Source organism: Bufo bufo, chromosome 2 (genome assembly GCF_905171765.1).
Source record: "Bufo bufo chromosome 2, aBufBuf1.1, whole genome shotgun sequence".
Lineage (NCBI taxonomy): Eukaryota > Metazoa > Chordata > Amphibia > Anura > Bufonidae > Bufo > Bufo bufo.
This window is the reverse complement of record NC_053390.1, coordinates 828564148-828621799: the sequence shown is the minus strand read 5'-3', so window position 1 is coordinate 828621799 and position 57652 is coordinate 828564148. Positions and strand designations below refer to the sequence as shown.

Sequence of the window (57652 nt, the reverse complement as noted above, 5' to 3'; positions counted from 1 at the left end):
TAGGAGTGGCCGTCCTGCAAAGATGACTGCAAGAGCACAGCGCAGACTGCTCAATGAGGTGAAGAAGAATCCTAGAGTGTCAGCTAAAGACTTACAAAAGTCTCTGGCATATGCTAACATCCCTGTTAGCGAATCTACGATACGTAAAACACTAAACAAGAATGGATTTCATGGGAGGATACCACAGAGGAAGCCACTGCTGTCCAAAAAAAACCTTGCTGCACGTTTACAGTTTGCACAAGAGCACCTGGATGTTCCACACCAGTACTGGCAAATTATTCTGTGGACAGAGGAAACCAAAGTGGAGTTGTTTGGAAGAAACACACAACACTATGGGCCAGATTTATCATTAGCTCAGGTCAGAATAATGGAGTGAAAAAGTCCCAAAAAAGTCCCAAACGCTAAAACTGCGCACAAATTTGCGACTTTTTTCTGCTCTGCACTATGCTCGCCAGTTTTCTGAAAGTGGGCGTGTTTTCTTATGTAAATGAATCTCTAGACAGATTTACTATTGGGACTATTTAAAAAAGTCGCAAAAAAGTCGCAAAAAAGTCCCAATTTCACTCCAGTGAGGACCATGCTTATCTTATGAGACTTTTTAATAGAACATGCGACTTTTTCATAAAAACGTGCGACTTTTTCGTAAAGATGTGCGACTTTTGTAAAGCTGCTTACTGACGGATAAACTGCTACCGTCAAACCACATTTATTACAGTCTTAAAGGGCCGATCATAAATCTGACTTGGCTAAAACTGACTTTAGCCATATGTTAAAGTGGAGTGAGCTGTCAGAGTCATGATAAATCTGGCCCTATGTGTGGAGAAAAAGAGGCACAGCACACCAACATCAAAACCTCATCCCAACTGTGGAGTATGGTGGTGGGGGCATCATGGTTTGGGGCTGCTTTGCTGCGTCAGGGCCTGGACTGATTGCTATCATCGAAGGAAAAATGAATTCCCAAGTTTATCAAGACATTTTGCAGGAGAACTTAAGGCCATCTGTCCACCAGCTGAAGATGGGTGTTGCAACAGGACAACGACCCAAAGCATAGAAGTAAATCAACAACAGAATGGCTTAAACAGAAGAAAATACGCCTTCTGGAGTGGCCCTGCAGTGTACTCAAGTTGTGCGTAGTAGGTGTTTCTGGGTGTAGTAGTGCAATATACACTAACCTGGTACAGCTGACCCTCTGCAAGGGCAGGTATAGAATTAGAAATAGTTTGTGACGCCAGTGCCAAGTAAACGGTGGCACGCCGTTTGCGGAAAGCAGAAATAAATTGAGGAAACGTGGAATTAAAACAGAACTTGAACTTTAGTAGTTTTAAGCAGAGACAATCTTGGAAACGCAGTTCCTCAGCATACAGTCGATTTTGCAATTCGGTCGATGCAGGCAATTCAGTACAGCAGGGTAATTACAGAGTGTTAAACACAGGACTTGCAGCACAGGAGCTTGCACTCTAATTCTGTCTGATCCTGGAATGTAGCAATTCTTCACCAAGGCCCATTAACCTAAGTCTGGCTTTATATCCTTGGCTATGGCTTTTATAAGTACCTCCTCTGTTTCTCTCAGTACCTCTGGCTTTCCTGATCTTTGCCTCAGTCTCTCCCAGCTTCTGAATGGTTCCTCAGGCTCTTAGGCTAAGATGTTCCTGCTTCTGCACATGGGAATTCAGGAGGGAATCTTCTCCTGAACAGCAGGCTTCAGGCCTGGACTGGTCTCAGACATTGTCTAATCTCCAACTGTAGATTACAGACACTAGACTCCGTCTGCCTTGCACTTCCCTGTCTGGGCCTTATATAAACTAGGGCTCCCTAGCTCCCTCTATGGACTAGAAGTAGGAATGACACCCCTAGCAGGCCTGTACATGCAAGTTTCAGTAAGGGAAATACATACATTACATGACATTTTATAAAACTGACATTACCAACTTTCCATAATTAAGGAGGGACGACAGCACACCAAGTGACCTTTGGTAGTGACGGGTATTACAGTTCCCGTACACTACATACCCCACTGCTTTAAGCTGAGTACGACCTCGTACTCCATCATGGGTCGCCCAACTGGAATCTCTACCTGAAATAGAAAAAGAGACATGCAGGCATACATACATGCAATTCATCTGCATTTACATTTACATCAGGTCCAATTGGCAAAGGTGCAGGGTAGTGACAAGGGGCGTCGTTCTCTTCTCTCAGGATAGTGAATGGAACGGGGGCGCTGACCTGGCACAGCGTAACATTATAACCAGGATAGTCCATGACAATGAATAAGTCCATGATAAAACAGTAAAATGAATAAAACGGTATAAAAGTTCTTGGAGGCTCAAATAACAAACATGAGTCCGTACCCAGGTTATTTCTTATTAAATCTCAGAGGCTCTCATGCGGTGGAGTCCATCTCTGGGCACATTACTTTTAAAAGAGTAAGAATCTCAGAGGCTCAGGTCCTTTTGAGTCTGTCTCCGGGCACGGTTCCTTAGTATCAGGTTGCACAATAAAATGACAGCAAGAAAAGTGCTGTAAAACCCCTGATCAACCTGAAAAGGGGGTGAAGGGTAAAAGGTGCAACAAAGCAACAGGCACAACTTGGCGTGGGGTAGCAAAAGCAGGCAGGAGATCCTGGAAACAAGCCTGGCCTTGCTGACTTTGTGATTTCAGTGGTCAACACCTACCACTGAACCGTGGACAAACTGGCAGCCGCAACAAAGGACCAGAAACATAGGACTCCTGTCCTGGAAGGGTTAACATCACTTCTGAAGTAATAAATCAAAGGCCTAGCAGGCTGATTCACGGTGGCACATCATAACCACTTGGCTCTGCTGGCAAGTATCGTCTGTAGTATTCCTCTACAGGAGGGTGTGCCCACATAACTGTATCAGGGGGCAGCTGTAGGGTAAAGGGGCCCCTAATAGGTATTGGCCCCATAGGCCTAGGGGTGAACCCTCTGATGGACCGTGCCGGCCCTGGCATGATCACTGCAGGGTGTGACGTGCTTGGCACCGCCGCAGCAAGCGGTCCGGTGCTCTGGGTGCAGCAGTTTACGGCAATCGCGGGTCCGGTCTGGGGCACTGACGGAGCGGTGACAACAGAAGGCGGTCGGCGGGTGGTGACAGGCACCCTTACCTCATCCTTCCTCGGCGGTGTCTGGATCCTGGCGGTGTATGTCTTGCGCAACTCCCGCAACTTCTCCTCCAGCCGGACGATCTGCTCACCGATGCTCTCTGTGTCGGAGTCGCTGTCCTCTGCTGGCGCCGCCGGCGCAGGTACAGTTACCGATGGTGCGGACTCGGCCTTTGCAGGTACTGGCGATGCGTCTGGTCTCCGACCCATCCGGATGTTCTGAAAGGTAGCACTAAGTCCTTTTAACTGTTCCAGCTCAGATATTGTCTTCTCCCGACGAGGCAGCTCGGGGGAAGGATAGGGGCTCACCCATTTCTCCAACACGGTTGGCTGCCAGAAGACATTAGGCCCAATGAAGGAGCTCCGCTCCTGAAAGGCGTGATGGGCCGGCTCTGGAGAGCGTTCCGGTTCCCGCTCGCAGCCAGAGTAGTCTTCTCCTTCTTCTGCCTCCCAATCCTCATGTCCTCGCTTGGGACGGGTCACAGCAGTCGCATAGGGGCCTCGCAGGCTCTCGGCAGGGGTGTACTCCACTTCCTCTCCCTCGCGGAGGCTGTGCTGGTACGAAGGGAGGTAGTCTCTTTTGACAGACCTTCGATTGACATAGAGGTCTCTGCCAGTTAGATAGTCCTGAATAAACCCGTAGCCACGGGATTTGTCAAACGACAGCACCAGTCCCCTTCTCCTTTCCAGGCGGGGTTGGGTGTGCGTATGCTTCTCATGTATTGTCTTGGTTAGTTCCTCATAGACGATTTTCGTCCTTGTATTCCGCTTGATAGCGGCCTCTCGGATCTCCGCCATCAGGGAAGACCATTTGAAAGATGGCTGGAAAAAGTCCCTCCACGAGCCATAGTAGGGCTCGGGTTCTTTCTCCCTTGGGCGGCAGGCGGGTTGCTCCGGTCCCGGAGCGTAGGCCGGTGGAGCCTCCTCTGGCTCTACACCAACATCAGACATCTTTGCAATTTCAGGTGTGGACGCTGCAGCAACACTCTGCTCACTATCCAACATGCTCGATCCTTCTGAGGAGAGCGAAAGGGTCGCGTCAATTACAGCAGCTAGCTCCTCCCATTGCTCTGGGAGGCCGCCCCCCAGGCACTCCAGTATAGGGAAGGCGGTGTCCATTCTGGCAGACATGCAAATGTCCAGATAAGCCGTGGCGCCTGCCCTTGACCTTCTTCCCGCTTTTTCCTCAGAAAGGCGCCAATTTTTCCCGCCTTTTCGGGATGAAGGTGACGCAGCAGTAAATTCAGCCAGCTCAGCGGCCATCTTTAGCAAGAAACGCTGTCTGTTCACTGACAGCAAGCAGGATTGTAAAAAGTCTATAAAACCACACTCAAATGCGGCGATTTTCTTCCTCTGTATAGCGCAACACTGCACAGCGCTTTTTAGAAGTTTTTGGAACACTTTGGGTATGATTTTCAGTCCACAAAGTCCACTTGAATAAAACAGGCAAATTGTCACTTTGGTCACAGGGCAACTGTATAAGGCACAAAGTTCACGCTTCTTGCACTAGAAAGCGTGCGTATCCTGTTCGTGACGCCAAAAGAGAGGTGCAGTGTACTCAAGTTGTGCGTAGTAGGTGTTTCTGGGTGTAGTAGTGCAATATACACTAACCTGGTACAGCTGACTCTCTGCAAGGGCAGGTATAGAATTAGAAATAGTTTGTGACGCCAGTGCCAAGTAGACGGTGGCACGCCGTTTGCGGAAAGCAGAAATAAATTGAGGAAACGTGGAATTAAAACAGAACTTGAACTTTAGTAGTTTTAAGCAGAGACAATCTTGGAAACGCAGTTCCTCAGCATACAGTCGATTTTGCAATTCGGTCGATGCAGGCAATTCAGTACAGCAGGGTAATTACAGAGTGTTAAACACAGGACTTGCAGCACAGGAGCTTGCACTCTAATTCTGTCTGATCCTGGAAAGTAGCAATTCTTCACCAAGGCCCATTAACCTAAGTCTGGCTTTATATCCTTGATTATGGCTCTTATAAGTACCTCCTCTGTTTCTCTCAGTACCTCTGGCTCCTCTGATTTTTGCCTCTGTCTCTCCCAGCTTCTGAATGGTTCCTCAGGCTCTTAGGCTAAGATATTCCTGCTTCTGCATGTGGGAATTCAGGAGGGAATCTTCTCCTGAACAGCAGGCTTCAGGCCTGGACTTGTCTCAGACATTGTCTAATCTCCAACTGTAGACTACAGACACTAGACTCCGTCTGCCTTGCACTTCCCTGTCTGGGCCTTATATAAACTAGGGCTCCCTAGCTCCCTCTATGGACTAGAAGTAGGAATGACACCCCTAGCAGGCCTGTACATGCAAGTTTCAGTAAGGGAAATACATACATTACATGACATTTTATAAAACTGACATTACCAACTTTCCATAATTAAGGAGGGACGACAGCACACCAAGTGACCTTTGGTAGTGACGGGTATTACAGTTCCCGTACACTACAGCCCAGTCAGAGTCCTGACCTCAACCCGATTGAGATGCTGTGGCATGACCTTAAGAAAGCGGCGCCCTCTGTATACAGGCCCCAGAGCGGCGCCCTCTGTATACAGGCCCCAGAGCGGCGCCCTCTGTATACAGGCCCCAGAGCTGCGCCCTCTGTATACAGGCCCCAGAGCTGCGCCCTCTGTATACAGGCCCCAGAGCTGCGCCCTCTGTATACAGGCCCCAGAGCTGCGCCCTCTGTATACAGGCCCCAGAGCGGCGCCCTCTGTATACAGGCCCCAGAGCGGCGCCCTCTGTATACAGGCCCCAGAGCGGCGCCCTCTGTATACAGGCCCCAGAGCGGCGCCCTCTGTATACAGGCCCCAGAGCGGCGCCCTCTGTATACAGGCCCCAGAGCGGCGCCCTCTGTATACAGGCCCCAGAGCGGCGCCCTCTGTATACAGGCCCCAGAGCGGCGCCCTCTGTATACAGGCCCCAGAGCGGCGCCCTCTGTATACAGGCCCCAGAGCGGCGCCCTCTGTATACAGGCCCCAGAGCGGCGCCCTCTGTATACAGGCCCCAGAGCGGCGCCCTCTGTATACAGGCCCCAGAGCGGCGCCCTCTGTATACAGGCCCCAGAGCGGCGCCCTCTGTATACAGGCCCCAGAGCGGCGCCCTCTGTATACAGGCCCCAGAGCGGCGCCCTCTGTATACAGGCCCCAGAGCGGAGCCCTCTGTATACAGGCCCCAGAGCGGCGCCCTCTGTATACAGGCCCCAGAGCGGAGCCCTCTGTATACAGGCCCCAGAGCGGCGCCCTCTGTATACAGGCCCCAGAGCGGCGCCCTCTGTATACAGGCCCCAGAGCGGCGCCCTCTGTATACAGGCCCCAGAGCGGAGCCCTCTGTATACAGGCCCCAGAGCGGCGCCCTCTGTATACAGGCCCCAGAGCGGCGCCCTCTGTATACAGGCCCCAGAGCTGCGCCCTCTGTATACAGGCCCCAGAGCGGCGCCATCTGTATACAGGCCCCAGAGCGGCGCCCTCTGTATACAGGCCCCAGAGCGGCGCCCTCTGTATACAGGCCCCAGAGCTGCGCCCTCTGTATACAGGCCCCAGAGCGGCGCCCTCTGTATACAGGCCCCAGAGCGGCGCCCTCTGTATACAGGCCCCAGAGCGGCGCCCTCTGTATACAGGCCCCAGAGCGGCGCCCTCTGTATACAGGCCCCAGAGCGGCGCCCTCTGTATACAGGCCCCAGAGCGGCGCCCTCTGTATACAGGCCCCAGAGCGGAGCCCTCTGTATACAGGCCCCAGAGCGGCGCCCTCTGTATACAGGCCCAGAGCGGCGCCCTCTGTATACAGGCCCCAGAGCGGCGCCCTCTGTATACAGGCCCCAGAGTGGAGCCCTCTGTATACAGGCCCCAGAGCTGCGCCCTCTGTATACAGGCCCCAGAGCGGCGCCCTCTGTATACAGGCCCCAGAGCGGCGCCCTCTGTATACAGGCCCCAGAGCGGCGCCCTTTGTATACAGGCCCCAGAGCGGCGCCCTCTGTATACAGGCCCCAGAGCGGCGCCCTCAGTATGAAAGAAAACCAAGGTGATGTTTTCCACAAAGTCCATTAAGCAGCCTAGCTGCACTTTATGTTCCTGGACGAGTTCCTCGTTGGGGTGCACCCTAAGTATTGTGCAATACTATTTGTAATTCACAGGGAAATGATGTCTGTCTCTTGTAGCTTTAATCCTTACTCCAGCTCCCAGCATATAACACCCTATGAGAAGCCAGTCAGATAGGAAGGTGTCAGCGTATTGTAACGGTCACGTACACACACAGGGGGGAGGGAAGTGAGTCCTAATGACAGGGGACAACTGGACGGCAATCCCTAGCTTGGAATAAGTGCAGGGATGACAGACAGACAAACAACAGGACGTGAACGGACCGAGTCAATACCAGGAAAGCTACAAAGTACAAATGGAGCAAGCAGAGAATTGTCAGGAGAAGCCGGGGTCATAAATACCAGGAGAGTCGTGAAGTACTAAAAGGAGTCAGCAGAGGATCGTCAGGAGGAGGCCGGGGTCAGAATACCAGGAAAGACAAAATCACAGGTGGAACCTAAATAACAGGCAATCTGTGGCCAGCAGATTGCCTGTTTAAATAGGGAGCTAGAGGGGTCATGTGACGTGGCCAGTGTCACATGACTTCACACAGACTACACAGCCGAGCACCGAGTGATCAGCTCGGTGCTCAGCTCTAAAACCATTAGCATGAATGCAGATAGAAGCACACATAGTATTATCAGGAGCGCGGGTGACGCTGGACGCACTGATGATGCGCGCACACTCTGGACGTGCCCGCCTCCTAGACGGCGCCGTGACAGTACCCCCCCCTTTTACGCGGGGCCACCGGACCCAAGGACTCAGGTGACAGCTTCTCGGGATGATCCTCATGACATTTCTTAACCAGTCTAGGGGCATGAACCTCCCTAGCTGGTACCCAAGACCTCTGCTCAGGTCCATAGCCCTTCCAGTGCACCAGATACTGCAAGGAATTACGCACTCTCCTGACATCCACAATTTTAGATACCACATACTACACAGAATCCTTAACCAGAACAGGCAGAGGCGCAGCTTGTGACGGTACAATAGGTTCGATGTATTTTTTTAGTAGGGACTTGTGAAATACATCGTGAATGTGGAACAAGTTGGGCAATTCTAACCTAAATGATACAGGATTAATCACCTCTACGATTATGTACGGCCTTATAAAGCGAGGAGCAAACTTTCTTGAAGCAACTTTAAGTGAAATATTTTTAGAGGACAACCACACCTTATCACCCACCTGAAAGTTCATCCCCATGGAACGTCTCCTATTGGCCTTGACTCTTTGAGTATCTTGAGCCTTTTCCAGGTTCGATTGAACCCGAGCCCATACTGTGCACAGTTCAGAGGAGAGCCTATCCGCCTCAGGGTTAGAGGAGGAGACGGATGACCCAGAAAGAAAATGAGGATGAAAGCCATAGTTACAGAAAAAAGGAGAGACCCCAGCAGAGGAATTAACACGGTTATTCAGAGCAAACTCGGCTAATGGAAGGTATTTCACCCACAACTGTTGATCATCTGCAACATATGCCCTGAGAAATTCTTCCACCGACTGATTGAGGCGCTCAGTCTGTCCATTACTTTCAGGGTGATAAGCAGATGAAAAGGACAGAGAAATCCGGCATCTCAGACAGAAGGCCCTCCAAAACTTGGACACAAACCGCACACCCCTGTCAGATACAATATTTTCTGGAATGCCATGTAAACGTACAATTTGTTCCACAAACAAAGATGCTAGGGTCTTCGCACTCGGGAGTTTAGGCAGGGGAATAAAGTGAGCCATCTTGCTGAATCTATCGACCACTACCCAAACCACAGTTTTACCCTCTGCAGGTGGCAGATCAGTGATAAAATCCATTGAGATATGAGACCAGGGTCTACTGGGAATGGGTAAGGGTCGTAGGTCCCCAGCCAGGCGAGTCCTAGGGGTCTTAGACCTCGCACAAACCTCACAGGCCAACACATAAGTCTCTAGTTAAAGTAGGCCACCAGAATGATCTGGAAACCAGTTCTTTAGTGCCCTCAATGCCCGGATGTCCACAAAAAACAGTCAAGACACTCACCCAGCAGTTGGAGACGAAATAACAGGCAATCTGTGGCCAGCAGATTGCCTGTTTAAATAGGGAGCTAGAGGGGTCATGTGACGTGGCCAGCGTCACATGACTTCACACAGACTACACAGCCGAGCACCGAGTGATCAGCTCGGTGCTCAGCCCTAAAACCATTAGCATGAATGCAGATAGATGCACACATAGTATTATCAGGAGCGCGGGTGACGCTGGATGCACTGATGATGCGCGCGCGCTCTGGATGTGCCCGCCTCCTAGACGGCGCCGTGACACGTATGAGTACCTTAGAGGTATGCATTAGCTTGCAGCCCATACACCGCAATGTAACTGTACTTGGAGCGTTATTGTATGTCCAAATGCCACTTTAACAGTGTGGTGCAATGTGACGCGGCAAAGCCTCACTTACAGTTCCTTGAGCAGGTTCTTGGTGCTTTTTCTTATTTCCTGGTCCACTCCAGAACTGGATCCTACCTACAGACACGACACTCCTGGGGTTGTCGCTGCAAACCTCCTATTCGTGCTGTTGCCAGTCTCCACTATGAGCCGGTCCATTCCATTCCAGATTCAGCAGAGATAATCTCTTCTGGTTTCCAGCTGCACCAAGCACAGCCTCCATCTGCTCACTTCCTGCTTCTGGAGGAACCTCCTCGCCATACACAGGGAGAGTGTGATGCAATAAGTCATTTGCTAAGTAGAGGGTCAAACCTGCATATTCAGTTTGCTATCACACTTGTAAGGGTCCAAAACAGCCCATAAATTAGCTATTTTCCAACTTTGCAAACTAAATAAGTTATTAGTATTCCTCTGATAGGCAGCTCCAATGTAGACTTTTATCATCTTATCCTATGCTGCCATCTACTGACCAAAGTGAGATGTTGCAGTAATTATACAATTTACAACATTGCAGAGTAATACATTTAAGGTCCCTTGCCCCACATCCTTACATATATACAGGCCCCAGAGCGGCTCCCTCTGTATACAGGCCCCAGAGCGGCGCCCTCTGTATACAAGCCCCAGAGCAGCGCCACATGTATACAGGCCCCAGAGCGGCGCCCTCTGTATACAGGCCCCAGAGCGGCGCCCTCTGTATACAGGCCCCAGAGCGGCGCCCTCTGTATACAGGCCCCAGAGCGGCGCCCTCTGTATACAGGCCCCAGAGCGGCGCCCTCTGTATACAGGCCCCAGACAAGCACCCTCTGTATACAGGCCCCAGACCGGCACCCTCTGTATACAGGCCCCAGAGCGGCACCCTCTGTATACAGGCCCCAGACAAGCACCCTCTGTATACAGGCCCCAGACCGGCACCCTCTGTATACAGGCCCCAGACCGGCACCCTCTGTATACAGGCCCCAGACAAGCGCCCTCTGTATAAAGGCCCCAGACAAGCACCCTCTGTATACAGGCCCCAGACCAGAACCAGCTGTATACAGACACAGTTCCAGACACTTCCCCCTCATCCAGTTTAAGACCCTGTAACTGACTCCCTGCAAAATACAGGCACATAAATATTCTCAGAGAGCCCCTAAATACAGACCCCCTAAGAAATATAGACCCCAGACCAGACCCCCCAGTCTGCAGACCCCTAAGACTTTCTATACAGACCCCAAACCAGACCTCTTCCTTGTTACAGACCCCAGACCAGATGCTGCAGTGTGCAGACCTCAGAACTCCATGTCTACAGATCTCTGACCAGACCACAAACGAGCCCTTTACAAACCTCAGACCAGATGTTCAGATACACACTTCTCCCAGTTCCTTCTCTTTCCCTCCCAGTCACTGCTGCAATGTCAATGTCAGGATTTTGCGGCAGAACTCGGATGCAGAGGGAAGTACATGATCTGGGAGAAGTATTGAAATTATGTGAGGCATCTGGGAGATATGCAGGCTCTTCCAGGAGGTCTCCACTGGTTCTGCAGGAAGTTCAGGAGATGTCACCTGTTTTAGGAGACTCCTGGAAAATCGGGAAGAATGAGAAAGTAGTACACATAGATATTCAACATTAAAGTGGCTGATTCCAGTGGGTCCATGATCTACCAAAAACCCCTTGGATAGCTGTGTCTCCTACGTCCATCGTTCCACCACTGCCTGTTGTTGCTGTGACAGTTTATGCAGCCTTCACTATAAGAATTTAAGGATGTCATCCATGTGCTGCCAGTAATGACCCAGCTTTCCCAGGAAGAGATAAAACTAAGAAACAACCTGGATACTTCATCATAGCTTTCCTTCAGTGACCTCATTGACTTCTCCTTTCTGTCCTGTCTACCTGGCGACAAGAGGATGGCATTTAAACACCTCAATATTTGAGCATCAGTAAAAAATATCTGTGAAACCCGTTGCGCCAGGAGGAAATGTCAGAGAACCTGCCACCATTAATCTGAGTGATGCCTTCATTATTGACAAGGTGGAGGATGAGCACGTTGTGATGGTTATTCATCGTGATCCCTTATTACTTATGAGAACAAGTGACCGGGGAGCGTAAGGAGAGATGTTCCTGGCTTGTGTTTCTGCTATTGATCTGTCACCATCAATCCCAGGGACCTATGTACTTCATCGATCCACCGCACTGTGAACTATATACAATATCTGCTGCATGTCACTCCACATCTTCCAGGCTTTTGCTATGGTGGTAACCACGCATTTCATGCTCCACAGGACATTGACCACTAAATGAAGAGCGAAGACATTACATCTGAGATGCCCTCACCATTTCACTCGAAATTCAATATACAGAGCTGGTCCATTTACTACCTAAAGGTTACCCGCACGTTGAGGACGATTTCTTGAATCTGTTCCTTTAACCTCTTAGTGACCAGCCTGTTTTGGGCCTTAGTGACCAAGTGATTGTCTGCATTTTTTCCTCTTCGCCTTCCATAAGCTAGAACTTTTGCATCACTGCATCCCAAAACTCATAACTTTTTATTTTCCTGCTGTCAAGCTGAGCGAGGGCTTGATTTTTGCGGAACAACTTGGACTTTTTATTTGTATCACTTTAGGGTACATAAAATCTTTTAAATGCTTTTTGCGAATAAGCAAAAAACAGCAATTTTACAGCGTTTACAGTAAGGGATAAATGCCACGATCATTGTGTAGTGCGGGTCGTTACAGACGCGGTGATGCCAAACAAGTGGAGGGAATTTTATTGTGGCAATTTTTTTACTTAGAATTTGTTTTTATTTAATAAAAATGTTTTAACTTTTTTTTTTTTTACTGTTTACTAGTTACTAGAGGACTTAAACAGGCACTTTTCTAATACATTGGATTGCTTATGCAATGCAATGTATTATTCTGTCAGTGCTATACCGACATCCACCAGCAGGCTGTCCCAGAGAGGCACAGCCAGCTAGGAATACAGAACTTGGGGCCTTCAGCAGGCCCTAGGCTGATATGCCAAGACATCGGCACCTTCTGATCTCATTCGTGGGGTACCAATGAAATCTCCCTCTGTAACCGCTGAGACCCCGCAACTACTAACGACTGCGGCAATTCAAAGGATAAAATGGCTTGGATCGGTGCTATCCCCCACACTCCGCTGCAGCTCTTAGACTGGGCCGTCGTAAAAAGTTGTATTGGTGGTCAACAAGGGGTTAAAAAAAAAAGAAGCTGATAAATGAGAAAAATAAACACCATTATCCTAAAGGTTTAACTTGATATGTTAGCTCTGGGGGTCAGTCCTCTCAAGAATCGGGTGCTTGGTCCCCCTACGTGACATACAAGTGGTTGAACACTCACAATTGAAGACAATGGGACATTTTGACTCCAGAAGCCCCGGGTGAGATCCCAGAGGTTGGACCCCCACTAACAAGTGTTCTAAATATAAAGGTCTATGATAATAGTATAAAGATCTATAGGAAAAATGCCATAGAAACAGACTTGGTAGATAGTCAACTTTATGGACCAGTGCCAGGAAGCTGTAGTCAAGGCATTTAAAATATGTACAGAAATCTTTCTAATCATGAGAAGAGGACAGCATCTACAAGTCATGGTCAGTAGATGGGGGCGAAGATCCAGGGATTTATTCTAATTGCCAGATCTGGAGTCGGGATGGAATATTTCCTCTAATAGAGGGCATTTACCTTTGACATTTGCCTTCCTCTGCATCAATACTTTAGATAAAAGGTTGGACTGGATGGACCTTATCAGATATGTTACTGGGACCTTGGATGGTCCTTAGCCACATACGCTGCAGACACAACATCATTACTGGTTGAGAATTACAAGATTTATTTTACATTATTTTACCATTTTACATGAAAGGAGCAGAAGTTGTCATTAAAATTGTGTATTTTCATGTCATTCGGGTGGACATCACTGTGTGGCGTCTTATCCTGCATCTCCCTCATGGCAGCGCTTCCCTAGCAGATACCTTGGTGCTGGGCCAGGTTATGGTGCCTATGTCTTCTTGGTTGGATGCACCAGATCCTGGCATTCTGCAGCCTCTTATCTCAGTTCCAATTTACAACATTTCAAAGATCACATCAAATATGTCTTTAGATCTGTGGTTATACTACTGCCATATTACTTGTCATATCTCTGGCTCCTTCTTCTGGCTATTCTGTTGGTCGAAAGTTTTCTTCATTTGTGTCTCAGGACTGAGCTTATCCTCATGCTGCAATGTTGTCACCAAAGGAGGCAGAAAATTGCCTGCAAACAAAACAGCATTGTAACTGCAGATAATGCACAAGAATATTACTACTATAATACTGCTCCTATGTACAATAATATTACTACTATAATACTGCTACTATGTACAAGAATATAACTACTATAATACTGCCTCCTATGTACAAGAATATAACTACTATAATACTGCCTCCTATATACAAGAATATAACTACTATAATACTGCTCCTATGTACAAGAATATAACTACTATAATACTGCCTCCTATGTACAAGAATATAACTACTATAATACTGCTCCTATGTATAAGAATATAACTACTATAATACTGCTCCTATGTACAAGAATATAACTACTATAATACTGCTCCTATGTACAAGAATATAACTACTATAATACTGCTCCTATGTACAAGAATATAACTACTATAATACTGCTCCTATGTACAAGAATATAACTACTATAATACTGCTCCTATGTACAAGAATATAACTACTATAATACTGCCTCCTATGTACAAGAATATAACTACTATAATACTGCTCCTATGTACAAGAATATAACTACTATAATACTGCTCCTATGTACAAGAATATAACTACTATAATACTGCTCCTATGTACAAGAATATAACTACTATAATACTGCTCCTATGTACAAGAATAAAACTGCTATAATACTGCTCCTATGTACAGGAATATAACTACTATAATACTGCCTCCTATATATAAGAATATTATTACTATAATACTGCTCCTATGTACAAGAATATTACTACTATAATACTGCCTCCTATGTACAAGAATATAACTACTATAATACTGCTCCTATGTACAAGAATAAAACTGCTATAATACTGCTCCTATGTACAAGAATATAACTACTATAATACTGCTCCTATATACAAGAATATAACTACTATAATACTGCTCCTATGTACAAGAATATAACTACTATAATACTGCTTCTATGTACAAGAATATAACTACTATAATAGTGCTCCTATGTACAAGAATATAACTACTATAATACTGCTCCTATGTACAAGAATATAACTACTATAATACTGCTCCTATGTACAAGAATATAACTACTATAATACTGCTCCTATGTACAAGAATATAACTACTATAATACTGCTCCTATGTACAAGAATATAACTGCTATAATACTGCTCCTGTGTACAAGAATATAACTACTATAATACTGCTCCTATGTACAAGAATATAACTACTATAATACTGCTCCTATGTACAAGAATATAACTATTATAATACTGCCTCCTATGTACAAGAATATAACTACTATAATACTGCTCCTATGTACAAGAATATAACTACTATAATACTGCCTCCTATGTACAGGAATATAACTACTATAATACTGCCTCCTATATATAAGAATATTATTACTATAATACTGCTCCTATGTACAAGAATATTACTACTATAATACTGCCTCCTATGTACAAGAATATAACTGCTATAATACTGCTCCTATGTACAAGAATATAACTACTATAAAACTGCTCCTATGCACAAGAATATAACTACTATATTACTGCCTCCTATGTACAAGAATATAACTACTATAATACTGCTCCTATGTACAAGAATATAACTACTATAATACTGCTCCTATGTACAGGAATATAACTACTTTAATACTGCTCCTATGTACAACAATATAACTACTATAATACTGCTGCTATATACAAGAATATAACTACTATAATACTGCTCCTATGTACAAGAATATAACTACTATAATACTGCCTCCTATGTACAAGAATATAACTGCTATAATACTGCTCCTATGTACAAGAATATAACTACTATAAAACTGCTCCTATGCACAAGAATATAACTACTATATTACTGCCTCCTATGTACAAGAATATAACTACTATAATACTGCTCCTATGTACAAGAATATAACTACTATAATACTGCTCCTATGTACAGGAATATAACTACTTTAATACTGCTCCTATGTACAACAATATAACTACTATAATACTGCTGCTATATACAAGAATATAACTACTATAATACTGCTCCTATGTACAAGAATATAACTACTATAATACTGCCTCCTATGTACAAGAATATAACTACTATAATACTGCTCCTATGTACAAGAATATAACTACTATAATACTGCTCCTATGTACAAGAATATAACTACTATAATACTGCTCCTATGTACAAGAATATAACTACTATAATACTGCTCCTATGTACAAGAATATAACTATTATAATACTGTCTCCTATGTACAAGAATATAACTACTATAATACTGCTCCTATGTACAAGAATATAACTACTATAATACTGACTCCTATGTACAGGAATATAACTACTATAATACTGCCTCCTATATATAAGAATATTATTACTATAATACTGCTCCTATGTACAAGAATATTACTACTATAATACTGCCTCCTATGTACAAGAATATAACTGCTATAATACTGCTCCTATGTACAAGAATATAACTACTATAAAACTGCTCCTATGTACAAGAATATAACTACTATATTACTGCCTCCTATGTACAAGAATATAACTACTATAATACTGCTCCTATGTACAAGAATATAACTACTATAATACTGCTCCTATGTACAAGAATATAACTACTATATAAGGAAGTATTACTTTACTGAGAGAGTAGTGGATGCATGGAATAGCCTTCCTGCAGAAGTGGTAGCTGCAAATACAGTGAAGGGGTTTAAGCATGCATGGGATAGGCATAAGGCCATCCTTCATATAAGATAGGGCCGGGGGCTATCCATAGTATTCAGTATATTGGGCAGACTAGATGGGCCAAATGGTTCTTATCTGCCGACACATTCTATGTTTCTATGTTTCTATGTTACTATAATACTGCTCCTATGTACAGGAATATAACTACTTTAATACTGCTCCTATGTACAACAATATAACTACTATAATACTGCTGCTATATACAAGAATATAACTACTATAATACTGCTCCTATGTACAAGAATATAACTACTATAATACTGCCTCCTATGTACAAGAATATAACTACTATAATACTGCCTCCTATATATAAGAATATTATTACTATAATACTGCTCCTATGTACAAGAATATTACTACTATAATACTGCCTCCTATGTACAAGAATATAACTGCTATAATACTGCTCCTATGTACAAGAATATAACTACTATAAAACTGCTCCTATGTACAAGAATATAACTACTATAATACTGCTCCTATGTACAAGAATATAACTACTATAATACTGCCTCCTATGTACAAGAATATAACTACTATAATACTGCTCCTATGTACAAGAATATAACTACTATAATACTGCTCCTATATACAAGAATATAACTACTATAATACTGCTCCTATGTACAAGAATATAACTATTATAATACTGCTCCTATGTACAGGAATATAACTACTATAATACTGCTCCTATGTACAAGAATATAACTACTATAATACTGCTCCTATGTACAAGAATATAACAACTATAATACTGCCTCCTATGTACAAGAATATAACTACTATAATACTGCTCCTATGTACAAGAATATAACTACTATAATACTGCTCCTATGTACAAGAATATAACTACTATAATACTGCTCCTATGTACAAGAATATAACTATTATAATACTGCTCCTATGTACAAGAATATAACTACTATAATATTGCTCCTATGTACAAGAATATAACTACTATAATACTGCTGCTATATACAAGAATATAACTACTATAATACTGCTCCTATGTACAAGAATATATCTACTATAATACTGCTCCTATGTACAAGAATATAACTGCTATAATACTGCTCCTATATCCAAGAATATAACTACTATAATACTGCCTCCTATGTACAAGAATATAACTACTATAATACTGCTCCCATGTACAAGAATATAACTACTATAATACTGCTCCTATGTACATGAATATAGCTACTATAATACTGCTCCTATGTACAAGATTATAACTGCTATAATACTGCTCCTATGTACAAGAATATAACTACTATAATACTGCCTCCTGTGTACAAGAATATAACTACTATAATACTGCTCCTATGTACAAGAATATAATTACTATAATACTGCTCCTCTATACAATAATATAACTACTATAATACTGCCTCCTATGTACAAGAATATAACTACTATAATACTGCTCCTATGTACAAGAATATAACTACTATAATACTGCCTTCTATGTACAAGAATATAACTACTATAATACTGCTCCTATGTACAAGAATATAACTACTATAATACTGCCCCTATGTACAAGACTATAACTACTATAATACTGCCTCCTATGTACAAGAATATTACTACTATAATACTGCTCTTATGTACAAGAATATAACTGCTATAATACTGCCTCCTATGTACAAGAATATAACTACTATAATACTGCTCCTATGTACAACAATATAACTACTATAATACTGCTCATATGTACAACAATATAACTACTATAATACTGCTGCTATATACAAGAATATAACTACTATAATACTACTCCTATGTACAAGAATATATCTACTATAATACTGCTCCTATGTACAAGAATATAACTGCTATAATACTGCTCCTATATACAAGAATATAACTACTATAATACTGCTCCTATGTACAAGAATATAACTACTATAATACTGCTCTTATGTACAAGAATATAACTACTATAATACTGCCTCCTATGTACAAGAATATAACTACTATAATACTGCCTCCTATGTACAAGAATATAACTACTATAATACTGCTCCTATGTACAAGAATATATCTACTATAATACTGCTCCTATGTACAAGAATATAACTACTATAATACTGCCTCCTATGTACAAGAATATAACTACTATAATACTGCTCCTATGTACAAGAATATAACTACTATAATACTGCTCCTATGTACAAGAATATAACTACTATAATACTGCTCCTATGTACAAGAATATAACTACTATAATACTGCTCCTATGTACAAGAATATAACTACTATAATAGTGCCTCCCATGTACAAGAATATAACTACTATAATACTGCTCCTATATACAAGAATATAACTACTATAATACTGCTCCTATGTACAAGATTATAACTACTATAATACTGCTCCTATGTACAAGAATATAACTACTATAATACTGCCTCCTGTGTACAAGAATATAACTACTATAATACTGCTCCTATGTACAAGAATATAACTACTATAATACTGCTCCTATGTACAAGAATATAACTGCTATAATACTGCTCCTATGTACAAGAATATAACTACTATAATACTGCTCCTATGTACAAGAATATAACTACTATAATACTGCTCCTATGTACCAGAATATAACTACTATAATACTGCTCCTATGTACAAGAATTTAACTACTATAATACTGCTCCTATGTACAAGAATATAACTACTATAATACTGCTCCTATGTACAAGAATATAACTACTATAATACTGCCTCCTGTGTACAATAATATAACTACTATAATACTGCTCCTATGTACTAGAATATAACTACTATAATACTGCCTCCTGTGTACAATAATATAACTACTATAATACTGCTCCTATGTACAAGAATATAACTACTATAATACTGCTCCTATGTACAAGAATATAACTACTATAATACTGCTACTATGTACAAGAATATAACTACTATAATACTGCTCCTATGTACAAGAATATAACTACTATAATACTGCTCCTATGTACAAGAATATATCTACTATAATACTGCTCCTATGTACAAGAATATAACTACTATAATACTGCTCCTATGTACAAGAATTTAACTACTATAATACTGCTCCTATGTACAAGAATTTAACTACTATAATACTGCTCCTATGTATAAGAATATACCTACTATAATACTGCTCCTATGTACAGGAATATAACTACTATAATACTGCCCCCTATGTACAAGAATATAACTACTATAATACTGCTCCTATGTACAAGAATATAACTACTATAATACTGCTCCTATGTACAAGAATATAACTACTATAATACTGCCTCCTATGTACAAGAATATAACTACTATAATACTGCCCCCTATGTACAAGAATATAACTGCTATAATACTGCTCATATGTACAAGAATATAACTACTATAATACTGCTCCTATGTACAAGAATATAACAACTATAATACTGCCTCCTATGTACAAGAATATAACTACTATAATACTGCTCCTATGTACAAGAATATAACTACTATAATACTGCTCCTATGTACAAGAATTTAACTACTATAATACTGCTCCTATGTATAAGAATATACCTACTATAATACTGCTCCTATGTACAGGAATATAACTACTATAATACTGCCCCCTATGTACAAGAATATAACTACTATAATACTGCTCCTATGTACAAGAATATAACTACTATAATACTGCATCCTATGTACAAGAATATAACTACTATAATACTGCTCCTATGTACAAGAATATAACTACTATAATACTGCCTCCTATGTACAAGAATATAACTACTATAATACTGCCCCCTATGTACAAGAATAAAACTACTATAATACTGCTCCTATGTACAAGAATATAACAACTATAATACTGCCTCCTATGTACAGGAATATAACTACTATAATACTGCTCCTCTATAAAATAATATAACTACTATAATACTGCCTCCTATGTACAAGAATATAACTACTATAATACTGCCTCCTATGTACAAGAATATAACTACTATAATACTGCTCCTATGTACAAGAATATAACTACTATAATACTGCTCCAATGTACAAGAGTATAACTACTATCATATTGCTCCTATGTACAGGAATATAACTACTATAATACTGCTCCTATGTACAAGAATATAACTACTATAATACTGCTCCTATATACAAGAATATAACTACTATAATACTGCTCCTATGTACAAGAATATAACTACTATAATACTGCTCCTATGTACAGGAATATATCTACTATAATACTGCTCCTATGTACAAGAATATAACTACTATAATAATGCTCCTATATACAAGAATATAACTACTATAATACTGCCTCCTATGTACAGGAATATAACTACTATAATACTGCTCCTATATACAAGAATATAACTGCTATAATACTGCCTCCTATGTACAGGAATATAACTACTATAATACTGCCTCGTATGTACAAGAATATAACTACTATAATACTGCTCCTGTGTACAAGAATATAACTACTATAATACTGCTCCTATGTACAAGAATATAACTACTATAATAATGCTCCTATGTACAACAATATAACTACTATAATACTGCTGCTATATACAAGAATATAACTACTATAATACTGCTCCTATGTACAAGAATATAACTACTATAATACTGCCTCCTATGTACAAGAATATAACTACTATAATACTGCTCCTATGTACAAGAATATAACTACTATAATACTGCTCCTATGTACAAGAATATAACTACTATAATACTACTCCTATGTATAAGAATATAACTACTATAATACTGCTCCTATATACAAGAATATAACTACTATAATACTGCCTCCTATATACAAGAATATAACTACTATAATACTGCCTCCTATGTACAAGAATATAACTACTAAAATACTGCTCCTGTGTACAAGAATATAACTACTATAATACTGCTCCTATGTACAGGAATATAACTACTATAATACTGCCTCCTATGTACAGGAATATAACTGCTATAATACTGCCTCCTATGTACAAGAATATAACTACTATAATACTGCTCCTATGTACAAGAATATAACTACTATAATACTGCTCCTATGTACAATAATATAACTACTATAATACTGCTCCTACTGTATGTACAAGAATATAACTACTATAATATTGCCTCCTATGTACAGGAATATAACTACTATAATACTGCCTCCTATGTACAAGAATATAACTACTATAATACTGCCTCCTATGTACAAGAATATAACTACTATAATACTGCCTCATATGTACAAGAATATAACTACTATAATACTGCTCCTATGTACAAGAATATAACTACTATAATACTGCTCCTATGTACAAGAATATAACTACTATAATACTGCTCCTATGTACAAGAATATAACTACTATAATACTGCCTCCTATGTACAAGAATATAACTACTATAATACTGCCTCCTATGTACAAGAATATAACTACTATAATACTGCTCCTATGTACAAGAATATAACTACTATAATACTGCTCCTATGTACAAGAATATAACTACTATAATACTGCTCCTATGTACAGGAATATAACTACTATAATACTGCTCCTCTATACAATAATATAACTACTATAATACTGCCTCCTATGTACAAGAATATAGATTAGCAGAGCAAGGCCAGAGTCTCTGCTTCCTAAAACATTTGCACAGGCGCTGCTGGTATCAGACTTACTTTTTCCCAAACTCCCTGAGTTTTTTTCTGTCTTCGGGGCGCTCTCCGTCTTTTGAGGAGTATCTACTATTCGCCGACGCCTCTGTAGAACTGACTCCAATTCGCCATCTTTGGCTTTGCGGCTCATCCGGTGGCGGCTTGCTCTTCGTGCTGGTTTTCTCACTGTGTGCTACAGGGAGAATGAGCTTTAGAAGTGACAGATTTTTCAGGAAAGTAAATTTTATGTGAAATCTGTGACATTTTTAATACTTCAGTCACATCCAGAGCTGTATTCAGAATTGTGCTGTCAATCTTCGTTACGTCACCTCTCACCACAGCTTGTTTAGTGTGTCTATGGAATGTAATCTGCGGTGGTGCATTGCAGGAGATATAGTGTTTGTATGGTGTTTGTGTGGTGGTATAGTGATAGTTTATAGAGGGCTGTGTGCCGCCATCACCACACCACAGATCAGACACATCCTACTGACACTTACCAATAATATTCCTTGGAGCTCACTGATGGCGCTCTTACGTTTGCTGGTCATTGCAGCCTGGTCCTGGTGAAACCATAAAAATGTAAAAAACAAAATGAAATAGATTTTTTTTCATCGTCAGTTTAATAATTCCCAAATTATGGTAAATTTCTTTAATCGGTAATGCATTCGTCTGGTAATCTTTTTTTACAATTTCCTACAGTTTTTCCTCTACAGCTTTCCATGACAGTGCTTCTACAGACTCTTGCTCTCTACCTCACACTGAATCCGTCAGAGAGAATTTTAGAGTGTTTATGGGCTGTCAGGAGTTCAGAGATGAGGGCCACAGATCAGTTCTCTGATGGATTCACTGTAAAGCTGAGTGCAATAGAGAAAATGAACAACATAGAGGAAAAACTGTTGGAATTTTTTTAATAAAAAAACTATTGAAAAAATTAGTAAAATACAGTAATAGAAAATTTCCCCCAAAAGGTGTTCATAGCCTTTTAAGTATGGAAAGGGATTTTCCAGGATTTTTATACTGATGGCCTACCCATAGGATAGGTCATTAGTGTATCTAAGATCAGCAGGTGTCCAACTCCTGACACTCCCGTTGATCAGCTGTAGGAAGAGGCAGTGGCTAGAGTTAAGCGAACACCTGGATGTTCGGGTTCGAGAAGTTCGGCCGAACTTCCCGGAAATGTTCGGGTTCGGGATCCGAACCCGAACCGAACTTCGTCCCGAACCCCATTGAAGTCAATGGGGACCCGAACTTTTGGGCACTAAAAAGGCTGTAAAACAGCCCAGGAAAGAGCTAGAGGGCTGCAAAAGGCAGCAACATGTAGGTAAATCCCCTGCAAACAAATGTGGATAGGGAAATGAATTAAAATAAAAATAAAAAAAATAAAAATGAACTAATATCAATTGGACAGAGGTCCCATAGCAGAGAATCTGGCTTCACGTCAGCAGAGAATCAGTCTCTTCATGCCATAGAAAAGAATCTGGCTTCATGTCAGCACAGAATCAGTCTCTTCATGCCATAGCAGAGAATCTGGCTTCATGTCAGCACAGAATCAGTCTTCATGTCATAGCAGAGAATCAGGCTTCACGTCACCCACCACTGGAACAGGCCACTGTCACACATTTAGGCCCCGGCACCCAGACAGAGGAGAGCGGTCCCGTAACAGAGAATCTGGCCTTATGTCAGCGCAGAATCTGTCTTCATGTCATAGCAGAGAATCAGGCTTCACGTCACCCACCACTGGAACAGGCCACTGACACACATTTAGGCCCAGGCACCCAGGCAGAGGAGAGAGGTCCCGTAACAGAGAATATGGCCTTATGTCAGCACAGAATCTGTCTTCATGTCATAGCAGAGAATTAGGCTTCACGTCACCCACCACTGGAACAGGCCACTGTCACACATTTAGGCCCCGGCACCCAGGCAGAGGAGAGAGGTCCCGTAACAGAGAATCTGGCCTTATGTCAGCACAGAATCTGTCTTCATGTCATAGCAGAGAATCAGGCTTCACGTCACCCACCACTGGAACAGGCCACTGTCACACATTTAGGCCCCGGCACCCAGACAGAGGAGAGCGGTCCCGTAACAGAGAATCTGGCCTTATGTCAGCGCAGAATCTGTCTTCATGTCATAGCAGAGAATCAGGCTTCACGTCACTCACCACTGGAACAGGCCACTGTCACATATTTAGGCCCAGGCACCCAGGCAGAGGAGAGAGGTCGCGTAACAGAGAATCTGGCCTTATGTCAGCGCAGAATCTGTCTTCATGTCATAGCAGAGAATCAGGCTTCACGTCACCCACCACTGGAACAGGGCACTGTCACACATTTAGGCCCCGGCACCCAGGCAGAGGAGAGAGGTCCCGTAACAGAGAATCTGGCCTTATGTCAGCACAGAATCTGTCTTCATGTCATAGCAGAGAATCAGGCTTCACGTCACCCACCACTGGAACAAGCCACTGTCACACATTTAGGCCCCGGCACCCAGACAGAGGAGAGCGGTCCAGTAACAGAGAATCTGGCCTTATGTCAGCGCAGAATCTGTCTTCATGTCATAGCAGAGAATCAGGCTTCACGTCACCCACCACTGGAACAGGCCACTGTCACACATTTAGGCCCAGGCACCCAGGCAGAGGAGAGAGGTCGCGTAACAGAGAATCTGGCCTTATGTCAGCGCAGAATCTGTCTTCATGTCATAGCAGAGAATCAGGCTTCACGTCACCCACCACTGGAACAGGCCACTGTCACACATTTAGGCCCCGGCACCCAGACAGAGGAGAGGTTCATTCAACTTTGGGTTGCCCCGCAATATAATGGTAAAATGAAATTAAAAATAGTATTGAATGAGGAAGTGCCCTGGAGTAGAATAATATATTGTTAAGGGGAGGTAGTTAATGTCTAATCTGCACAAGGGATGGACAGGTCCTGTGGGATCCATGCCTGGTTCATTTTTATGAACGTCAGCTTGTCCACATTGGCTGTAGACAGGCGGCTGCGTTTGTCTGTAATGACGCCCCCTGCCGTGCTGAATACACGTTCAGACAAAACGCTTGCCGCCGGGCAGGCCAGCACCTCCAAGGCATAAAAGGCTAGCTCTGGCCACGTGGACAATTTGGAGACCCAGAAGTTGAATGGGGCCGAACCATCAGTCAGTACGTGGAGGGGTGTGCACAGGTACTGTTCCACCATGTTAGTGAAATGTTGCCTCCTGCTAACACGTTCCGTATCAGGTGGTAATGCACTTAGCTTTGGCGTGGTGACAAAACTTTTCCACATCTCTGCCATGCTAACCCTGCCCTCAGAGGAGCTGGCCGTGACACAGCTGCGTTGGCGACCTCTTGCTCCTCCTCTGCCTTCGCCTTGGGCTTCCACTGGTTCCCCTGTGACATTTGGGAATGCTCTCAGTAGCGCGTCTACCAACGTGCGCTTGTACTCGCGCATCTTCCTATCACGCTCCAGTGTAGGAAGTAAGGTGGGCACATTGTCTTTGTACCGGGGATCCAGCAGGGTGGCAACCCAGTATTCCGCACACGTTAAAATGTGGGCAACTCTGCTGTCGTTGCGCAGGCACTGCAGCATGTAGTCGCTCATGTGTGCCAGGCTGCCCAGAGGTAAGGACAAGCTGTCCTCTGTGGGAGGCGTATCGTCATCGTCCTGTGTTTCCCCCCAGCCACGCACCAGTGATGGGCCCGAGCTGCTTTGGGTGCCACCCCGCTGTGAACATGCTTCATCCTCATCCTCCTCCACCTCCTCCTCATCCTCGTCCTCCTCGTCCTCCAGTAGTGGGCCCTGTCTGGCCACATTTGTACCTGGCCTCTGGTGTTGCAAAAAACCTCCCTCTGAGTCACTTCGAAGAGACTGGCCTGAAAGTGCTAAAAATGACCCCTCTTCCTCCTGGGCCACCTCCTCTTCCATCATCGCCCTAAGTGTTTTCTCAAGGAGACATAGAAGTGGTATTGTAACGCTGATAACGGCGTCATCGCCACTGGCCATGTTGGTGGAGTACTCGAAACAGCGCAACAGGGCACACAGGTCTCGCATGGAGGCCCAGTCATTGGTGGTGAAGTGGGTCTGATCCACAGTGCGACTGACCCGTGCGTGCTGCAGCTGAAACTCCACTATGGCCTGCTGCTGCTCGCACAGTCTGTCCAGCATATGCAAGGTGGAGTTCCACCTGGTGGGCACGTCGCATATGAGGCGGTGAGCGGGAAGGCCGAAGTTACGCTGTAGCGCAGACAGGCAAGCAGCGGCAGGGTGTGAACGCCGGAAGCGCCAACAGACGGCCCGCACTTTATGCAGCAGCTCTGACATGTCAGGGTAGTTGTGAATGAACTTCTGCACCACCAAATTCAGCACATGCGCCAGGCAAGGGATGTGCGTCAAACCGGCTAGTCCCAGAGCTGCAACGAGATTTCGCCCTTTATCGCACACCACCAGGCCGGGCTTGAGGCTCACTGGCAGCAACCACTCGTCGGTCTGTTGTTCTATACCCCGCCACAACTCCTGTGCGGTGTGGGGCCTGTCCCCCAAACATATGAGTTTCAGAATGGCCTGCTGACGTTTACCCCGGACTGTGCTGAAGTTGGTGGTGAAGGTGTGTGGCTGACTGGATGAGCAGGTGGAAGAAGAGGAGGAGGAAGCTGAGTAGGAGGAGGAGGAGACAGGAGGCAAAGAATGTTGCCCTGCGATCCTTGGCGGCAGAAGGACTTGCGCCAAACAGCTCTCCGCCTGGGGCCCAGCCGCCACTACATTTACCCAGTGTGCAGTTAGGGAAATATAGCGTCCCTGGCCGTGCTTACTGGTCCACGTATCTGTGGTTAGGTGGACCTTGCCACAGATGGCGTTGCGCAGTGCACACTTGATTTTATCGGACACTTGTTTGTGCAGGGAAGGCACGGCTCTCTTGGAGAAGTAGTGGCGGCTGGGAACAACATACTGTGGGACAGCAAGCGACATGAGCTGTTTGAAGCTGTGTGTGTCCACCAGCCTAAATGACAGCATTTCATAGGCCAGTAGTTTAGAAATGCTGGCATTCAGGGCCAGGGATCGAGGGTGGCTAGGTGGGAATTTACGCTTTCTCTCAAATGTTTGTGAGATGGAGAGCTGAACGCTGCCGTGTGACATGGTTGAGATGCTTGGTGACGCAGGTGGTGGTGTTGGTGGTACATCCTATGTTTGCTGGGCGGCAGGTGCCAACGTTCCTCCAGAGGCGGAGGAAGAGGCCGAGGCGGCGGCAGCAGCAGAAGAGGCCGAGGCGGCAGCAGCAGAAGAGGTAGCAGGGGGAGCCTGAGTGAGTTCCTTGTTTTTAAGGTGTTTACTCCACTGCAGTTCATGCTTTGAATGCAGGTGCCTGGTCATGCAGGTTGTGCTAAGGTTCAGAACGTTAATGCCTCGCTTCAGGCTCTGATGGCACAGCGTGCAAACCACTCGGGTTTTGTCTTCAGCACATTGTTTGAAGAAGTGCCATGCCAGGGAACTCCTTGAAGCTGCCTTTGGGGTGCTCGGTCCCAGATGGCGGCGGTCAGTAGCAGGCGGAGTCTCTTGGCGGCGGGTGTTCTGATTTTGCCCACTGCTCCCTCTTTTGCTACGCTGTTGGCTCGGTCTCACCACTGCCTCTTCCTCCGAACTGTGAAAGTCAGTGGCACGACCTTCATTCCATGTGGGGTCTAGGACCTCATCGTCCCCTGCATCGTCTTCCACCCAGTCTTGATCTCTGACCTCCTGTTCAGTCTGCACACTGCAGAAAGACGCAGCAGTTGGCACCTGTGTTTCGTCATCATCAGAGACGTGCTGAGGTGGTATTCCCATGTCCTCATCATCAGGAAAAATAAGTGGTTGTGCGTTAGTGCATTCTATCTCTTCCACCCCTGGGGAAGGGCTAGGTGGATGCCCTTGGGAAACCCTGGCAGCAGAGTCTTCAAACAGCATAAGAGACTGCTGCATAACTTGAGGCTCAGACAGTTTCCCTGATATGCATGGGGGTGATGTGACAGACCGATGGGCTTGGTTTTCATGCGCCATCTGTGCGCTTTCTGCAGAAGACTGGGTGGGAGATAATGTGAACGTGCTGGATGCACTGTCGGCCACCCAATTGACTAATGCCTGTACCTGCTCAGGCCTTACCATCCTTAGAACGGCATTGGGCCCCACCAAATATCGCTGTAAATTCTGCTGGCTACTGGGACCTGAGGTAGTGGGTTCACTAGGACGTGTGGCTGTGGCAGAACGGCCACGTCCTCTCCCAGCACCAGAGGGTCCACTAACACCACCACGACCATGTCCACGTCCGCGTCCCTTATTAGATGTTTTCCTCATTGTTCCCGTTCACCACAATTTTGAGAATGGCAAATTTGGGAATGCTTTTTCAACCCAGAACAAAAAGTCTGCTTTTACGGTCACTACAAATAACTTGACCAGCTAAAACTGTACAGATTTGGTTGAATAGAGATGTGAGACCTGTTTTTTTTTTTGCGCTGTGTGACAGTTATAGGTTTAATCACAGAATCACACTTCTATCAGCACGCTAGCGTGTGTCTTAGGTTTTTCTGAATGACACTATCAATACCTTCAATGTAAGATATTCTTTTTGGGATAGATTTCAAGTAGGCCTCAAATACCAGAAACTAGTTATTTTGAGAATGGCAAATTTGGGAATGCTTTTTCAACCCAGAAAAAAAACTGTGCTTTTACGGTCACTACAAATAACTTGACCAGCTAAAACAGTACAGATTTGGTTGAATAGAAATGTCAGGTCTATTTTTTAGGCGCTGGGTGACAGGCTCAACTTGCCCCTGATGTAATATATGGCCAAAAAATAACCACACTGTTGATGGTTAAATGCACTTGGGTGACACAGGCTCAGCCTGCACCAGATGTAGTATATGGCCAAAAAATAACCAGACTGTTGATGGTTAAATGCACTTGGGTGACACAGGCTCAGCCTGCACCAGATGTAGTATATGGCCAAAAAATAACCAGACTGTTGATGGTTAAATGCACTTCGGAGACACAGGCTCAGCCTGCAGCTGATGTAGGATATAGCACAAAATAACCACACTATCGATGGTTAAATACACTTGGTGATAGCTCGTGCTGGCGCACCACAAGTCACAAAATGGCCGCCGATCACCCCAGAAAAAAAGTGATCTAAAAACGCTCTGGGCAGCCTCAAAAAAGTGAGCAAGTCAATAATAGCACTTCAATGATCCACAGCTGCAGATCGATCACAGAATGAAGTCTTTTGGAGGAGTTAATCTGCCTAATCTCGCCCTAACGTCGCAGCTGCAACCTCTCTCTATACTGATCATAGCAGAGTGACGTGCGGCGCTACGTGACTCCAGCTTAAATAGAGGCTGGGTCACATGGTGCACTGGCCAATCACAGCCATGCCAATAGTAGGCATGGCTGTGATGGCCTCTTGGGGCAAGTAGTATGACGCTTGTTGATTGGCTGCTTTGCAGCCTTTCAAAAAGCGCCAAGAAAGCGCCGAACACCGAACCCGAACCCGGACTTTTACGAAAATGTTCGGGTTCGGGTCCGTGTCACGGACACCCTAAAATTCGGTACGAACCCGAACTATACAGTTCGGGTTCGCTCATCCCTAGCAGTGGCACCTCATGAACCCTTAGGCCTCTTGTGCTGTCCCAGCCCAATGGCTTCTGAAAGTACAATTCTTATTAATTGTAATCTATATTTATTTTACTTTGCTGCTATCTTGTGGCCATTGTTATGTTTGGTTTTATGGAGTTATCTATGGTTGTATTTCATTATGTCATTCATCTTGTAGCTCTTCCTCTTCTGTAAGCTCACATCCTGTATCCTGCAGTCTTTTCCTGTTTGTTTGCCTGTCGGACATTCAACACTTAGCTGGAGAGCGGATTTTCCTTTGACCTCTATCACCTCTCAAGATTTATTCAGTAAATATATTCATTGCATCTCCCTCACTGGAATTCTACATGCAATGGTGTTGCTAGGGGCACTCACGCTCATCAGAGACTTCTCACTCATAGAGCAGGAGCAGATTACCTCTTCTTAGGCCAGTGAAGTCATGTTTATCAGTCACATGGCCTAGGCGCAGCTCATTCCCATTGAAATGAATGAGGCTGAGCTGCAATACCAAGCACAGCCACTATACAGTGTATGGCGCTGTGCTTGGTAAACTGTGAGGAGGTGACCGTGCTCTCCAGAGTTCTGGAGGGTGCTGTAGTTTCCTCAAACAGCTGATCCGCGAGGGTCCAATATTAATGACCTAACCTGAGGAAAGGCCATTAATATCTAAATCCTGGAGATCCCCTTTAAAATAATTTTGCCATGCTTTTGTTGTACAAAAATCTGATTACTAAGGCAATAAGACAGAGCCGCCAACCCATAGAAAGGCCTGTAGCTGCTCAGCGGTCTCTCTCTTTCTTGCAGATTTAGCCCAATTAGAGCAGAAGAGAAGCTATTCCCAAATAATTCCGTTACTACTAGGCCAAATTTCTGGTAACATTGATGAACTGCCGCTCTGGGAATGTGAGACTGAGACGTTAATGAGACTAATTACTACTATTCTGGGATTGGGGGGAGAAGAGTAACGATGCAATGAACCTTTCTGTCAATCGCTGGCCGCAGTATCACTCCGGTCTTAATTCTCTCCATCATTTCTCGCACTGCATCCGCTCTGGCATCAGGGCCGCCTGCAAATACAACTTCATATTACTGCCCTAGAAGACAGCATGGCTACCGTGTACACCTCCGGACGCCACACACCGCGCGCACCTCCGGACGTCACACACCGTGCGCATTACCTGACGTCACACCGCGCGCACCTTTGGACGTCACACACCGCGCGCACCTCCTAATGTCACACACCGCGCGCACCTCCTGTCGCCACACACCGCTCGCACTTCCTGATGTCACACACCGCGCGCACTTCCTGATGTCACACACCGCGCGCATTGTGGAAGCACTGATCTCCATAGTCATCTGTATCGCCGTCCTTAGGACAGAGATACAGATGGATGCTGCGGGGAAGGGGAGAGGCATCTCCCTTCCCCAATCTTCTGATAGACTGCACTAGGCCTGCAGCCTATGAGAGGCCGGTGCAGGCGGCACGATGACGTTATTGCGCTGCCTGAGCCGTACAGCGCGGGACACAGGCCGGAAGAGGCTGCATCGCATCGCTGCCAGCCTGATGGAGGTAAGTATGTGAGTTTTTTTTTTGGGGGGGTACAATACAGGAGAGGAGTGCTGTGGGGGCACTTGTTACTGGCACATGATTAGCGGGCATCTATGGGGGGCACTTGTTAGTGGCACATGATTGGGGGGCATCTATGGGGGCACTTGTTACTGGCACATGATTGGGGGGCATCTATGGGGGCACTTCTTACTGGCATATGATTGGGGGGCCTCTATTGGGACACTTTTTACTGGCACATTATTGGGGGGCACTATGGGGGCATCTACTGAGGCCACAAAGAAGGGGTATTTTATATGGGGGGCTCTGTATAGGGGAATTTTATATTGGGACACATTATGGTGGGTACTATGGGGAAGGGGGGAAAGGAGTACAATGGGGTCATCTATGGGGTGCACTAAGAAGGGGTATTTTATACAAATTATGGGGAACACTGAGGTCATCTACTGGGGCACTATATAGGAATATTTTATACTGGTACATTATGGGGGGCACTAGGAGGAAGGGGGGAGAGGAGCACTCTGGGGGCATTTACTGGGAGCACTATATAGGGGTATTTTATACTGGCACATTATGGGGGCACTATGGGGACATTAAATCAACTGGGGGCATTACAAGGGGGTATTTTATAAGGAGAATTATTACTACTGGGGGGGCTTTATTACTACTGGGGTTCTATGGGGAACATGATTACTAGTATGGGCACTACACTGCGTGCAGAATTATTAGGCAAATGAGTATTTTGACCACATCATCCTCTTTATGCATGTTGTCTTACTCCAAGCTGTATAGGCTCGAAAGCCTACTACCAATTAAGCATATTAGGTGATGTGCATCTCTGTAATGAGAAGGGGTGTGGTCTAATGACATCAACACCCTATATTAGGTGTGCATAACTATTAGGCAAAATGGGTCAAAAGAAGGACTTGACAGGCTCAGAAAAGTCAAAAATAGTGAGATATCTTGCAGAGGGATGCAGCACTCTTAAAATTGCAAAGCTTCTGAAGCGTGATCATCGAACAATCAAGCGTTTCATTAAAAATAGTCAACAGGGTCGCAAGAAGCGTGTGGAAAAACCAAGGCGCAAAATAACTGCCCATGAACTGCGAAAAGTCAAGCGTGCAGCTGCCAAGATGCCACTTGCCACCAGTTTGGCCATATTTCAGAGCTGCAACATCACTGGAGTGCCCAAAAGCACAAGGTGTGCAATACTCAGAGACATGGCCAAGGTAAGAAAGGCTGAAAGACGACCACCACTGAACAAGACACACAAGCTGAAACGTCAAGACTGGGCCAAGAAATATCTCAAGACTGATTTTTCTAAGGTTTTATGGACTGATGAAATGAGAGTGAGTCTTGATGGGCCAGATGGATGGGCCCGTGGCTGGATTGGTAAAGGGCAGAGAGCTCCAGTCCGACTCAGACGCCAGCAAGGTGGAGGTGGAGTACTGGTTTGGGCTGGTATCATCAAAGATGAGCTTGTGGGGCCTTTTCGGGTTGAGGATGGAGTCAAGCTCAACTCCCAGTCCTACTGCCAGTTTCTGGAAGACACTTTCTTCAAGCAGTGGTACAGGAAGAAGTCTGCATCCTTCAAGAAAAACATGATTTTCATGCAGGACAATGCTCCATCACACGCGTCCAAGTACTCCACAGCATGGCTGGCAAGAAAGGGTATAAAAGAAGAAAATCTAATGACATGGCCTCCTTGTTCACCTGATCTGAACCCCATTGAGAACCTGTGGTCCATCATCAAATGTGAGATTTACAAGGAGGGAAAACAGTACACCTCTCTGAACAGTGTCTGGGAGGCTGTGGTTGCTGCTGCACGCAATGTTGATGGTGAACAGATCAAAACACTGACAGAATCCATGGATGGCAGGCTTTTGAGTGTCCTTGCAAAGAAAGGTGGCTATATTGGTCACTGATTTGTTTTTGTTTTTGAATGTCAGAAATGTATATTTGTGAATGTTGAGATGTTATATTGGTTTCACTGGTAAAAATAAATAATTGAAATGGGTATATATTTGTTTTTTGTTAAGTTGCCTAATAATTATGCACAGTAATAGTCACCTGCACACACAGATATCCCCCTAAAATAGCTAAAACTAAAAACAAACTAAAAACTACTTCCAAAAATATTCAGCTTTGATATTAATGAGTTTTTTGGGTTCATTGAGAACATGGTTGTTGTTCAATAATAAAATTAATCCTCAAAAATACAACTTGCCTAATAATTCTGCACTCCCTGTATGGGAGCATTATTGCTTACACTACAGTGGGGACATGTTGGGGGCACTGTATGAGCATTATTACTACCATGTGTGCTCTAGCAGAGAATTATTCCTATTGGTGGGACTTTTGGGAGCACTATTACTGCGGGGGCACTTTGGCACAGTATCAGCTTACCACAATTATTTTTGTGGGACATAATGTTTACACTATAAGTATCAGGGGCACTATTTGCTGGGCGCAGTTATTTTAGGGCACTGTGTGCCAATAATTATTGAAGGGCACTATCTGCCTGGTACTACTATTATCAGCGAGTTTATCTGTTTCTGCAGTATAGTATTGGGTGCACAGCGGCACAGTATTGGGGGTGTTAGGATGATTTGTCCAGAAGATGGGAGGATGATGGAAAAGTAGTAAACTAAGATTTTTTTTTTTGTCAAACTGCAGAGACGAGAAATGGCTGAAAAATGGTGTCTGGTCTGAAGGTCTGAAAGGAGAAGATGAAGAAAGAGAACATCTACAAGAGACGTCACTGGATGTAAGAGGTATGGGGCGCTGTATTACCCTGTATGTAAGAGGTAGGGGGCGCTGTATTACCCTGGATGTAAGAGGTATGAGGCTGTATTACCCTGTATGTAAGAGGTATGAGGCGCTGTATTACCCTGTATGTAAGAGGTATGGGGCGCTGTATTACCCTGGATGTAAGAGGTAGGGGGCGCTGTATTACCCTGGATGTAAGAGGTATGAGGCTGTATTACCCTTTATGTAAGAGGTATGAGGCGCTGTATTACCCTGTATGTAAGAGGTAGGGGGCGCTGTATTACCCTGTATGTAAGAGGTAGGGGGCGCTGTATTACCCTGGATGTAAGAGGTAGGGGGCGCTGTATTACCCTGTATGTAAGAGGTATGAGGCGCTGTATTACCCTGTATGTAAGAGGTATGAGGCGCTGTATTACCCTGTATGTAAGAGGTAGGGGGCGCTGTATTACCCTGGATGTAAGAGGTAGGGGGCGCTGTATTACCCTGTATGTAAGAGGTATGAGGCTGTATTACCCTGGATGTTCTGTAATGCTAGGAGGGAAGGGGTTAGGTTGAGAATTTGGTATTGGGGGGAGGCGGCTTTTTCAATTTTCGCCTCAGGCAGCAGAAGGACTAGGTGCACCCCCTGCTCCCTGACATCACACACTGCACGCACCTCTGACTGTCTGACATCACACACTGCACGCACCTCTGACTGTCTGACATCACACACTGCACGCACCTCTGACTGTCTGACATCACACACTGCACGCACCAATGACTGTCTGACATCACACACTGCAGGCACCTCCTGACGTCACACGCACCTCCTGACGTCACACGCACCTCCTGACGTCACACACACCTCTGAAATCACAGACATCATTACTTACCTGTCACTGGTGACCCCACTGACTCTAGTTTTCCTCGTCTCTGCTTAATTAAAGCCAAGGGGCTGGAAAAAAAAATTGATTAATCTTTTACATCATTGTAATAGAACTTATGAACTTGTACTAAAACTGAAATAACATAAAGTATCTGCTCTCCTTATCCTGCGGTCCCAGCCGCCAGAGTATCGATGTGCCTCCCATCCGCTGAGGCCTAGTACTCTCTATGATCCCCAATGCCCATAGGGGACACACACTCGCTCACTTTGGCTCTCCTCCTAGGAGGTGGCTGGCCATCTTTAGGTATTTAAGACCATTTACCCTGTGAGAATGTGCCTGAGCAATAGGTTCTAGTTTGCTAGTTTCCTGCAAAGTGTTACCTTTTGTTCATTTGCCTGGCATCCATTCTGAAGCTGACCACCCTGACTTCAGACTGTTTATTTTCTTTCTGCCCTGACCTCAGCCTGCCCCTGACCACAGTTTTGCCTGATCCCTCAGTACTCCTCACCAGTGTCTCTAGACCACTGTGGATCAGTAGTCACTGAACAGAGACTACTTCAGGAGGTAGCCTGTTGGTATTCCTGCAGTGGAGTACAGATCCCTATACAGGTAGTGAAGGTTGAGGAGTAGACCTGCGGGTAATATAGATAAAATCTACTGGATTAGACCCTAGTCAAATATGTTCAAGTGACACAGTCTATCCACATCCCCTCCATTATAAAATCAGCAATAAAGTTCTCGTTATACTCATGAATATGGCAGATCTAGAAAATGTGGAGGCATACCATTTCACAGATAAACTACATAGACCTAATGTCCCCATAGATATCTAAACTCCCCATACAGCACTCCCAATCTCATTGCTCAACATTAGAGCCTCACTCTTCTGGAGTCTTGAAAAGAGAGCATGGAGGTGGTGGAGGGGGTGGTGGTAGTGGTGAGACTGGTGGTGCCACCAAAGATGCATCATCCACTGAGTTTGTTGATGTTCCCCTTCTCTGCAGTTCCTCTTCCAGAGATTTAACTACGAGAAAACACATCGCTCCATGAGAAAGAGTGGTCAATCAGGATATGGTCTCATGATCCCGGAACCTGTGAATGTCATGTAGACATGTTGTGTTGAGTATTCCTGCAGATGAGGCCATAGACACATAAAATTCCAGTTCCAAGTTGGCCAATATGTGGCTATGTGATATAGATGTATTCTAGAGGAAACTCTTTATCTCGCAAACATTGACACACTCACAAAAATAGATCGGTGTACCCTGACAGAGCACCTTCAGTGGAACAAGTGATGGTCTAGTTTTATGGAGGTCAAATTAGAGAACCACACTTTCCCATACCTCGTTCTTCTAGTAATGTGCACTTCTCCTTCATCACCTTCAGTTCTTCTTCTACCTGACTTTTTTCCGTGTTTAGTACATTTAGGTTTTCCTTGATGGTGAGAAGTTCCTCTTTGGTTGGTCTCTCCGATAACTGCAACTCCAGGCTGTTCACCTGTCGAAAATAAGGACAATCATAAGGAGATCCGACTCCACCAGTGCACAGGATTTGTTGGGCCTGCCTTTGGTTATATCCATTTACTCTTATAAAAGTGAGTGGTTGTCACTCATAATGGAGCAAGTAAGTGCCCATTAATTGGCGTGTAATGTGAATGAGCGCACAGGGTCAATTGGTCACCTTTCTCTGCAGTTCCTGCTTTGTGTCCTCCAGAGCTGTGGTCAGGGAGCGGACATCATCCAGCGCTTTCATCAGCATCTCATCGGGTTGAACATTCTGCATTAGTATCATACTCTGCCGGGAAATGGCCTTTTTCTCTTTGCAAACCTGAGGAGGAAAAGACTTGTGATTATTTCAAGTCTCCTGCTACAGTCTGTCTCTGGTATAACTTCTATAATGTCTGCACTGACCTGGAAATATGTTTGATGGCTGAAATATTGTTATATTCTTGTACACAGGAGGCAGTATTATAGTAGTTATATTCTTGTACATAGGAGCAGTATTATAGTAGTTATATTCTTGTACATAGGAGCAGTATTATAGTAGTTATATTCTTGTACATAGGAGCAGTATTATAGTAGTTATATTCTTATACATAGGAGCAGTATTATAGTAGTTATATTCTTGTACATAGGAGGCAGTATTATAGTAGTTATATTCTTGTACATAGGAGCAGTATTATAGTAGTTATATTTTTGTACATAGGAGCAGTATTATAGTAGTTATATTCTTGTACATAGGAGCAGTATTATAGTAGTTATATTCTTGTACATAGGAGCAGTATTATAGTAGTTATATTCTTGTACATAGGAGCAGTATTATAGTAGTTATATTCTTGTACATAGGAGCAGTATTATAGTAGTTATATTCTTGTACATAGGAGCAGTATTATAGTAGTTATATTCTTGTACATGGGAGCAGTATTATAGTAGTTATATTCTTGTACATAGGAGGGAGTATTATAGTATTTATATTCTTGTACAGAGGATCAGTATTATAGTAGGTATATTCTTGTATATAGGAGCAGTATTATAGTAGTTATATTCTTGTACATAGGAGCAGTATTATAGTAGTTATATTCTTGTACATAGGAGGCAGTATTATAGCAGTTATATTCTTGTACATAGGAGCAGTATTATAGTAGTTATATTCTTTTACATAGGAGCAGTATTATAGTAGTTATATTCTTGTACATAGGAGCAGTATTATAGTAGTTATAGTCTTGTACATAGGAGCAGTATTATAGTAGTTATATTCTTGTACATAGGAGCAGTATTATAGTAGTTATATTCTTGTACATAGGAGGCAGTATTATAGTAGTTATATTCTTGTACATAGGAGCAGTATTATAGTAGTTATATTCTTGTACATAGGAGCAGTATTATAATAGTTATATTCTTGTACATAGGAGGCAGTATTATAGTAGTTATATTCTTGTACATAGGAGGCAGTATTATAGTAGTTATATTCTTGTACATAGGAGCAGTATTATAGTAGTTATCATCTGGTACATAGGAGGCAGTATTATAGTAGTTATATTCTTGTACATAGGATCAGTATTATAGTAATTATAATCTTGTGCATAGGAGGCAGTATTATAGTAGTTATATTCTTGTACATAGGAGGCAGTATTATAGTAGTTATATTCTTGTACATAGGAGCAGTATTATAGTAGTTATATTCTTGTACATAGGAGCAGTATTATAGTAGTTATATTCTTGTACATAGGAGCAGTATTATAGTAGTTATATTCTTGTACATAGGAGCAGTATTATAGTAGTTATATTCTTGTACATAGGAGCAGTATTATAGTAGTTATATTCTTGTACATAGGAGCAGTATTATAGTAGTTATATTCTTGTACATAGGAGCAGTATTATAGTAGTTATATTCTTGTACATAGGAGCAGTATTATAGTAGTTATATTCTTGTACATAGGAGGCAGTATTATAGTAGTTATATTCTTGTACATAGGAGCAGTATTATAGTAGTTATATTCTTATACATAGGAGCAGTATTATAGTAGTTATATTCTTGTACATAGGAGGCAGTATTATAGTAGTTATATTCTTGTACATAGGAGCAGTATTATAGTAGTTATATTTTTGTACATAGGAGCAGTATTATAGTAGTTATATTCTTGTACATAGGAGCAGTATTATAGTAGTTATATTCTTGTACATAGGAGCAGTATTATAGTAGTTATATTCTTGTACATAGGAGCAGTATTATAGTAGTTATATTCTTGTACATAGGAGCAGTATTATAGTAGTTATATTCTTGTACATAGGAGCAGTATTATAGTAGTTATATTCTTGTACATAGGAGCAGTATTATAGTAGTTATATTCTTGTACATAGGAGGGAGTATTATAGTATTTATATTCTTGTACAGAGGATCAGTATTATAGTAGGTATATTCTTGTATATAGGAGCAGTATTATAGTAGTTATATTCTTGTACATAGGAGCAGTATTATAGTAGTTATATTCTTGTACATAGGAGGCAGTATTATAGCAGTTATATTCTTGTACATAGGAGCAGTATTATAGTAGTTATATTCTTGTACATAGGAGCAGTATTATAGTAGTTATATTCTTGTACATAGGAGCAGTATTATAGTAGTTATCATCTGGTACATAGGAGACAGTATTATAGTAGTTATATTCTTGTACATAGGATCAGTATTATAGTAATTATAATCTTGTGCATAGGAGGCAGTATTATAGTAGTTATATTCTTGTACATAGGAGGCAGTATTATAGTAGTTATATTCTTATACATAGGAGGCAGTATTATAGTAGTTATATTCTTGTACATAGGAGGCAGTATTATAGTAGTTATATTCTTGTACATAGAAGCAGTATTATAGTAGTTATATTCTAGTACATAGGAGGCAGTATTATAGTAGTTATATTCTTGTACATAGGAGGCAGTATTATAGTAGTTATAGTCTTGTACACAGGAGCAGTATTATAGTAGTTATATTCTTGTACATAGGAGCAGTATTATAGTAGTTATATTCTTGTACATAGGAGGCAGTATTATAGTAGTTATATTCTTGAACATAGGAGCAGTATTATAGTAGTTATATTCTTGTACATAGGAGCAGTATTATAGTAGTTATATTCTTGTACATAGGAGCAGTATTATAGTAGTTATATTCTGGTACATAGGAGGCAGTATTATAGTAGTTATATTCTTGTACATAGGATCAGTATTATAGTAATTATAATCTTGTGCATAGGAGGCAGTATTATAGTAGATATATTCTTGTACATAGAAGCAGTATTATAGAAGTTATATTCTTGTACATAGGAGGCAGTAATATAGTAGTTATATTCTTGTACATAGGAGCAGTATTATAGTAGTTATATTCTTGTACATAGGAGCAGTATTATAGTAGTTATATTCTTGTACATAGGAGCAGTATTATAGTAGTTATATTCTTGTACATAGGAGTAGTATTATAGTAGTTATATTCTTGTACATAGGAGCAGTATTATAGTAGTTATATTCTTGTACATAGGAGCAGTATTATAGTAGTTATATTCTTGTACGTAAGAGGCAGTATTATAGTAGTTATATTCTTGTACATAGGAGCAGTATTATAGTAGTTATATTCTTGTACATAGGAGACAGAATTATAGTAGTTATATTCTTGTACATAGGAGCAGTATTATAGTAGTTATATTCTTGTACATAAGAGGCAGTATTATAGTAGTTATATTCTTGTACATAGGAGCAGTATTATAGTAGTTATATTCTTGTACATATGAGCAGTATTATAGTAGTTATATTCTTGTACATAGGAGCAGTATTATAGTAGTTATATTCTTGTACATAGGAGCAGTATTATAGTAGTTATATTCTTTTACAGGAAAATCCCTTCGTCTATCTTTACAATATGCCCCAACAATCCCACATGTTCTGTTTCCTTAGCAGCCTGTTGTTCGACTTCAGTTCAGGGTTTATTATCATTAAGCAAGGAATTAGAGGAAAAAGGAAAATCAGCGGCACTACGTAGGTGTATATCTTACATCTGTCAAAGATCCAAGGACATGCAGCCGTCTTTGAAGACCGAAGTGGCGGTGCTCAGCGTGGTAAGTAGTATTCAAATGGGTAAGTAGAGAGAGACACGGCACTCAACGTCGGTTATGCTGGTTGTTTTTATTGCAATTCAAGTGGCATGCTGCGCATGCAGGGGAGCGGGATGGCCACGATGTGCGTTGGCGACGCACATCGTGGCCATCCCGCTCCCCTGCCTGCGCAGCATGCCACTTGAATTGCAATAAAAGCAACCAGCATAACCGACGGTGAGTGCCGCGTCTCTCTCTACTTACCCATTTATTATCAATAAGGATTTTAATGTTTTTGTTCTCGAAGGGATATCTTAAGATGTCCATTAAAATGTTTGACCACCATGTGCTATCTGTGGAGATTCAACCTCATGGACCCCTTCCCAGAAGTCGGTACTTCCTCTTTAATTCTCAGGTATGTAGCGGGTTCCATTGGTAAGTTTCCAATTTCCCACCAATTGTAAAGTGATGGCAACATTTTGTAAAATGGGAAAACCCTTTTAATCTCCATCCATTACTCACTCTACCTTGCTTGCATAGGATTCCGCCTCATATCGTAAACTTTGTTCCATTTCTAGCTCGTCCAAGGTTTCAGCATATTCCCGAGTGACTGCAAGCGACACTGAACGAAAAACAAAAGAGTTACTGACTCAGGTATAGTTTATCAAAATACTTCTGGTTAGGAGATAGCCCCCCACTGGTCTCCATCGGTCCAGCATTTCTGTTAGGCCGTGGTGTCCATAGTGATAAAATGTCAGGTGGTCACATTGTCCAATATCATCCACCAGACTTTATAACACTATCTACGAAAGAATCTTGTGATCATCAACAATCAGTTGACAAGGGCTTGTTATGTTGTCACTGTGGATGGGGCATCACTGCAGCCTCGTATAAATACACAGGATCAACAGTGATTGGGGCATGAGGCAGAAAAAGAATTTAGGTTTGAAAGGTTTGGAAATTGTCTAGATTTCAGAAAAGCCCATTAAAACAAATGAATGTGGTTCTCTGGCTGATAATATTTTATTAAAAAAAAGATCAGAGTAAAGATGAAGTGATCTCCCAGCCATCTACTGCCACTCTCTTTATGATGCCTCCCGATTCTCCTCCATTTTCTGGTCACAGAAATTCACTTGGCCAACCACTGCCTCACACATTGATTGGCTGAGTGGTATGTTCCTGAGAGCCAAGAGGGATCAGGAAGAAGAGGTCAATATGGACCTGGAAAGCGCCGTAGCATTGGGGGGTTAGGTGAGTATAACTTTTTTTGTGCCATTCTGATCCTCCGTTACCGAACAACCAGTCAAAAAGGGACAATTGCTTTATTATCTAACACTTGGATTGGGCACCAATTTTTGCATTGCCAGGCAACCATCTAGTGTATAAACTTTTCTCCAAAGGTGGTTTTATGGGGAGTGGCTTCTCTCCATAAACACGTATGCTTAGCTGAGCATGCATGTTTACAGTAGAGTCCAGTGAAGTAGCCATTTGCCAGATGGTCTGGCCCCGACCAACAGCAGAGATACAGTTGCAAGAAAAAGTATGTGAACCCTTTGAAATGATATGGATTGCTGCACAAATTGGTCATAAAATGTGATCTGATCTTCATCTAAGTCACAACAATATACAATCACAGTCTGCTTAAACACACAAAGAATTAAATATTACCATGTTTTTATTGAACACACCATGTAAACATTGACAGTGCAGGTGGAAAAAGTATGTGCTTTTTCATTAGCTGCAAGTACTAGCTTCAAGTACTACATTAAGTACTAGTAAAGAGATATTGCAGGAGACAAGAAGAGATTCCAGAGATACTGCAAGAGATTGGCTTAGAGTCTCCAACTGGCTCATCTGTGTTGTTTTTGCTGATCATTGCTTGAGAAGAGGTAAAGGAATTCGGTCAGCTGTTTGCTATTGTGCGTTTGCTAATGAGCCTAGCTCACTAAGGTGTTACATTTGTTGCTGGGGGCGGAGTTTGGGAAGCAGTGTGTGTATATATAGAGACAGACTCATTAGCTGGCCTAATTCATTAGCTACAAGTACTAGCTTCAAGTACTACATTAAGTACTAGTAAAGAGATATTGCAGGAGACAAGAAGAGATTCCAGAGATACTGCAAGAGATTGGCTTAGAGTCTCCAACTGGCTCATCTGTGTTGTTTTTGCTGATCATTGCTTGAGAAGAGGTAAAGGAATTCGGTCAGCTGTTTGCTATTGTGCGTTTGCTAATGAGCCTAGCTCACTAAGGTGTTACATTTGTTGCTGGGGGCGGAGTTTGGGAAGCAGTGTGTGTATATATAGAGACAGACTCATTAGCTGGCCTAATTCATTAGCTGCAAGTACTAGCTTCAAGTACTACATTAAGTACTAGTAAAGAGATATTGCAGGAGACAAGAAGAGATTCCAGAGATACTGCAAGAGATTGGCTTAGAGTCTCCAACTGGCTCATCTGTGTTGTTTTTGCTGATCATTGCTTGAGAAGAGGTAAAGGAATTCGGTCAGCTGTTTGCTATTGTGCGTTTGCTAATGAGCCTAGCTCACTAAGGTGTTACATTTGTTGCTGGGGGCGGAGTTTGGGAAGCAGTGTGTGTATATATAGAGACAGACTCATTAGCTGGCCTAATTCATTAGCTGCAAGTACTAGCTTCAAGTACTACATTAAGTACTAGGAAAGAGATATTGCAGGAGACAAGAAGAGATTCCAGAGATACTGCAAGAGATTGGCTTAGAGTCTCCAACTGGCTCATCTGTGTTGTTTTTGCTGATCATTGCTTGAGAAGAGGTAAAGGAATTCGGTCAGCTGTTTGCTATTGTGCGTTTGCTAATGAGCCTAGCTCACTAAGGTGTTACATTTGTTGCTGGGGGAGGAGTTTGGGAAGGAGTGTGTGTATATATAGAGACAGACTCATTAGCTGGCCTAATTCATTAGCTGCAAGTACTAGCTTCAAGTACTACATTAAGTACTAGTAAAGAGATATTGCAGGAGACAAGAAGAGATTCCAGAGATACTGCAAGAGATTGGCTTAGAGTCTCCAACTGGCTCATCTGTGTTGTTTTTGCTGATCATTGCTTGAGAAGAGGTAAAGGAATTCGGTCAGCTGTTTGCTATTGTGCGTTTGCTAATGAGCCTAGCTCACTAAGGTGTTACATTTGTTGCTGGGGGCGGAGTTTGGGAAGGAGTGTGTGTATATATAGAGACAGACTCATTAGCTGGCCTAATTCATTAGCTACAAGTACTAGCTTCAAGTACTACATTAAGTACTAGTAAAGAGATATTGCAGGAGACAAGAAGAGATTCCAGAGATACTGCAAGAGATTGGCTTAGAGTCTCCAACTGGCTCATCTGTGTTGTTTTTGCTGATCATTGCTTGAGAAGAGGTAAAGGAATTCGGTCAGCTGTTTGCTATTGTGCGTTTGCTAATGAGCCTAGCTCACTAAGGTGTTACATTTGTTGCTGGGGGAGGAGTTTGGGAAGGAGTGTGTGTATATATAGAGACAGACTCATTAGCTGGCCTAATTCATTAGCTGCAAGTACTAGCTTCAAGTACTACATTAAGTACTAGTAAAGAGATATTGCAGGAGACAAGAAGAGATTCCAGAGATACTGCAAGAGATTGGCTTAGAGTCTCCAACTGGCTCATCTGTGTTGTTTTTGCTGATCATTGCTTGAGAAGAGGTAAAGGAATTCGGTCAGCTGTTTGCTATTGTGCGTTTGCTAATGAGCCTAGCTCACTAAGGTGTTACATTTGTTGCTGGGGGCGGAGTTTGGGAAGCAGTGTGTGTATATATAGAGACAGACTCATTAGCTGGCCTAATTCATTAGCTGCAAGTACTAGCTTCAAGTACTACATTAAGTACTAGTAAAGAGATATTGCAGGAGATAGTCAGGAGGTAGGCTGGAAGGTGGAAACAATACAAAAAAAAAGGTAAGATTTGTTTGATTTAAAGTTACAAATTTTTTTTTTTTTTTTTATTTTTTTATTTTTTTTTCTCCTCTTTAAAATGGCAGACTTGGTTCAGTGCAGGAATTGTTGTGCATTTATTTCATGTTCCACTCTTTGGAGATTCGGATGCTGTCAGATCTGTAGACAGTTCTCCTTACTGCAGCAGGAAATTTCATTTTTGAAAGCTGAAATATTTAAATTATCTGTTAAACAAACTCCAGCTAGGACCGCTGCAATGCCACTGCCACAGAGGACCCCCAGAAATGGCAGATGGGTTAATGTAGGTTCTGGAAGACTTAGAGTGGTGGATAGAAGACATGTCCCACAGTCGGTGGTTCTCCATAATTCATTTGCAGCACTCTCAGAATGTAAGGACAACATGGATATGGACTCAAGCACAGAGGGTGAGAAACCATCGACTCCTATGTCTAATGTATGCAACAAAAAAGATAAAGTGATGTCTCAAAGGAAGCAGCTGTTGCTGGGTGATTCAATCATAAGAAGTGTGGAGCTTAAAGAAAATGGTTTTGTGAGATGTCTCCCTGGGGCTACTGCTAGAAGAGATAGAAGACGTATTATTAATATTGTTAAGCAAGCAAAGCAGGAAGGGGACGTGGATGTTCTTGTCCATCTAGGGACAAATGACCTGGCTTGCAATGAAGTGTCAGAGGTGAAAAAATCTTTTATCACACTTGGTAATGACGTACAGGATTTTGCATCCACCATTTCATTTTCTGAAGTTCTGCCTGTGCATAATGTTCAGAATGATAGGCAGAGGCGCATAAAGGAGTTCAACATATGGCTTGGTAAATGGTGTCAAGAGCAAGGATTTGGCTTTGTTTCTCATGATAGCTCTACTTGGAATAGAAAGGAACTGTACAAAAAAGATGGTTTGCATCTTTCTCTCAAAGGAACAAATGTACTTAGTGAACAACTCCAAGAATTTGCGAAAGAGTATTTAAACTAGTAAGGGGGGGCAAAAGAGTGAAAATAAAAGAGTCCAATTGCCCCCCGAAACAATGCCAGAACAGGTCAGAAGCACAGAGGTTAAGAAATGATAAACTCAGAGTCCTGTCTACAAATGCTCGCAGTTTAGGTAAAAAAATCAATGAACTTGGGTCAATAATGGCATCTGAGAATGTAGATTTAGTGGCTGTTACGGAGACATGGTTTAATGAAAGAAATGACTGGGACATAACCATACCAGGGTACTCTTTATACAGAAGAGACAGAGAAGGCAAGAAAGGAGGAGGAGTGGCCCTGTATGTGAAAGATAGCATTAAATCTAACCTAATACAAGTTGGTGAGGCCAACATAGAGTCAGTTTGGGTTACGTTGCAGTTTGCTAACCATGCAGTAACTCGTGTAGGTGTGATATATAGACCACCTGGTCAAGTTAAAGAACTAGATGATCTACTAGTTGAAGAAATAGCTAAAATGACAATGAAAGGAGAAGTTATCATTATGGGAGATTTCAATCTTCCAGATATAAACTGGAAAACCAAAATAGCAAGTTCTACCAGGAGTACAGATATTCTAAATTCCCTACTGGGGTTATCTCTACAACAAGTGGTTGAGGAGCCAACCCGGAGGGAGGCCATTTTGGATTTGGTATTCACAAACGGGGATTCGGTATATGATGTCATTGTAGGCGAAACCTTGGGATCTAGTGATCACCAGTCAGTGTGGTTTAATATAAGAACTGTGAAAGAGTCCCACCACACAAAAACAAAAGTTTTAGATTTTAGAAAAACAGACTTTTCAAAAATGAAATTAGTCATAAATGAGTCCTTATCAGACTGGAACGGATTACATGGAGTCCAGGAGAAATGGGACTACTTAAAAGGTGCATTATTGAAGGCAACAGAAAATTGCATTAGACTTGTCAGTAAAAGCAAAAAAAGGAGGAGACCACTGTGGTACTCAGCAGAAGTGGCCCAAATCATTAAAAATAAAAAGCTAGCATTTTGTAATTATAAAAAAACCCAGAGCAATGAAGATAAGGAAATCTACAAGATTAGGCAGAGAGAGGCCAAGCAAGTTATAAGAACTTCTAAAGCGCAGGCAGAAGAAAAACTAGCTCAGTCTATGAAAAAAGGGGATAAGACATTCTTCAGATATATAAATGAAAAAAGGAAATTAAAACAAGGAATAACTAAATTAAAAACAAAGGACGGAAGGTATGTAGAAGAGAATAAAGGGCTAGCCGACTGCCTTAATGAATACTTCTGTTCAGTTTTTACAAAAGAAAAAGGAGAAGGACCTCCACTAGAAAGGATGACTAATAAATCGTTTGATGCATGTATCTTTACAGAGGAAGATGTTCTAAGTTTGCTGTCTAAGGTGAAGACAAATAAGTCACAGGGGCCTGATGAGATACAGCCAAAATTATTAAAAGAGCTTAGTGGTGAGCTGGCAAAACCGTTAACAGATTTATTTAACCAATCATTAGTAACAGGAGTCGTCCCGGAAGATTGGAAATTGGCAAATGTCGTGCCCATTCACAAGAAAGGTAGTAGGGAGGAATCGAGCAACTATAGACCAGTGAGTCTGACATCAATAGTAGGCAAATTAATGGAAACCCTATTAAAGGATAGGATTGTGGAACATCTAAAATCCAATGGATTGCAAGATGAAAAACAACATGGGTTTACTTCAGGGAGATCATGTCAAACAAATCTTATAGATTTTTTTGACTGGGTGAATAAAATAATAGACGGTGGAGGTGCAGTAGACATCGCATATCTAGATTTTAGTAAGGCTTTTGACACTGTCCCACATAGAAGACTTATCAATAAACTGCAGTCATTGAGCATGGACTCCCATATTGTTGAGTGGATTAGGCAGTGGCTGAGTGACAGACAACAGAGGGTTGTAGTCAATGGAGAACATTCAAAACAAGGTCATGTTACCAGTGGGGTTCCACAGGGATCTGTACTGGGACCGATTTTGTTTAATATCTTCATAAGTGATATTGCAAAAGGCCTCGCTGGTAAGGTTTGTCTTTTTGCTGATGACACAAAGATATGTAACAGGGTTGATGTTCCTGGAGGGAAACGCCAAATGGAAAAGGATTTAGGAAAACTAGAAGAATGGTCAGAACTCTGGAAACTGAAATTTAATGTGGATAAGTGCAAGATAATGCACCTGGGGCGTAAAAACCCAAGGGCAGAATATAGAATATTTGACACAGTCCTGACCTCAGTATCTGAGGAAAGGGATTTAGGAGTAATTATTTCAGAAGACTTAAAGGTGGGAAGACAATGTAATAGAGCAGCACGAAATGCCAGCAGAATGCTTGGATGTATAGGGAGAGGTATAAGCAGTAGAAAGAGTGAAGTGCTTATGCCGCTGTACAGAACACTGGTGAGACCTCACTTGGAGTATTGTGCGCAGTACTGGAGGCCATATCTCCAGAAGGATATAGATACTCTAGAGAGAGTTCAGAGAAGAGCTACTAAACTAGTACATGGATTGCAGGATAAAACTTACCAGGAAAGGTTAAAGGACCTTAATATGTATAGCTTGGAAGAAAGAAGAGACAGAGGGGATATGATAGAAACTTTTAAATACATAAAGGGAATCAACTCGGTAAAGGAAGAGAGCATATTTAAAAGAAGAAAAACTACCACAAGAGGACACAGTTTTAAATTAGAGGGGCAAAGGTTTAAAAGTAATATAAGGAAGTATTACTTTACTGAGAGAGTAGTGGATGCATGGAATAGCCTTCCTGCAGAAGTGGTAGCTGCAAATACAGTGAAGGGGTTTAAGCATGCATGGGATAGGCATAAGGCCATCCTTCATATAAGATAGGGCCGGGGGCTATCCATAGTATTCAGTATATTGGGCAGACTAGATGGGCCAAATGGTTCTTATCTGCCGACACATTCTATGTTTCTATGTTTCTATGTGAACCCCTAGACTAATGACATCTCCAAGAGCTAATTGGAGTGAGGTGTCAGCCAACTGGAGTCCAATCAATGAGATGAGATTGGAGGTATTAGTTACAGCTGTCCTGCCCTATAAAAAACACACACCAGTTCTGGGTTTGCTTTTCACAAGAAGCATTGCCTGATGTGAATGATGCCTTGCACAAAAGAGCTCTCAGAAGACCTACGATTAAGAATTGTTGACTTGCATAAAGCTGGAAAGGATTATAAAAGTATCTCCAAAAACCTTGCTGTTCATCAGTCCACGGTAAGACAAATTGTCTATAAATGGAGAAAGTTCAGTACTGCTGCTACTCTCCCTAGGAGTGGCCGTCCTGTAAAGATGACTGCAAAAGCATACCGCAGACTGCTCAATGAGGTGAAGAAGAATCCTAGAGTGTCAGCTAAAGACTTACAAAAGTCTCTGGCATATGCTAACATCCCTGTTAGCGAATCTACGATACGTGAAACACTAAACAAGAATGGATTTCATGGGAGGATACCACAGAGGAAGCCACTGCTGTCCAAAAAAAACATTGCTGCATGTTTACAGTTTGCACAAGAGCACCTGGATGTTCCACAGCAGTACTGGCAAATTATTCTGTGGACAGAGGAAACAAAAGTTGAGTTGTTTGGAAGAAACACACAACACAATGTGTGGAGAAAAAGAGGCACAGCACACCAACATCAAAACCTCATCCCAACTGTGAAGTATGGTGGTGGGGGCATCATGGTTTGGGGCTGCTTTGCTGCGTCAGGGCCTGGACGGATTGCTATCATTCAAGGAAAAATGAATTCCCAAGTTTATCAAGACATTTTGCAGGAGAACTTAAGGCCATCTGTCCACCAGCTGAAGCTCAACAGAAGATGGGTATTGCAACAGGACAACAACCCAAAGCATAGAAGTAAATCAACAACAAAATGGCTTAAACAGAAGAAAATACGCCTTCTGGAGTTGCCCAGTCAGAGTCCTGACCTCAATCCGATTGAGATGCTGTGGCATGACCTCAAGAAAGCGATTCACACCAGACATCCCAAGAATATTGCTGAACTGAAACAGTTCTGTAAAGAGGAATGGTCAAGAATTACTCCTGACCGTTGTGCACGTCTGATCTACAACTACAGGAAACGTTTGGTTGAAGTTATTGCTGCCAAAGGAGGTTCAACCAGTTATTAAATCCAAGGGTTCACATACTTTTTCCACCTGCACTGTGAATGTTTACATGGTGTGTTCAATAAAAACATGGTAACATTTCATTCTTTGTGTGTTATTCGTTTAAGCAGACTGTGATTGTCTATTGTTGTGACTTAAATGAAGATCAGATCACATTTTATGACCAATTTGTGCAGAAATCCATATCATTCCAAAGGGTTCACATACTTTTTCTTGCAACTGTATATGACCACCTTGCCTGTCCCACCACCAAATAGATTTATAGCAGATCCAAACCTTATTTTTGGCCAGAGATTACAGACATTGTTGTCAGTGGGTTCTGCAAAACTTACCTCTGTTTAACTTTAAAAACTTATTTTGGCTTTTTTCAAGTTTCATACTTATGGCTTCTTTTTCCAGTCTCTCAACTTCAAGCTGCAAGAAAAGTTTAAAGGGGTTGTTCGGCGTGGCAAAATTTGTAGTAAAGTATCAATAGTCACCCTCATGATCCCTCTTCATTGACGTTCTACTGGTTACTAGGTCTCTGCTGTCCTCTACTTTCGGTTATGTGCTTGACGGACAGGAAATCACTGTCCACATCGGTGACCCATCTCACCCAACGATTTGCTAAACGGACATCACCTGCTATTTCCTGTCTGCCCAGCCTGAACCAGGAAATGGAGACCAATTGAGACCTGGAAAGTTTCAGAATGGCACTGGTGGGGGATCGGTGAGGGTGGGTGTCAAATCTGTCATTATTTTACACCATTCTGAGCTATTTATGTTTAAAATATCAAAAAAGTGAGTTAAATTTAAATTCACAACTCCTCTTTTTGTTGATTTATTTTGCTGGTGTTACCGTACAACCATTTTAATTGATAAATAGACGAGGTCCACACATCTTATAGTATGGTTATTCCATCTACTTATGGCAATAACCACATTTTATATCATGACAATTACGAGAGGTTTTCACAGACCCGCCCTTTTATAGATATATTAAAATAAAGATGACAACACATGACATGACCCTTGATACAAATAACCCCAAGTAAAAGACCCTTTAATATCTTATGGCACTGATTTATAAGCTCGGCCATCTTCTTACCTCCTTGTTTAACCTTTTTGCCTCTAGTCTCAGCTCTTGTAGCTCAGATGCAATTTGTTCCTTTTCTTCTGACAATTTCTGGATGTTCTTCTTCAAATCTAGAATGACAAAAAAAAAGAAACTTCCAAATGGACCGTCTATGTCAGATGATAAGGTAGAGGATCTTCCATGATTGGCTGGTGTCTGGTCCAAACAATGGGTTTTCCAACTCCTCTACTGGAACAGACTACTGCGGTTACTAAACGTTTATAGAATCACATAGTCTTGAAAAATTACTAATTTTTTGTATTTACGGAAAAGAAAATTCAAGATGGCAGAATTTAGTTTTGGTTGAAGTTATGCAAGTATAAATTAATAGATTCGATTAGCTGAAGCAGTTCAAACTGTCCATTACAGCTGATTTCTGGTACATTTCCCACCTCGGCCTCCACATCCTCCGTCCCCAGCCCCCATCGTACCTATTGCTTTTGAAACCGAAAGGAGATACAAATCTGATGTACTATGGAGAATCTCCCCATTGTTCTCATGGCAAATGGTTCAATGTTCAATGATTGAGAACTTGATCTAGTGAAAGCTTGTGTACGACACAGTCCTCGATAAAAACGACCCAAGACCAGGGATGGACTGAGCCATCAACAAGACCAAAGTCTGTGAATGGAAGGGCCACACATGCAGACAGTGTGTTGTAATGCTTTCAATGGATCCCATGCAACTGTAAAGTGATTTCAGGAAATTGAAAAGTTATGATAATTATGGACTAAGTCCATCATATCTCTTCTTCCTTTTCTGAGCGTGCAGCCCAAATGCCTTCTCAATTTATTATGATCCCCTCCATCATCCAGATTCTTCTTCTCATAGTGACAATAACTACCTCTCTCTGTGGAGGCTCCTTTCACCATTCAGTTGGGGCTGTTCAGTCCACCACTCTGTATTTTTACTTGCATCTTACTACCTTCTGATCTATTGAGCACTTTTGACCATCAACTAGTTGACCAGCTGTGTGTTTTTAAGGCTTATTTACAGTGGGGAGGATAATTGGTAAAAATTTTCATCTTGGTCATTGTCCAGTGCAAAGCTGGCCAGTGTTCAGACAACAAACAAGCAAATGCTCATTTGTCACAGTTTTTATTTGGACATTAAAATCACTGTTTTTCACCAGGCCATAGTCCCATGTGTAGACACTGGGGAGTCAACAATCATTCATTTAAACCCCCCACTATTATTGTGGTATGTAAATATGACTAACCAAGTCAGAACAGACTTGCTATATTGTCATGGGGCGCTTGTAACAGGTAGATTATCTGCCCATGTAAAGGGTCACTTAAGGTGTCCATACACAGTCTAAAGTTGATCAAAGCAGATGATTTCAACCAAGTAGATCATTCGTCAGATGGACATTAACAGCGAACTATGGTTTTAGCAGACCAATTTTATAACAAGACACGGAGGCTCATATTGCTTTAACCTTTCTTTACTTCTACCATAGCAGCAAAGAGAAAAAAGGTACACACAGTGGAAACCATAGTAACAAGCTCCTCCCCTTATCCCTGTATATCAATCCTTGTCTGCCTGGGATCTTCCTCTTTCTTTGCTGCTACCAGGCAGATAAGTACTCTCCAGCTCTGTGGCACTGCTCAGGGTCTGGTTCTTCTGTTATTAACTAGATTAAAAACACCCTTTCTGGGTTTTAGGGTGTTTTTTCGTTAACATCATTTGCTGTTGTTATTATCGATAGCCTTTTTTTAATATTTATAGTTTTTTCACTACAGGTTGTACTCTTTATTGGTTCCCTATGGCGCCCTAGGGTTATTTTTCCCCCTTTTTAGTGGACCTTGCGGCTCTTCCGCCCTCCTGGCGTGAACCGCGTTTTCTTCTTGTTACGTTCGTTTCCCTATTACCTCAGGTTGCGTCCGCCATTTCGCGTGCTCCCTGTCCTCTTCTTCTCCTTCTCCACCCGAAGTCTCGCGACGCGAGATTTCGGGCGCCGTTTCCTTTAATCGGCCAATTGCGGACTCCGAGATCTCGCGAGATTTCGGCGTCTCTGTGAGTTTCCCCGCTCTGAGCGCACCGGACAGTACCGCTCTGATGGTCTGCCATCCTCGCGGTTGTTTCTTGTGCTCTCTTGCTTTGTAAGTACCAGTGCCTTTACAAATCCGTTCCCTCCTCTTATATATGCCTTTTGCTTGTACTGGTACTACATTGCTGTCTTTTTTCTTCTCTCCTAGTGCAATATCTGCTGCTTCCTGGCTGGGGTGACTAACTCCTGCCATCTCTTCTGCATTATGTCTGTCAGAAAAAATTCTGTTGCCTCTGTGGCCCCTAGTGAACCCCCCCCCTGTAGAACAGGTTTCCCCTACTCAGGATAGGAGGTCCGAGGTGCTTCACCCGGATGATCATGATTTGGCACTACAAAGGTCCATTTCTAATGCCATCATAACCGCCATGGGTTCAATGTCCTCTGCATTGACCCAGTCTATCTCTCAGGCCCTTATGGCTCGTCCTAGCTCCGCTGCCCAGGGCTCAGTCCCGCCTCCAGGGCCAGTACCTATTGCCTCCAGAACATCTCAGATTGATGGGCCATCCCCATCCCAGATTAACGCGCCTTGTTCGCGTAAAAGAGCTTGCACCCGCCAGGCAGAAAAAACGCGGGCATGGAAAACTGCCAGGTCTCTACCTGAGCCAGTGTCAGACTCTGATAGAGAGTCAGAGGAGGAAGCTCATGAGAATGTCAATGATTTGACTTATGATTTTGAGGACGATTTGGCGGATGTCACTGTGGACCCGGCACTTAATGTATGCCCGGAAACCCCTTTACTACACCAGGGATCGGCAGAGGATCTCTTAAAGGATCCGTCTGGGGAACCATTGTTCAACCCTGATGAACTGCACCATCCCCGATCTGCGGAATGGATGCCCGCCACGCATGTGGCGCAATATTTAGAATCTCGCATACGCAATCCTCTTAGCAAGGAATCGCGTAATAAGTTGCGGGCAGAGTGCCCTCGTCCTTTGATACCACACAAAGTGTGTGAAACCCCTTCAGTGGATCCAAAGATGGTCCAATTTTTGGCGAAAACGGGTTTTAATCCCCGAAAAGGTTTGGACGCTGCCTTAAAGGCAGTCCAAGATAAATTACTGGACATTACAGGTCCTTTAGCGAAAATCTTCGACATGGCTGAGTCCGCTAAAGCGGCAGGTAGCCAGGTGGACCCAGAAGAACTGAGGGGTTGGGCCCAGAGGGCCATTTGCGTGGCTGGTAATGTTAATGCCTCGCTCGCCATTGAAAGGTGTAAAGCTATACTGATAAAAATCGAGCCAAAGTTGTCCAACTTGGCTTTAACCGAAGCGGGCAAAGATGCCCAGGGGTTGCTCTTTGGCGACTCCTTTATTAAGGAGTTAGGAAAGTATGTAGGAGCCTTTACGGCTCTCGATAAGGCCCAGACATCGATGCGTCGAGTCTTTCAGGGGCGTTTTTCCAACAGGGCCGGCAGTTCTAGGGGCCGACTGTCCGGCCGTTCCAATTTTCATGCCCCGGGTTCCGGCAGAGGCTCCTTTACATATAGAGCACCCCTCCAGGATCAAAGACACCAGCCGGCCTTTTTTCCATCGCGAGGCACCCCCTTCCGGTCACGCGGTTTCAGAGGAAATCCAAACTCCCGTCGACCATTTGGTAAGTCCTATTCTTCGTCCTTTACCTTTTTTAGACCAATATGTCGGAGGCAGACTCCGGTTCTTTTCTCATGTGTGGGCAGGCATAACCTCCGACCAATGTGTTCTTTCTACTGTACAGGGATTCACGATAGATCTGATTGCCGATCCAAGTTCTATCCCGGCTCCCCCTACAATTCCGCAGTCCAATTCGACTCAGTCCCTCTTTCAGAGGGAGCTGTCGAAGCTTCTACAAAAAGGCGCGATCGAACGCGCACCAGAGAATCAAAGGGGAGTGATCAGCAGTATTTTTCTGGTGCAAAAGAAAGGGGGCCAGATGCGCCCTGTGATCAATCTGAAAGCTTTAAACGCTTTCGTGCAGTATCGGCATTTCAAGATGGAGGGCATCCATCTGTTGAGAGATCTGCTTCTTCCAGGCGATTGGATGGCCAAGATAGATCTCAAGGACGCTTACCTCACGGTTCCAGTGTCTCCCTCTTCAAGAGACCTACTTCGGTTCCTATGGAACGGTCAGATTTGGCGCTTCACCTGCCTTCCGTTTGGCCTATCCTCCGCCCCCTGGTGCTTCACCAAGATCATGCGCCCAGTGGTGGCATGGCTCCGCGGCAGGGGTGTCCGCCTAATCGTCTACCTAGACGATATCTTGATCATGGCCCAAGCACACTCTCTCCTACTGAAGCACCTTCACATGACGGTTTCACTTATTTCCAGTCTGGGGTTCATCGTCAACCAGGAAAAGTCTTGTCTGACCCCTGCCAGGTCGATGGAGTTCCTGGGGTTCCAAGTGAACTCGGTAGAGTTATCCCTCAGTCTTCCCCTCTCCAAAATCAAGGCCATCCGCAAGGAGCTGCGGCATGTCCTTCAACTGCCTCAGATGTCTTTGCGACATTTGGCGAGGATAATCGGACTTCTGGCCTCCTCGATTCAAGCCATCTTTCCAGCCCCCCTCCATTATCGGGCGTTGCAGCGCCTCAAAATCGCTCATCTTCAGACGGGGGCCTCTTACGCAGATTTTGTCACACTGGATGCAGAAACGAAAGACAAGATGAGGTGGTGGATCCACAACCTATCGGTCTGGAATGGCAGGGCGATTGTGGGTCCCCAACCGGATCTGATCATAGAATCCGATGCGAGCCTTCACGGGTGGGGAGCACATTGCAGTGGAGTTTCCACGGGCGGTCCATGGTCACAGGAAGAATCCCGGCTTCACATCAACGCCCTGGAGCTTCTTGCAGGGTCGTTCGCCATTCGCAGTTTTGCCAATGGGGTGGTCAGTACAGCCATCAGACTCCGCATGGACAACATATCAGCGGTCAGGTATGTCAATTGCATGGGGGGAACACGGTCGGTGGTTCTGACCCATTTGGCGAAGGACTTTTGGGAGTTCTGTCTCGACAGGAACATTTCTGTAGTGGCAGAATACCTTCCGGGCCTTCACAATACCCTAGCGGACTGGAGTTCACGCTACATCTCGGACTCCAGCGACTGGAGATTAGACGAGATGTTTTTTTCTGCTATTTCCTCTCTGTGGGGTCCTTTTTCAGTCGACCTGTTCGCTTCCCGGTTGAATACCCAGCTGCCCAGGTTTTTCAGCTGGAGACCGGCTCCCTTGGCGGAAGCGGTAGACGCTTTACTTCAACACTGGGGACACGCTCTGATGTATGCGTTCCCTCCTTTCGCGCTCATCCCGAGAGTACTCCTTCAAGTTCGTCAGCAGTTGGCGAACCTGGTTCAGATTGTGCCATTTTGGCGAACTCAGTCATGGTTCCCAAAGATCCTGGAACTTCTGGTGGACTTTCCGCTCCTTCTTCCCGATCAGTTGTCTCTGCTTCTAGGGCCTGCAGGAGAATTTCATCCACTCCTACAGAACGGATCGTTGCGTCTCCTGGTCTGCAAGATTTCGGGAGTCCAGGAGGAGGCGCTGGACTTTCAGGAACAACTAGGTTCTTATTGGACTGCGCTTGGGCACCCGGAACGAGGCGAGCTTATAGAGCCGCCTGGGGCTCTTGGTCTCGCTGGTGCGTCGAGCGGACTTTGGATCCCGTTGAGGCTCCTGTAAATTCGATTCTAGCCTTTTTGTCCTCACTTTTTGAGGCGGGAAAGGCTTATCGTGCCATCAATGTCTTTAGGTCAGCAATTTCCTCCGGGCATAACAGGTTCGATGGACGTCCGGCGGGACAGCATCCCCTGGTCGTTTACTCAAAGGTTCACGTTTGGCCCGACCACCTCGGCCACGGTTTTCATCTACATGGGATGTTTCTGGTGTTTTGACTTTTTTAATCAACTGGCCCTCTAATGCTCAATTGTCATTACGTCAGTTATCGGCCAAACTGGTCACTTTATTCTGTTTAATTTCTTGTAAGAGAGTGTCGGATGTGCGGGCTTTGGATTGGGACGCTAGATCCTTCACCCCGGAGGGGGTTCAATTTAATATTTCCCGACGCAATAAGACCAATGTCCATTCGGTCTCTTATCCCCGTTTTCCGGCATCACCACAACTATGTCCTGTGGCTTGTTTGCGCGAATATGAAGATAGAACTCGTCCTTTACGGTCGCTTTCTCTTCCCCACTTATTCATTTCTTTTCGCAGCCCTTTTGCTCCGGTCACCAGCGTTATCTTATCTCGCTGGGTTAAGTGGATTCTTTCCCTTTCCGGGATTGATACGACTCATTCGGTTCGCAGTGCGGCGGCTAATTCAATGACAACATCGGGAGCTAACTTAGAAGATGTTATGAAATTGGCGGATTGGTCCAGGACTTCCACCTTCCGCGAGTTTTACTTTAGACCGGCATCACACGCTTTTGATTCTTTAGTGGCTCAGCTTTAAACGAGCAATATGAGCCTCCGTGTCTTGTTATAAAATTGCAGGATTTTACTAAAGTATGACGTAAAGTCATGATTTTATTAAAGACACGGAGGCGAGTATTGCCCTCCCTGGACCCACCCTGGTTTGGGCCTGAGTGAGTATGTAATGTCTGTTTACCCCATGGTCAAGATATTGAGATTGTTAGTATTTTTCTACATGTAGATCCTACATTTTCGGATGCACTGGATTATGGTCATAGGACGTTTTTCTTTATATCCTTTTTCTCCTAGGTTGAGAGGCTAACGACTTCAAGCATTTGAGTTACACAGTTCCAGTCCGGTCGGATGTCCGATGGTTGCGGTCCAAGCCGACAGGTTTCAAGAGGTTGTTTCGTT

General features: G+C 43.3%; 1 protein-coding gene across 1 annotated transcript; it reads right to left on the bottom strand.

Moving 5' to 3' along the window:
* Nucleotides 1–13449: 13449 nt before the first annotated feature.
* On the bottom strand, nucleotides 13450–51234 carry LOC120991091 (shootin-1-like). The gene is made up of 12 exons (XM_040419982.1): nucleotides 51201–51234; nucleotides 50782–50879; nucleotides 50027–50108; nucleotides 41174–41268; nucleotides 36749–36895; nucleotides 36412–36565; nucleotides 35951–36092; nucleotides 35075–35136; nucleotides 30845–30933; nucleotides 22760–22822; nucleotides 22287–22455; nucleotides 13450–13846 (listed from the first exon to the last, which is right to left on the bottom strand). Exons 1-12 carry the CDS (start codon nucleotides 51232–51234, stop codon nucleotides 13728–13730), a joined length of 1254 nt encoding a protein of 417 aa, XP_040275916.1. The 3' UTR covers nucleotides 13450–13727.
* Between the last annotated feature and the right edge of the window lie 6418 nt (nucleotides 51235–57652).

What these genes read in the sequence shown, in the direction of transcription:
- LOC120991091 (XM_040419982.1), bottom strand. Translation starts at nt 51,234, where the DNA reads ATGGGGGCTGGGGACGGAGGATGTGGAGGCCGAG. An exon ending in CAAAAAGGTTAAACAAGGAG is followed by an intron (nt 50,109 to 50,781) that starts GTAAGAAGATGG and finishes CTTTTCTTGCAG; the next exon opens with CTTGAAGTTGAGAGACTGGA. An exon ending in CGGAATCCTATGCAAGCAAG is followed by an intron (nt 36,896 to 41,173) that starts GTAGAGTGAGTA and finishes TTTCCTCCTCAG; the next exon opens with GTTTGCAAAGAGAAAAAGGC.